Genomic DNA, 72,089 nt, shown 5'->3' on the forward strand with positions numbered 1-72,089 from the left:
GATAGCGGAACAGTACCGACCGCAAGGTCCAAATGGGATAAATTTGCCGTGGAGGCAGACAAAAATGTAGGGGCCCCAGTGTTGAGGCAGACTAGATCCGCTTGGTGGAAGACGTCTAGCAATAGTGAGCCACGTGGACAAGGATGTGGAGATCCCCAAAGCGGGTGGTGGGCATTGAAGTCCCCAACCAGCAAATAGGGGGGTGGAAGCTGATCAAGAAGATGAAGGAGATCAGCTCGTGCCATTGGTGTAGACGATGGAATGTATACCGTACAAAGAGAGAACGTGTATCCAGAAAGGGAAAGACGGACGGCGACAGCTTGGAAGGAAGTGTTTAAGGGGATTGGGTGATAATGGAGAGTATCATGGAGCAGAATCATGAGTCCTCCATGGGCTGGAGTGCCTTCAACTGAGGGGAGGTCATATCGGACGGACTGAAAATGAGGGAGAACAAAGCGGTCATGGGGACGCAGCTTTGTTTCCTGAAGACAGAAGATGACCGGCGAGTAGGATCGTAAGAGGATCGACAATTCCTCCCGATTGGCGCGAATGCCGCGGATATTCCAGTGGATAATGGACATAGGGTGAACAGAAAATGGAGGAACGGCACCAAGGGTGCTGTCAACTCAACGACTGCTCAGAGCTTGCGACCGACAGCATGGAATGGCATTCAGTCGAAGGCAGAAGATCCTGATCCATAGGTTGGTCAGGAGCAGCTCCTGCCACCAACGATCGGCCAGTTGACCGGCCACCAACAGTGCGCCTCGGCGACACGGAAGATGGCCGAGGGCGATTTCCGCCAGGTGGTGCTGTAGATGGGACACGCCTTGGCGGAGAAGGAGAGGAACTGTGTTTCTTCGTAGCCTTCTTGGAGGTATGTTTAGATGAAGGAGGAACCGATGGTTGTGAAGTTGCAGTACGTAAAAACTCTTCACGAGAATGCTCTTTTTTTGTAGACTTGGCGTCTGACTTTTGGGCTCGAGATTTAGCAGAACCCGACGAAGGGTGAGCCATAGAGTGGGCAGGCGAAAGAGGTGAGGTTGAACGGGCGATCTTTGCGCTGGCCGATCTGACGACCGTGGTACTAAATGTGAGGTCGCAAGTCTGCGTGGCCGCCTCCTTTGTTGGCCGAGGAGAAGCAAGGACAGCGCTGTATTTTCCTTTCTGAGGCACGGTGGGCTGTCGACTGGCGAGTAACTTTCGAGCAGCAAAGGTCGACACCTTTTCCTTCACTCTTATTTCCTGGATCAGCTTTTCGTCCTTAAAAACAGGGCAATCTCGAGAGGAAGCAGCGTGGTCACCCATACAGTTGATGCAGCGAGGGGATGGAGGTGGACAAGCACCCTCATGGGCATCCCTGCCACACGTAACACATTTGGCCGGATTGGAACAGGACTGGCTGGTGTGATTGAACCGCTGACATCGATAGCAACGCGTAGGGTTTGGGACATACGGGCGAACGGAAATTATCTCATAGCCTGCTTTGATTTTTGATGGGAGTTGAACTTTGTCAAAAGTCAAGAAGACAGTGCGGGTTGGAATGATGTTCGAGTCAACCCTTTTCATAACCCGATGAACAGCGGTGACGCCCTGGTCAGACAGGTAGTGCTGAATTTCTTCGTCAGACAATCCATCGAGGGAGCGTGTATAAACGACTCCACGCGAGGAATTTAAGGTACGGTGCGGTTCCACCCGGACAGGGAAGGTGTGGAGCAGAGAAGTACGCAGCAATTTTTGAGCCTGGAGGGCACTGTGTGTTTCTAACAACAGGGTACCATTCCGTAATCTGGAACAAGACTTTACAGGACCCGCAATTGCGTCGACACCTTTCTGAATAATGAAAGGGTTGACCGTGGAAAAGTCGTGACCTTCGTCAGACCGAGAAACAACAAGGAACTGTGGCAACGATGGAAGAACCGTCTGTGGCTGAGACTCAGTGAACTTACGTTTGTGAGCAGACATAGTGGAAGGTGAGGAAACCATTGCGGAAGAATCCCCCATGATTACCGGCGTCTCCGATGGCGCGCTCCTCCCTTGTGGGGGCCCTCACCGAGGGCACACCCGCCTTAGGTGATTGTTCACACCTCAGGTCACACCTCCCGACATACGGACGGAGGGACCAATCGGCACTTTCGGAAGGTATCAGCTCGGGTAATCACCCCTCCCTGGGCCTGGCCTTTACCAGGGGGTACGTACGTGTCCTACCTGTCTACCCGGGGCGGGGAATTACGCGTTACCCCGTCACCGGCTACGCAGGGAAGTGCGTGGGTCGGCCTTCAGACACGCACAGGGAGGAAGAAAGAGAAAGGGAAAGGAAAGAAGAGGGGGTCTCAAACGCCGCAGCGGAGAAAAGGGTAAAGAGAAGAGGTAAGGAAAGGAGAAGGACAAAGGAAGGAAGAAGACAGACAAGCAAGGAAGAAGAAGAATGCGGTACATTTACAAGCGTCCGTCTCCGGACGTAGGCGCAAACCATGCTCCCAGAGGGGGAGAAAGTAAAGGAAAGAGCAAGAGGTGAGGGGGGGGGGGTGAAGACAGGGGATGGGGAAGGATGCGGAAAGGGAAGGTATGCAGCCCGGAAAGGAAGGAAGGCCACATTAGCTCGGGGCCCCGTGCTCGCTACGCACGTATCCACAAAAGAGATGTGGATCCCCTGGGGGGGCAGGATTCTGTTACGATTGTGGACGGGGCCGTAATCAGTTGCTATTGGTTGCCTTTTACAGTTACACAAAATTTATTTTAAACCAGTAATTCGAGACTCAACAATAAATAGAAAATACCACACGTTATTAATGAAGGAATAAACAACTGTGTAAATAATGTTTTCAGTGTGTAACAATTTAGCATATCACCATTAAATAAAGATACAGCAGATGTTTTAAAAACAAGCCACTGTAATCTGGACAGAAGGCCTTACATCCCAGGAACGGCAATAAATTAAGCATTGTTTAAAACTCGCTGCAATTTACAACTTACAGGTATTGAAATATTAAAGGTAAGTCGCCAGAAACACAGCAGAAGCTATCAGACACCAAGAATGGCAATAAAAGTTTTAAGGCTTACTGCTAAAATACAAATATCAAATTAGAATTTTAAGGCAAATGACCACAATCACGCCTTACACGCCAGGAACGGCAATAATACAAAAAATTTAGAAACCTGCTGTAAAACAGCAAATACAAAAGCAAAGGTTAATTAAAAATCAAGCAACTGATGGTAAACTTTGTAACAACCCTTAACATGCACTGAACACTACACTGCTAGATTTATTCCAGAAGGCGACCAGAACTACTAAGCACACATATATGGCCTTTAATGTGGGCATTAAAAGATATTGTAATACATAATACAATAATAAAACACAAGGACCAGTCCACAAGTTCCTTAAAGGGTACTGAGGCAGATTATACTCGCAGAAGGCGTGGACTGAAGGAGCATTACACTGAACTACTGGCCATCAGACCTCCTTTAAGAACACACACGTCTTACAAGAACTAAGGGGCTACAGACGGTGCTCCAGGAATCGACCTCTGAGAAGGTCCGGCAACAAACACTTTCGCGAGCGATGAGACAGGCAGCCTAGAGTTGCATTCACTTCACAAGATGGTAACTCAGACTAGTGGCAGTCCAAGGAATGACTAATGATAATCTTGCTGAAGCTACCTGAAGTCCGATAAACCAAATGCAACGACGCAACAATACGCCAAAGCCGGAACCGGCGGTCTGCACTACGTCCCCAGAACACTGCGCTTAGAGCGCCCGGGACGAGAAAGAAACCACCACCACCACCACCACCACCACCACCACCACCCGTACACTGCCGTAGTAATAAGAAGTCGTGGAAAGCTAATCCGATGCGCCTTCCCCAAGCACGGATCAAAGACGCCGGTTGGAGTAATCAGCGAATCGACCGACATTTGAAAGGCGCTATGCCACTATTCCACGATGTTTTCAGGAGTGGTCAACCATGGCCAAACAGTGTCAGGAAGGAAGAGGTCGACCTAGAGAGAGGACAAGGTGAGGACTGAGAGATCGTCAGAGGCACTCAGAGCCGCGCAGTCGTTTTCGTCGTCGTCGTCGACGACGATTCGACGTGCAGCTGGTGCTGCAGAGACAAGGATCATTAATAAGCTGTGCTCACGGAGCCCCTGCGCTGATTACCATTGACCTCTACACACCAGCAAGTCCTTTTGCAGTGGTATCGGGCACTTTCGGTCTGGAATCTCAATGACGGGAGTAGTTTTGTAGACTTCGCCCTATTTGCGTTGCAACGTAACGTTAGGTAATCAACTTATTTGATTAACCCGTGAAGGACACAGTATACCGTACATTAAATATACGGGTAACTACCAAAAATTACTTGCCGAGCCTTTTAAGGCGTATTTTTAGACGGAGCCTGCAGCAGTTAAATATTTGTGTGTGTTAGATGATGCTGGATGCTTGTTCTGTGAAAAGAAGACACGAAACTAACGTCTTCATGGCACAGAGCTAACGCCCCAGTATCATCCTACCAATAAATTCTGCATCCACCATCTGAAGATCTTGAAAATGCTCGAAAGCATGTTTATGAAAACTAATTTTAAATAAATGATTGGTCGCAGTTACATGTAGTTTTACAATGCTCCTTCACCGCATTGCAATTCGTTCAACTCATTCGGTGACTGTACTAACATGACAGAAGGCGAATCACACACATGCTCGTAGAAAGCACAACACGGGAAAGGAAAATCATTTCTACATCAATCAAATCGTCTAACAGTAGACTTTCCCACATAGCCACCATTCTACTTTCTTTGATTTCGTCATCTAATGAAGAGCTTCTTACATTTTTCTTTTCTTTTTACAAGCTGCCGAGATATCTTTGTAGTAATAAAGCAGCACTGGGAGCTTCATTAACACTTTTCATATTAATATGCATTAAATACACTACTGGCCATTAAAATTGCTACACCACGAAGATGTGCTACAGACGCGAAATTTAACCGACAGGAAGATGATGCTGCGATATGCAAACGATTAGCTTTTCAGAGCATTCACACAAGGTTGGCGCCGGTGGCGACACCTACAACGTGCTGACATGTGGAAAGTTTCTAACCGATATCTCATACACAAAGAGCAATTGACCGGCGTTGCCCGGTGAAACGTTGTTGTGATGCCTCATGTAAGGAGGAGAAATGCGTACCACCACGTTTCCGACGTTGATAAAGGTCGGATTGTAGCCTATCGTGATTGCAGTTTATCGTATCACGACATTGCTGCTCGTGTTGATCGAGATCCAATGACTGTTAGCAGAATATGGAATCGGTGCGTTCAGGAGGGTAATACGGAACGCCGTGCTGGATCCCAACGGCCTTATGTCACTAGCAGTCGGGATGACAGGCATCTTATCCGCATGACTAACGGATCGTGCAGCTACGCCTCGATCCCTGAGTCAACAGATGGGGACGTTTGCAAGACAACAACTATCTGCACGAACAGTTCGACGACGTTTGCAGCAGCATGGAATATCAGCCCGGAGACCACGGCTGCGGTTACCCTTGACGCTGCATCACAGACAGGAGCGCCTGCTATGGTGTGCTCAACGACGAACCTGGGTGCACGAATGGCAAAACGTCATTTTTTCGGATGAATCCAGGTTCTGTTTACAGCATCATGATGGTCGCATCCGTGTTTGGCGACATCGCGGTGAACGCACATTGGAAGCGTGTATTCGTCATCGCCATACTGGCGTATCACCCGGTGTGATGGTATTGGGTGCCACTGGTTACACGTCTCTGTCACCTATTGTTCGCATTGACGGCACTTTGAACAGTGGACGTTACATTTCAGATGTGTTACGACCAGTGGCTCTACCCTTCATTTGATCCCTGCAAAACCCAACATTTCAGCAGGATAATGCACGACCACATGTTGCCAGTCCTGTACGGGCCTTTCTGGATACAGAAAATGTTCGACTGCTGCCCTGGCCAACACATTCTCCAGGTCTCTCACAAACTGAAAACGTCTGGTCAATGTTGGCCGAGAAAATGGCTCGTCACTATTCTTGATGAACTGTGGTATAGTGTTGAAGCTGCATGGGCAGCTGTACCTGTACACGCCATCCAAGCTCTGTTTGACTCAATGCCCTGGCGTATCAAGGCCGTTACTACGGCCAGAGGTAGTTGTTCTGGGCACTGATTTCTCAGGATCATGCACCCAAATTGCGTGAAAATGTAATCACATATCAGTTCTAATATAATATATTTGTCCAATGAATACCCGTTTAGCATCTGCATTTCTTCTTGGTGTAGCAATTTTAATGGCCAGTAGTGTATGTGCAGTTATTTAAAATTAGGCATCGAACATCTGTATCGCTGTTTTCCAGATTTTTTTTTTTAAATTCATGATGTCAGAACAACTATCTTTGTCAAAACTATCCTATAAAATTTTACTCAGCAAATGAAATGCCGTTGTTAATCTGTATTCATACATTTACAGTTACGCTATTACGCCACCCTGTCAATCGTTAACATTGTTCCTCTGTCTTTCTCTTTATATTAATCCAACTTATTACTCAATAATTTACATACCTGTCAATGAACAGTAGCGTTGTAAAACCCTTTATTAAACCTGTTCTTGTTCTATGTCATCAATTCATATTTTGTACTGTAGTCAAGTGCATGCCGAAGGTCGAATAAAAAAAATATGAACATATACATGTTATCTGGTCACCGTATTCTAGTTACGCCACATCCACGTGCTGCATTTCGTCGGTTTCTTCCAAAGGCGCTTTTTTTCTTTCTTTTAGAGTGCAGGCAGTATTGTGGCGCCCCCTGAATGGCCCGGAGATAATAGTTGCAGCGGCCGTCTCCTTCACCGCCCCTAAAAACGATCCGAGGCTAATCCAGTAAGCCGGCGCTTTGTGGCTCGCGCAGTCCGCCCGGAGCGAAGCAAGAAAAGCCGATCGAGTCGGTCCGCCAAGGACGGCGCGCCGCTACAAACATGAATGAACGTGGCCAGCCGTGTTCTGGAGAGAGGACTCCACCACGCTGGAGGACAGTCACGACCTTCCCGACTAATTTGGAGAGCCATCGTTCTTTCGTCAACGCCCAGATTTCTGACGAGTCGTATCAAATTACGCATCCCTGTGCAAGGGGGCCCGAAAATACAGAGAATTCCTTTCCTGTGAGGTGAAGGGTTCTAGTGGCCGTTTCTCCCGCTAGGTGGCTCTACTACACAGCACTTTGAATCTCTTTATCGGAAGCTGTCTGAAAGCGCCTGTGAGGTGGGAGTGCTTTTGTAAATACTGTTTCACGTGTTGGGTGATTTTACGATGTTTATATTTATCCGCTTTCTCGTTTGACTGTTCGGTACAAATTTTGCAATCGATTTTAAACTAACTACCCGATGAGCTAGACTCTTTTTAAATTTTAAACATAGCTCAGAACTGGATAACAATGCTGTCTTAAGTCGCCTTGTTGTCCGGTGTGTAGAGGAGTGTGTGTGTGTGTGTGTGTGTGTGTGTGTGTGTGTGTGTGTGTGTGTGTGTGTGTGGGGGGGGGGGGGGCATGGTGATTGAAAAATTTCACAAACAAGAATAAAACAGCAGAAAATAATTATTTAAATAAAAATCTGTATTTCAGATGCCAAGTTTATAAATCGGCCTGAAAAGTATAAAATAATTTCACCTAGCACCATATACGGTAATTTCTATCCACCGTACAGATAGTACTGAAATTTTGTGAGTAAATTTTTAATAGCTATGAGAATACTTGTAAGATTTAAAACGAAAAACGTGTGGTGCATGCAGTACGTAACTGATGCATGATAAGTTCATCTCATTCTTATTTTCTTCTGAATGGGCCCCAAGGTTTTCGTTTTGAAACTTACAGGTATTTTAAAAATTCAAAATAAATTTTCAGAACTATCTGTATTGGGTCTCCTTGAGTGATTGTATATTAATTTCTTCTATTACGAGGTTGTTCATTTCCTCGCTCGAAATCGAGCTCTTTCTTATAGAAAGTAAGAGGAGCCTGTCTTTGAAATTCAGTTGGATTGTGCAGTCAAGTTCAAAAATGGCTCTAAGCACCACGGTACTTAGACCGAGCGAGGTGGCGCAGTGGTTGGACACTGGACTCGCATTCGGGAGGACGACGGTTCAATCCCGCGTGCGGAAATCCTGATTTAGGTTTTCCGTGATTTCCCTAAATCGCTCCAGGCAAATGCCGGGATGGTTCCTTTGAAAGGGCACGGTCGACTTTTTTCCCCATCCTTCCCTAATCCGATGAGATCGATGACCTCGCTGTCTGGTCTCCTTCCCCAAACAACCCAACTATGGTACTTAACATCTGAGTTCATTAGTCCCCTAGAACTTAGAACTACTTAAACCTAACTAACCTAAGGACATTACACACATCCATGCCCGAGGCAGGATTCGAACCTGCGACCGCAGCAGCAGCGCTGTTCCGGACTAAAGCGCCTAGAACTGCTCGGCCACAGAGACCGGCCGGGAACAAGTGCTATCGTCTATTTTCAGTCTGCACTAAGGATATCCTGCTGGTGGAAATTGTAGGAAAGGCTGTGAGGACATGTATCTCAAATATTTGTAGGACTTTTCTAGTACCATAAACTATGCGATGGAAGGGCGGGTAAGAACTGAAACAGGCTGTGGTAATGACGTGGTTTCAAGCCTCGCCTCTTGTAAAATGGTTACGTCAATAGTGTCCTTTGGGAGATGAATTATGTCTGCGATAAAATAACTTCAGTGTTTATAATGTGAGTGTTATTTATGTAACGTGACTATCAAGGTCACATTGCTCAGCTTTTTGTGGCCCCAGTGCGTCAGCACCGTTTGAGCTTTCATTTCTCGTTAACTGGTTTAATGTCTGTGGTCGCACACTATGTTTACTAACTTGAGTTTCGTAATAATCGCGGTCACCTGCCGACGGGTTTCCAACGTACAGTGAGTCAGGTAACACTGGAGCCGTAATTTGAATTCACAAATTATTATTTGCTTCCTTAACTTCAACCCACGTAACGGACCAGGATCCTAGTTTAATTAAAGGGCAACTTTACCTACTGCAATCGCTCTCCACTCTGAGCCGGTACAATTGTATCCAAAATTTACACAATGGGATAACTGTTTGGGGTTCCGGAGAAATGTAGAAACACGAGAGGCAATACTGACCCTATGACTTATCTTAGACGCTAGGTTAAACAAAAGGCAAACATACGGCTAGAGAGAGAGAGAGAGAGAGAGAGAGAGAGAGAGAGAGAGAGAGAGAGAGAGAGAGCTTGACCTATCTACAGTCTTTGAAATTTTGAAGACAACAGAGATAAAATACAAGAATCGAAAGAGCATTTTCAACTTTTACACAAATCAAACTGCATTTATAAGAGTCGAAGGATATGAAAGCTGTAGTTGCGAAGGAAGAGACACACAGTAACAGTCCGCCACTGAATTTTCACACTGAACAAATTGCGAAGGAAACAAATGAGAAATTTGGAAAGACAAAAAGTCCTGAAGACATAACGCTCTGTATTTAGGGCAGACCGACAGATCATTTGAAATAAGGAATAAAGAACATAAATAGCTCGAAATATGGCTTCAGCAATTCAACATTTGCGGAACACCTCCGACAAGAGTGTCACCACCTTACCACAACAAAAACGGATTTGAAGACAGTCAGAGTCAGTAACAAGTAACATCTCCTTAACACTACAAGATGACGTCCAAATCCGAAAGTAGTAATAGGAAAGAAACAATAAATGACCGAACAAATATTAGCAGCAAAACGTTGTTTAAACAAATAAAACATAGCAGCTAAAGACCACCACCCTCGTAGACACCAAAAAATATCACGAACTAGGCAATGTATCCACCCTCGGTCATCCACCACCATTGTGCCATAGCATTAATTTACGCGCACAGAAGTTACGGCGTATGAACCCCCCCTCCCCACCAAGAAACACACAGAAAGAAAGCTCTTCAAACGCGTTTGGTCTTTTCACTGCAGTCGCAAAAAAACGGTATTAACCTCTATAGATGTTGGAAATAAAAAATTCGAGGTTTGTGGCTGACACTGCAATTCTCTAAAACAACAATGGACTTTCGAGAATAGTTGAACGGAATTAGAGTGTCATGAAAAGAGATTAGACGAAGGCCAACAAAAGTAAAACGAGGGCAATGGAATAGAGTCGAATCATGTCAGGTGATAGTGCTAGAATTAGGCAATGAGGCACTAAACGTAGTTAACGGATTTAGTTAATGGGCAGCAATGGTCGGAGTAGAGAGATTATAAATTGCAGACGGCAGAGAAAATATTTAACATGGAATATGAGTTTAAATGCCGGGCCGTTTTTTTCTGTGTGTATTTGTACATAGTGTCGCCCTGTACGGAAGTGAAATTTGGACCCTAAAAAGCGCAGACAAGAAGCTAGTATAAAATTCTGAAATTTAGTACTACAGAAGAATGCTTGAGGTCATATGAGTGGATGGAATAGATAATGATGTACTAAAACGAACTGGAAAAAGAATTGTGGCCCAGCTTGACTACAAGGGGAGGGTTTACGCGATACGAAGTGCATTCAAGTTCCAAGGCCTCCGATTTTTTTTCTAATTAACTACTCACCCGAAATCGATGAAACTGGCGTTACTTCTCGACGTAATCGCCCTGCAGACGTACACGTTTTTCACAACGCTGACGCCATGATTCCATGGCAGCGGCGAAGGCTTCTTTAGAAGTCTGTTTTGACCACTGGAAAATCGCTGAGGCAATAGCAGCACGGCTGGTGAATGTGCGGCCATGGAGAGTGTCTTTCATTGTTGGAAAAAGTCACTAGGAGCCAGGTCAGGTGAGTAGGGAGCATGAGGAATCACTTCAACGTTGTTATCACGAAGAAACTGTTGCGTAACGTTAGCTCGATGTGCGGGTGCGTTGTCTTGGTGAAACAGCACACTCGCAGCCCTTCCCGGACGTTTTTGTTGCAGTGTAGGAAGGAATTTGTTCTTCAAAACGTTTTCGTAGGATGCACCTGTTACCGTAGTGCCCTTTGGAACGCAATGGGTAAGGAATACGCCCTCGCTGTCCCAGAACATGGACACCATTTTTTCAGCACTGGCAGTCACCCGAAATTTTTTTGGTGGCGGTGACTGTGTGCTTCCATTGAGCTGACTGGCGCTTTGTTTCTGGATTGAAAACTGACATCCACACCTCATCCATTGTCACAACCGACGAAAAGAAAGTCCCATTCATGCTGTCGTTGCACGTCAACATTGCTTGGCAACATGCCACACGGACAGCCGTGTGGTCGTCCGTCAGCATTCGTGGCACCCACCTGGATGACACTTTTCGCATTTTCAGGTCGTCATGCAGGATTGTGTGCACAGAACCCACAGAAATGCCAACTCTGGAGGCGACCTATTCAACAGTCATTCGGCGATCCCCCAAAACAATTCTCTCCACTTTCTCGATCACGTCGTCAGACCGGCTTGTGCGAGCCCGAGGTTGTTTCGGTTTGTTATCACACGATGTTTTGCCTTCATTAAACTGTCGCACCCACGAACGCACTTTCGACACATCCATAACTCTATCACCACATGTCTCCTTCAACTGTCGATGAATTTCAATTGGTTTCATACCACGCAAATTCAGGAAACGAATGATTGCACACTGTTCAAGCAAGGAAAACGTCGCCATTTTAAGTTTTTAAAACAGTTCTCATTCTCGCCGCTGGCGGTAAAATTCCATCTGCCGTACGGTGCTGCCATCTCTGGGACGTATTGACAATGAACGCGGCCTCATTTTAAAACAATGCGCATGTTTCTATCTCTTTCCAGTCCGGAGAAAAAATCGGAGGCCTTAGAACTTGAATGGACCTCGTAGCACGCATCTGAGGCATCAAAGAATCGTCAGTTTGTCAATGGAGGTCAGTGTGAGGGTAAATATTGTAGAGGGACACCAAGAGATGACCATAGTAAGCAGGTTCAAATGGCTTCATGATGTCTTAGGTAAGCAGTACGATGACGCTTGTAGAGTGGAGTGCTGAGTGGAGAGCTGTATGGAACGAGTTTTAGGACTGAAAACGACAATAAATCTACCTACTAAGGAAAATACACGGCTTCCCAGCAGGAATGGTCAACACTCAGAGGTAGAGTCGGCGCGTAATACGGTTGGTGCGCAGTGAACAACTTTCGTCCAGAGTCCTGGGCGAGTTTGTTTGTTCTAATGGTGAGGCCAACGCTGCCCACTTTCGGCCTCTCAGCAATGCGCTGCCAAGACAGAATCGAGGCCCACGCCCTGCAATCTTTCTCAAATGTTTTTATATAAACTATTCGGTAAAACAATTCATTTTTGCTTTGCAAGTCTGGCTCATAATGATGTGCCCGTCATTTCGTTAACGCTCATATTTATCGTAATATTTATGTGGGATTAAGACACTGCGCGAAATTCGAAATGGTTTTCAATTAAAAATAGGGGTCACTATCATTTTGCGTTTGGTGCATATTACGTAATATGCTGCTGCGTATGAAATTCAGACTAGGGTGGAGGGCTCTATCTGTCACAGATACCGCGAGAAATGATCTGATGTAGCACACTCATTTGCCTTCTCGCCACGCCAGTTATAAAGCCAGAGTGAAATACCTACAACATTCCATATATTTCATAAACGCTTTTTTTTTTAAATTGTGTATTTATTGGAAAATAGAAATGTCAACACACATTAAGTCGTGATTGATAAAATTAAGGTATGTATTTTTAATTAGTGGTCACATGAAAATAAATGATAATTTCATAGGCATGCTAAATGCCTTATCGTTAAATAAAAAAAATATGAAGCAGCAATACTGGTCAATCACTAAAAATTCACTATTTTATTTTCTATTCACTGTTCCGCATATCTGCATCAAATTTTCAATTAATTGTGAATACTGGCATTTCATGCCAAGCTTGAAAATTAATATTCGATGATTAACCTTGCATGGTACTGCTTTAGGAGTCGCCGTCTGCACACAGGTTGAGATTAGAAAATCTGTTGTTGTTCTGGTCTTCAGTCCTGAGACTGGTTTGATGCAGCTCTCCACGCTACTCTATCCTGTGCAAGCTGCTTCATCTCCCAGTACCTACTGCAACCTACATCCTTCTGAATCTGCTTAGTGTATTCATCTCTTGGTCTCCCTCTACGATTTTTACCCTTCACGCTGCCCTCCAATACTAAATTGGTGATACCTTGATGCCTCAGAACATGTCCTACCAACCAATCCTTTCTTCTGGTCAAGTTGTGCCACAAATTTCTATTCTCCCCAATCCTATTCAATACCTCCTCATTAGTTATGTGATCTACCCATCTAATCTTCAGCATTCTTCTGTAGCACCACATTTCGAAAGCTTCTATTCTCTTCTTGTCCAAACTATTTATCGTCCATGTTTCACTTCCATACATGGCTACACTCCATACGAATACTTTCAGAAATGACTTCCTGACACTTAAATCAATACTGGATGTTAACAAATTTCTCTTCTTCAGAAACGCTTTCCTTGCCATTGCCAGTCTACATTTTATATCCTCTCTACTTCGACCATGATCAGTTATTTTGCTCCCCAAATAGCAAAACTCGTTTACTACTTTAAGTGCCTCATTTCCTAATCTAATTCCCTCAGCATCACCCGACTTAATTAGACTGCATTCCATTATCCTTGTTTTGCTTTTGTTGATGTTCATCTTATATCCTCCTTTCAAGACACTGTCCATTCCATTCAACTGCTCTTCCAAGTCCTTTGCTGTCTCTGACAGAATTACAATGTCATCGGCGAACCTCAAAGTTTTTATTTCTTCTCCACGAATTTTTCTTTTGTTTCCTTTACTGCTTGCTCAATATACAGATTGAATAGAATCGGGGATAGGCTACAACCCTGTCTCACTCCCTTCCCAACCGCTGCTTCCCTTTCATGTCCCTCGACTCTTATAACTGCCATCTGGTTTCTGTACAAATTGTAAATAGCCTTTCGCTCCCTGTATTTTACCCCTGCCACCTTTAGAATTTGAAAGAGAGTATTCCAGTCAACATTGTCAAAAGCTTTCTCCAAGTCTACAAATGCTAGAAACGTAGGTTTGCCTTTTTTTAATCTTTCTTCCAAGATAAGTCGTAAGGTCAGTATTGCCTCACGTGTTCCAGTGTTTCTACGGAATCCACACTGATGTTCCCCGAGGTTGGCTTCTACTAGTTTTTCCATTCCTCTGTAAAGAATTCGTGTTAGTATTTTGCAGCTGTGTAGAAAATCTAAGGGATAGAAACTGTCATACCCCAAACTGAAGGCTAAGACAGTGTCGCCAGCTGCCCCTGGCAGTAATGACGCCACACAGCAGCAGAGACTGTCCGGCGGACCTGCGTGGGTGCCCGGCGTCCCGTTAGTGCGCGCGTCGCCGTTACAGTAACCCAGATCGCGGCGGCGTTGCCACGTCTGCAAAACACCTCAGCTCACCCCACCCAGATCCGCCGCTTCTGGCGCCCGGGCTTATTTGCGCTGACGGGAAAATGACTCGCCTGTCTGTTCGTGCCCAACGTAAACAAACACAGCGCCGCTCACATCTGCTTTACTTTTGCCTTGTACTCGCCGATGGCGCTACTGAGTTCTTGCTAACAGTCCGCGGAGCAAAGAACGCTAGTGAAAATAATCTCTTCGCCGAGTAAGACGAGCGCCCCGCAGTTATATTCGGAACAATTCGATTTACATTCCGCACTGCAAAGTTAAAATGACCAAGTTATACTATATTTTACCACAAAAATTTGGGCGTGCTGTGGCAGTTGCACAGTCAATGGTCTACGTTCGAAGGAAGGATGATTATAGAGTTCAACATCCCGCCGACAGCGAGGTCGTTAAGAGGAGGAGCACAAGCACGTGTTACGAAAGGACGGGGAGGAAATCGGCCATGACCTTATCAAAGGAACCATCCCGACATCTGCCTGGAGCGATTTAATGAAATCGTGGAAAACCTAAATCTGGATGGTCGGACGAGTATTTGAACCGACGTCCGTCCGAATGCGAGTCAAACGTAATGCTCGCGCGGTAGGTCTAAGTTCAACAAGCGACTGACTTTTTTTCTGCCTGTGAAAGGACATTCGCTTTTGGAAACTTCTTCTATGGGAGTAAAAATTTCAGTGTGAACTGAATTCGACGATAAAGCATATATTCCCTCACCACTGGTTGAAGGAGTGGGTTTCCAGGTTGTATAAAAGCTAGGGCATACCAGCTGCAGAACAGCCACCAACACCTAATCGGCCGGCTACTTAGCTAAAGCATTATACTGAAAAAGTTGCTGCAGGTCACATTTTTTATAATCTGGCTAATACAGGTAAATTTATTAAGGATGTAATTTCGGTATGAACTTCCTCTCCGTTCTTTGACATCAAGTGTACGTACAGGAGAAATCAGGAATTTTAAATATAGTGCGAAGTATGTTTAGTAACTTTTTTCCAACATTTTCGTCATTCGTGGGGATAGGGCACTGAAATGAGATCAATCTTCGGACGTAACCACATATTACATTTGTAAACAGCATATCGAATACCGATGTCTATTTTTACATAATATTTTAAAATGGCTGGAGCAGAAACCATAGGATGAACTAATCTTTTAGAATTAATAAACAGCCAATCATCTGCAAAATGGAAGATTTATTTAAACCCCGTTACTATGGTTTCAACGTTTATAATAAGTCGTCTTCAGAAGGAAATAGTAACAACTGTGCTACTTCTTGTGGGGGAAGTACGTTAAAATATAGCCGAAAGGTGTCAACAAATATGAACAACATATAACCGAATTGTCACTATTTCTTTTTGAAGACGACGTTTTTATAGGCGCTGAAACGATGGTGAAGGGGTTTAAATAAATCCTCCATTTTGCAGCTAAGTTGCTGTTTATTAATTGTACACGAAAATTTTACATAATACAGTAGATGGATTTTTTAAAAATGCTTTGGATTAGACAGGGTCCTGTTACATAGCCTACAGCAGCATACGGTCTCGTTACTGGCATTCCTGTAGCTTTCCCTCGAACGACCATAATCGTTAATATACGCTTCACCACAACTGCTTCCATATTTTCTATCTTTAAAACCGTTTTCAAACTCCAGTTCACCTAAACACCGCTGCCACCTCAACAGAAACGAGCATTGCCTTCGACTGCGATTTGGAATTGGATAGGTAAACAGGCTTAATATCAACGTGGATGTCTCTGTTACTGAGACTTTTGTCTTAAGTGTTTCGATTCACATTGCTATACAATGAAAGCTAGCTAGCGTTCTCTCTCTCTCTCTCTCTCTCTCTCTCTCTCTCTCTCTCTCTCTCCCCACCATCTCCGTTGATAGCCGAGTCATTAGCGATAGATTATCTCTCTGATCTGAAAACAGTTTGAGCTTTACTTTTAAAGTTAGAGGAAGGAAGTGAGGGGGAAAAAAAGGAAACTTACTCAAACTCTTTAACTGCTAATTACAGGAGTCTTGGCCGTTCAGTAAGAAAACGTCGTCCGGAAGAAATAAGTGAAGTGTCAAACTCAAGAGCCCCGAAGGTATTGATAAGAATCATGGGCGTGGCAATATTACGGCGAGAAGGATTACTGAGAGCTAACCGTCCCTTTTGCCTGGGCTTTCGAATCCTTGGAGGCGTTTTCCAGCTTTCAGAGACGCTAGCGAAAGAGAGGAAAGCAAGGCCACGATGACGCACTCGGTCGGGCGTTAACCTCTCCGGGAGAAGACATTCCACTGATAACACATCAACACAAGATGCTGAGTCATCTGGAATTGTGGCACAAAAAAACTGTTCTTCACATCCATACCTTGCACGTTGCCTAAGATGAAAGCGAATTCGCTCCAGATTACTTCCATTTTCAAACATGAAAGAAATATGCTGCATGGTCCTAAGGTGCAGCTAGTTTCTAGTGTTCACAAAATGTAAAACCTTGCGTTCAGTCGCAGTGAGTCACATCTGGAATCACTCAGTTCATAAATATCTGGGTTTAACTATCTGCAGGGATATGAAATGTAATAATCAAATCTTAACCCTCGCAGTACAAAGAGGGAGGAGGGGCAAGGGTGTACTTTATGCCCACCCTTTGAAAACATTGTGATCTAGTCAGTTACGTTGCATTTTAAAATTCTGAAAAAATAAGTATTTTTTTAGTGAATTACTCTATCATACTCTATCATATATCCATATATGTGTTAAATTTTTCACTTAAACTTAACGCAATTATTTAAGTTTCACTAGCAGATGTCACCTTTCTCCTATTCCATATCTCCACGTTCAAGACCTAACTTACACATCAATGTATCTCTAAAAATGTACGTTTAGAGTAAAAGCCAACAACAATGAACGAAATCTACACTCTTAAAATTTTTTTGTGCTGTTCAAACTTGGTAGTATACGTTATTGAAAGTGCGATGCTATTTGTAAGTTTGTGTATAATGTAATACGCCCTAGCCATGAAATACATTGCCCCCAAGTGACTTCGTAACTGTATAAAGATTGAGATGAAAATACACCAATAGAAACATATTAACACTGTGATAAGTGGTGAACTAATGTTTTTCGTTTCTCAATGTAAAAATAAGTTTTGTAGTTAAAACGAACATAAAATGTTTTGGGCAGAGACTTTGGCTAAAGACGTCAAACGGAAACAACCTCTGTATACAGGGTTATTACAAATCATTGAAGCGATTTCACAGCTCTACAATAAATTTATTATTTGAGATATTTTCACAATGCTTTGCACACACATACAAAAACTCAGTTTTTTTAGGCATTCACAAATGTTCGATATGTGCCCCTTTAGTGATTCGGCAGACATCAAGCCGATAATCAAGTTCCTCCCACACTCGGCGCAGCATGTCCCCATCAATGAGTTCAAAACGGTAAGGCTTCTGCTTTAGCCTTTTCCGTAAGATTTTCCAAACCGTCGGCTGTGGTACGTTTAGCTCCCGGCTTGCTTTATTCGTCGACTTCCGCGGGCTACGCGTGAAGCTTGCCCGCACGCGTTCAACCGTTTCTTCGCTCACTGGAGGCCGACCCATTGATTTCCCCTTACAGAGGCATCCAGAAGCTTTAAACTGCGCATACCATCGCTGAATGGAGTTATCAGTTGGTGGATCTTTGTTGAACTTCGTCCTGAACTGTCGTTGCACTGTTATGGCTGACTGATGTGAGTGCATTTCAAGCACGACATACGCTTTCTCGTCTCCTGTCGCCATTTTGTCTCACTGCGCTCTCGAGCGCTCTGACGGCAGAAACCTGAAGTGCGGCTTCAGTCGAACAAAACTTTAGGAGTTTTTCTACGTATCTGTAGTGTGTCGTGACCATATGTCAATGAATGGAGCTACAGTGATTTTATGAAATCGGCATTTGTAATAGCCCTGTAGTTTCTGCTATAAAACAAATGATATGGCATTTCATTTCTTCTTGCCATTCTGTGGCGTCTTTTCTTGTCTGGCTGTTGCACAGCAAGTACATGCTTCTATTTACCTTGCCTTGGGATAAAACACAAGTTATGCTTTTTGAAATGTGTAAGTGGAATTTATAGTATCAAACCTGATATCTCATCGTAATAACCAAAACTTTGTATAAATATAAGCATCTTTCTTTTAGGATGTCGTAATGAAAGGACGTAACGAATTGTTCGAGGGTAAAAAGACTGAACACGTTACGTTTTCTTTCGTTACCTATTCAATATCGCTAAGCAACCCTGAGATGCAGTTGCCGATCATTTGCTTTTCATTCGTTACGTATGTGTTTTACGGAAGAATCATGTTACGTTGATCTGTTACTTACCTCCAAACATGACGTTGGCTGTCGCTTCAAAGGCTTCATGCATCGTGCCTCGCGATATTGGTAGACGGTTAACTCAATTACGACAATATGTAATTTACATCTGTCGACAGTAAGCAATAATTTCATTTATAATTTGTTTTGCCAAGGTTTACCGCTTTTAATGTTTCTCTCGCCCGTCATGGAATTGCATAACAATGAGTATTTTTATATTCTGTGACGTACTGGTAAACTTTTTCGTAATAGTAATATCCCAGACCTTTCTGTTCTACAAATTCTGGAGAGGCGCTTTACGTGCTACACGGTTTTTCAGGTTCTGGACTCTACTTACACGCAAGTATCTTTTTAAAGTTTGCTGTTAACGAAATTCACCAGCAATTAACGATTATTGCTTTTTTATTTTTTCTAGTAGGCATAAAGAACCCCCACTCGTAGTGTGCGTTAATGAAGATGCCTTAGTATTTCTAGAGTTAAGAGAGCAAGTGGGCGCCATCGGTTCACAGGGAAAATAGAAAAAATGCGGAAACCCTACAATACAGATCGATTATGAGGTACTCAACTCTTCCTAGAGTACTGCTCAAACTGAGATCTACACCACAAAGGACAACCGTAGAATATTGAACGTATACAAAGAAAGACAACGCAAATGATCAATCCGCAGAGAGCATCACAGAAACACTAACATTATGGCCTGGCAGATGCTTGAAGAAAAACGCCAACTATCCCGCGAAAGCCTGCTTACAATGTTTCAGGAACCAGCAGTAAGTGCAACATGCAACATCCACCCCCCCACCCCCATGTATCGTTCCCGCAGGATGGTTCAAATGGCTCTGAGCACTATGGGACTTAACTTCTGAGGTCATCAGTCCCCTAGAACTTAGAACGACTTAAACCTAACTAACATAAGGACATCACACAGATCCATGCCCGAGGCAGGATTCGAACCTGCGACCGTAGCGGTCGCGCGGTTCCAGACTGAAGCGCCTAGAACCGCTCGGCCACAGCGGCCGGCTCTCCCGCAGGAATGACTAACCCAAGACAAATTACTGCGCGCACATACACATAGGCATATAAGCATTCTTAATTCCCGCGCTTCATACGCAACTGGTACGGTATGAAACGCTTATAGCCTATGTGGTACAACGCAAAGTAATATCTGTCGTGCTCTCCGAAGTGGTCTGTTGAAGGATATACATTGAAAGAAAAAATATCAACACAAAAAATTAATGAAGAGTAATGAAATTTCTACATCTACATACATACTCCGCAATCCACCATACAGTGCGTGGCGGAGGGTACCTCGTACAACAACTAGCATCTTCTCGCCTTGTTCCACTCCCAAACAGAACGAGGGAAAAATGACTGCCTGTATGCCTCTGTACGAGCCCTAATCTCTTATCTTTGTGGTCTTTCCGCGAAATATAAGTTGGTGGCAGTAAAATTGTACTTCAGTCAGCCTCAAATGCTGGTTCCATAAATTTCCTCAGTAGCGAATCATGAAAATAACGCCTCCTTTCCTCTAGAGACTCCCACCAGAGTTCCTGAAGCATTTCCGTAACACTCGCGTGATGATCAAACCTACCAGCAACAAATCAAGCAGCCTGCCTCTGAATTGCTTCTATGTCCTCCCTCAATCCGACCTGATAGGGATCCCAAACGCTCGAGCAGTACTCAAGAATAGGTCGTATTAGTGTTTTATAAGCGGTCTCCTTTACCGATAAACCACATCTTCCCAAAATTCTACCAATGAACCGAAGACTACTGTCCGCCTTCCCCACAACATGCTTGTTCCACTTCATATCGCTCTGCAATGTTACGCCCAAATATTTAATCGGCGTGACTGTGTCAAGCGCTACACTACTAATGGAGTTCAAACATTACAGGATTCTTTTTCCTATTCATCTGCATTAATTTACAATTATCCATATTTAGAGTTAGCTGCCATTCTTTACACCAATCACAAATCGTGTCCAAGTCATCTTGTATCCTCCTACAGACACTCAACGACGACACCTTCCCGTACACCGCAGCATCAGCAGCAAACAGCCGCACATTGCTATCGACCCTATCCAAAAGATCATTTATGTAGATAGAAAACAACAGCGGACCTACCACACTTCCCTGGGGCACTCCAGATGATACCCTCACCTCCGATGAATTTCTGGAGTACATTTGTCTAGGTAACATATTTAAGTCATTAACATTGCAAGTTCATAGGTTAAGGTAAGCGCGAGGTTAAGGCACTGCAAATGTGAAATGCTGGTACATTAATAACCGGTGCAACCGCCAAAATGTTGAATGCAAGAATGCAAACGTACATTCATTGTGTCTTAAGTTTGTGGGATGAAGTTCCATGTCTGTTGCACTTGGTCGGTTAACGGCTGTTTACGGATGATGCTGGAGTTGTCCGATGACCTCCCATACGTGCCCCATTGGAGACAGATCTGGAGATCGAGCTGGCCAAGGCAACATGTAGAGACAATGTACAGCATGTTAGTTTACTACAGTGGTATGTGGGCGAGCGTTTCCTGTTGGAATGCTGTTCATGACTGGCAGCAGAACAGGTCGAATCACCAGAATAACGTACAAATTTGTGGTCAGGGTGCGTGGGATAGCCACGAGAGTGCTCGTGCTGTCATACGAAATCGCGCCCCAGACCACAGCTCCTGCTGTACGTACAGCATCTAGCAATCAGACAGGCTGGTTTCTGGCCCTCAACACACAGCAATCTGACAGACACAGAACCAGCTTTCATGATAAAGCACAACGGACGACCACCCTGTCCTGCAGTGAGCTCTCATTTGACACCACTGAGGTCGTAAATGCACGCTACAGGTCGTCTGGCTCGGAGCTGACCTTGAAGTAACCGATTTGTAACAGTTCGTTGTGTCACTGTGGTACCAACTGCTGCTCAAATTGCTGCTGCAAATGCAGTAAGACATGCCAGAGCCATACGCCGAACACGACAGTATAACCTCTCGGTAGGGTCACGTTGCCGTCCAAAGGCCGGTCTTGCGCTTGTACGAGGGCAGTTCAATAAGTAATGCAACACATTTTTTTCTGAAACAGAGATTGTTTTATTCAGCATTGAAATACACCAGGTTATTCCCCAATCTTTTAGCTGCACAATACTATTTTTCAACGTAATCTCCATTCAATGCTACGGCCTTACGCCACCTTGAAATGAGGGCCTGTATGCCTGCACGATACCATTCCACTGGTCTATGTCGGAGCCAACGTCGTACTGCATCAATAACTACATCATCCGCGTAGTGCCTCCCACGGATTGCGTCCTTCATTGGGCCAAGCATGTGGAAATCCGACGGTGCGAGATCGGGGCTGTAGGGTGCATGAGGAAGAACAGTCCACTGAAGTTTTGTGAGCTCCTCTCGGGTGCGAAGACTTGTGTGAGGTCTTGCGTTGTCATGAAGGAGGAGAAGTTCGTTCAGATTTTTGTGCCTACGAACACGCTGAAGTCGTTTCTTCAATTTCTGAAGAGTAGCACAATACACTTCAGAGTTGATCATTTGACCATGGGGAAGGACATCGAACAGAATAACCCCTTCAGCGTCCCAGAAGACTGTAACCATGACTTTACCGGCTGAGGGTATGGCTTTAAACTTTTTCTTGGTAGGGGAGTGGGTGTGGCGCCACTCCATTGATTGCCGTTTTGTTTCAGGTTCGAAGTGATGAACCCATGTTTCATCGCCTGTAACAATCTTTGACAAGAAATTGTCACCCTCAGCCACATGACGAGCAAGCAATTTCGCACAGATGGTTCTCCTTTGCTCTTTATGGTGTTCGGTTAGACAACGAGGGACCCAGCGGGAACAAACCTTTGAATATCCCAGCTGGTGAACAATTGTGACAGCACTACCAACAGAGATGTCAAGTTGAGCACTGAGTTGTTTGATGGTGATCCGTCGATCATCTCGAACGAGTGTGTTCGCACGCTCCGCCATTGCAGGAGTCACAGCTGTGCACGGCCGGCCCGCACGCGGGAGATCAGACAGTCTTGCTTGACCTTGCGGCGATGATGACATGCTTTGCCCAAAGACTCACCGTGCTTTTGTCCACTGCCAGATCACCGTAGACATTCTGCAAGCGCCTATGAATATCTGAGATGCCCTGGTTTTCCGCCAAAAGAAACTATCACTGCCCGTTGTTTGCAACGCACATCCGTTACAGACGCCATTTTAACAGCTCCATACAGCGCTGCCACCTGTCGGAAGTCAATGAAACTATACGAGACGAAGCGGGAATGTTTGAAAATATTCCACAAGAAATTTCCGGTTTTTTCAACCAAAATTGGCCGAGAAAAAAGTGTTGAATTACTTATTGAACTGCCCTCGTACATTGTCGTGAAAAGCACTGCTATCAATCACATATAGCGGCTACATTCCTGCCAAGTTTTTCTGCAATATCGCAGAAGGAACATCCAGCTCTTCGTAGCCCTATTACACGACCTCGTTCAAACTCAGCGAGATGTTGATAATGGCTTCTTCGTCGCCTTAAAGGCATTCTTGACCAACATCAATTCACCATGTCCAATCTCAAAGGTAACCGACGCGCACGACCATTGCAGTGTGTATTTAAAGCAAACTTTTCTGCCAGACAGAAGCAGAATGAAGGCACACTCACTGACTTCTGCTGCTTACAGCACTTCCGTCAGGTACCGCCTCCTGGCGGGAGCTCTAAAACTGACTCTGCAGTTAGTGTTGGGAACACCGGCTGTCCACGGCAAAATACTCTCTTTTAAAAATCAGCCTAGTCGGCTCCGAACGCCACCCATTTAGAAAGATTAGGGGAAAAAAAAGCTTATCATATTTGGGTCGAACAAAAACCACCTTGCCGCTGCAGACAAACTGGTTGCGGCGACTGCAAGCGCTAGCACACACGAGCGGTCAGGAAATGACACGAGGAAAGTAATGACACTGAAAACATGGAAAGAGATCTGGCAACGCTGTGTTGTTGTACTTGGGTATACCGGTATGTTCATCCCTTCCAGATGCTCAGTCGAGAGTCATCTCCGTCCAGCCGTCACGTGATTTTTGAGAGCGCCATCAGTGAAGTTGCGCTTTTGTTGTGCGTTGCAAAAATGGAACAGCGGAATTTAGTGCTATGTTGTGCCACCAAGTTCTGTGTTAAAGCAGGGGAATCCATAAGTTTGACCCTTGAAAAGTTGAAACACGGCTGTGGGGAACATTCCTTATCGGGAGCACAAGTTTTTCGCTGGCATAAATTTCTGAAAGGTAGAGAACACTTTAAAGGTGAACCTCGTTCATGGAGACCTTCAACTTCAAAAACTGATGAAAACATCGGAAGTGTGCGTCATCTTTTGAGACTGTCCCTGCAGGACAAACTGTCAAGCAAGTGTTACAAAGATGTCCTCGAAAGGCTCGGGGAAAGAACGAATCGACTGAAAGCAGGCATTGCAGACAAGGGAATGCTGCATCATGACAACGCCCCAAGTCATACGGCCACTTCCCTCACGGAATTCCTCGCCCCCCCCCCTTCTGAAACGGCTTTCCTGTTGATCCACAACCCCCCACTGACACGATCTGAGACTGTGACTTTGTGACTTTTCCTTTTCCCGAAAATGAACTGAAAATGAACTGAAAATGAACTGAAAATGAACTGAAAATGAACTGAAAATGAACTGAAAATGAACTGAAAATGAACTGAAAATGAACTGAAAATGAACTGAAAATGAACTGAAAATGAACTGAAAATGAACTGAAAATGAACTGAAAATGAACTGAAAATGAACTGAAAATGAACTGAAAATGAACTGAAAATGAACTGAAAATGAACTGAAAATGTCTTAAAAGGACGTCATTTTGGGACTCTGGAAACATTCAAAAGAATGAATCGACATGATGATGCCTATCAGCACTGGTAGCAAGACTGGTAACGATTGTTGCTTGAAAAAATAAAAACTTTGGTAGATAAAAAATCAGTCTCTCAATTTCCTCGCACACCTCGTACGTTACGATTTATACTGAATCTTACTAGCCGATGGCACTGTACGCCCCTAAGGCCACAGTCCTAGCCTATGTGACTACAAAGTGTTTACTTATTGTCTGCGCCTCAGAAGCACAGCTGACAGTGGAGCAAGGTGCTCGTGTGGGCCCCGCCTGGCCCGTGCACGTCGTGACGTCACTGAAGCACGCTGAGCCGCTGCAGCGGCGGCACCGCCTCCCCCGCCCCCCCCCCCCCCCCTCCCCACAGCGGGGTGAACGGCCTGCGGAATCCGGACGGCGGCCGTTGCGTAAGGCAGGCTGCAGGCTGCGTGCTGCGTGCGAGCTGACGCTTCGCTTCGGCAAGAACACAAGTAGAGGCGCAGGCACAACCACAAGTAGAGGCGCAGGCACAACCACAAGTAGGTTACCGCGCCGCCGGCATACGCTGCGCGCCGAGAATGGACGGCGCCGTGCCTCGTGACGTCACACGGCGCGACGCGCCTTCCGGTTTTGGAATTGCTGCGGCGGCACGCGCGCTCCAGATAGATTTCACCAACACTGGCACACCACCTGCAACCAGGCTTGCCGCTGGTTCGAGGTGAGAGCTCCCCTATTTACAGACAAGTTGGGGGTGGGGAGGGGGAGGCAAAGGTAACTAGAATTCCTCTACTGCGGGCAACAGTAAAAGCTTCTCCCGCTAGGTGCCTCTCACTACACACTACTTTGAATCATCTGACCAGCTGTCAATCTTGCGGAATCTGAATCTACACTCATAACTACATCCATACTCTATTTGCCTTAGTACATTTGTAACTACATAAAGGGGGTTGGAAAAACTGCGAGAAATGCGTGCTTTAACATAAATGCAGATGTTGAGCAAACCTGCAGGCGGCGTTGTATTTGACCACGAACGGAACCTGCACAGTGTCCTCAATACGTCGAATACGTCGTCAGTTACGAGCGCATTAAGCCGGACCTAACTCACTTCGAATATAGGCAAGTTGTTGGTGCTAGTATGGCGAGTGCTTCAGCAACCAGGTAGCAAAGTGGGTGGCGATTCAAGCGGTACCGCATCGAAGATTTGTATCGTCTACAGCAGGGCTTCCCAACCTTTTCAGCTGGCGGACCCCTTCAGTCGAAAATCCATGGCGGACCCCTAGTCAGTCAAGAGCACAGTAACTTTAAATTTCAGAGCTAAAGCCATGGGAACTGAAAGCTTCTTAATGTAAGTGCCACGTTACCAATGACACCCCCCCCCCCCCCCGAAGTATCAATAGTCTTTGGTTTAGAGATGAATGAAAAAACTTGAAGGTCAAAAATCGACTTATGATATAGGTAGTGCACTGACAAAGCAAGTTTAACATTTAATGATGCCTGGGGCCGCATACGTGCCAGCGAGCGCTGTGATTGGTCGACAAAGCTTGCTCTGTTCATGCGTGAAAGGTTTCAGCGCATCTAGCGCCGTGAGCCGGCGCACAAACGACCCCCGTATTGTTGCGAAACAGTCGATCAGAGAAGCCGCATTCTCAGGCACTAAACTGTGTATGCGTTCTCATTTAGGAACGGCAAAGGCTGCTTGGGAATACGACCTGAAGTAAAAGTACACGTTTTTCACACGAAAAGAAGTTATGAATTTGTTCACATTTTTATTCAATAATTTTATTCTTTATTTTACACGATTTGGTGACAGGTGGCCGCGAACCCCCTAGAAAAAGCCGCCGGACCCCTAAGGGGTCCGCAGACCACACGTTGGGAAGCCCTGGTCTGCAGAGAAAGTCACAACGCGGACGAAAGTGTACGTCGAGTGACCGTGACAGACGGTCATTGAAGAGCATTGTGACGAAAAATAAGGACAACAGCTGCAAAAATCATAGGGGAACTAAATGTCACACTCGCGAAACTTGTCAGCACCAAAACAAGACGAAGCGAGGCGAGCTCCATAAGCATGAATTTCCAAACCACTCACCAGCTACGGAAATGCCCGTAGCAGTATAATTCAGTGCCAGACGCATATGTTCTGGGCTATGGAGCAATGGAAGTTAGTTGGTCGGAAGAGTCTTTTTGCTATCTGTTTCCAACTTCTGGCAGAATTTACACGCCAAATGTGAAACACGGCAGGGGTTCCGTGATGATTTGGGAAGCCATATCGTGGGGCCTCATGGGTACTGTCGTAAGGTCCATTGCTGTGACAGTTTTGGCTGATAAGATCGATTCCATTGCATAATGCGAGATCTTAATACTATTGAACTTTCGTGGTTTACTTTGTACAGAGGTGTGCATGATCACTACCCATCTCTACCGTCGTTACCCGAGCTTGAAGCTATTTTGCAGGAAGAGTGGTATAATATCGCCTTAGAAACCATAAAAGACCTGTCTTTATCTATTCCGAGACGACTGGAAGCTGTTTTGACTGACATCGCGTTTCCCACATCGTATTAAGTATCGTAGTATGTCATATTTTTGATGTTTCCATATTTTTGTCCCCTCCCCCCGCGCATGCTCCGCCAGATAGTGAACAGTGCATAGTTCAGGGTTTTTCGTACAAGTATTATAGATTTTCCAACCTATGTCGGTCGCGTACAGAAAAAAAAATGTTCAAATGGCTCTGAGCACTAAGGGACTTAACTTCTGGGGTCATCAGTCCCCTAGAACTTAGAACTACTTAAACCTAACTAACCTAAGGACATTACACACATTCATGCCCGAAGCAGGAATCGAACCTGCGACCTTAGCGGTCGCGCGGTTCCAGACTGTAGCGCCTAGAACCGCTCGGCCACTCGGCCGGCGGTCGCGTACAGAGCTAGGGAACAACAAATGTCTAGGTGTCTCTAAACTCTGGTATATCCCATCTCACTTGCAACATCCTTACGCGATAAATACGATAGTGGCAGGAGACGTGTCGAAGACCCCTTTGATTACGTGTTTTCGAAATTTACCGAACAGGCAAATACCCTAAAACACGACAAAGTCGCGCAGGACGCCTTCAACGGTTTTGTGTACGTCTTTCATCATCGTTGTGTCCGCTCTGGTAGCTGAGTGGTCAGCGCGACGGAATGTCCTGCCAAGGGGCCCAGGTTTGATTCCCGGCTGGGTCGGAGATTTTCTCCGCTCTGAGACTGGGTGTTGTGTTGTCCTAATCATCGACTCTCATCCCCACCGACACGCAAGTCGTCGAAGTGGCGTCAACTCAAAAGACTTGCACCAGGCGAACGGTCTACCCGACGGGAGGCCCTAGCCACACTGTTTCATTTCATCATCGCTGTATTTGGTCGTTAAAACAAAGTTGAGCAAGAATGTTATGAATATTATGTGATAATACTACTACATAGTAAGTTGTTCTATATTCTGTTCCGATGATGGGCTTTCCCTGAACCATGTTAGCACACAATTTTTAAGTAGCCAACCATTGTAATTAGTGACCAAATAAAGCGGTGCTAAAAGAAGTTAGTAGTATTACCCAACGGTTTTGTGGGAACTTTCTTCCATGGATTTAAGCGCCCAACGCGCTTCTGTTACACTTCAGTATGCACAAAACCTCGCTATTACGATCTCTTACTCGTTTGATGTCTACTGTCAGGCGTAGTTGTTAAGGACTACAAATGATAGAGCTGTACCTCTAAACTGATCGCACTGGTACCTTCGCAGTTTTCTTTGCAGATACACCGCACTTTCCAAGAATCCTTCCGACAAATCTAAATCTTCCATTAGCCTTTTTTTTATGTGATTTCATTTTATCTAGCTTCTTTGAATTACCCCTATATACTTATACGATGTGAAGCGATCGAGATATTTACCATCTCTTTTTGTGTACTATGGGGTCTTTTCTTTTGTTATACGCATTATCTAGCACGGTACAGAGCATGCTGAAGGGTACTTTGAACCATTGCTCGACATTTCCTGTAACGCTTCGCTTGCAAATGGAGCGAGGGAAAAATATTTCCAGCGTTTCTTTTAAGTGTGGCAAAAATTTGTTAATATGAAAGCTGCTAAGTTGTTCAGCAACGTGAAAGCCGCAATTAATTGTAACTTCCCCCACAACTGGATGGGTATGCCACTTCGAAGGTCGGACGAATCAGCGGCATTCCATCTATAATCAAATACGCTGCGTCTAGTAACGCACTACATAAGTTCACACTAGCCGTCAGGGCGTGGAAAACTTCGCATTGTGAGCCGTAATCTCCATTATTTCGTCGTTACTTGTTATGAATGTTTGAGGCAGCAGAACTTTTCTGTAATCTTCATAAATGGTGGCTCCTCAGTAGCGTTTCCCGAAAAGATCATCTGTCCAAGGATTCTTATACAGGATGTATCAAAAGCTGCGCTACAAGGCGTGGTGGCTAATAGAGGGATACCATGAAAGCATATTTTTGCTAATAAGCCTATGTTCTAAAATGTTTCGTTTGCGTGCTAACGCCACTCACTGAAATTTGGAGGAGGACGTAGGCAATTTCGATCATATAAGGTAGTCAAGGAGTACAGGAGAAAATTTACATTACTGTCAATACACTGCAGCTTAATTCACTTACAGAAAAAGCTCAATATGACAGTCGCCTACTTCGCTACATTTGGTGTGACACCTGATCATGTCTTGCCGAACTATTGGAAAGATTCTCGGCATATCACGGATGCTCTGAATGTAAGCATAGGATCATGCACCGCATGTCCTTTTTTCTGTATCGAATAGCGTCAGAATCGGGTAAGACTGTAAATGTAATTTTGTACGGTATGCATTCGGTTTTGACGAGACACACACCCGTTAGAAATTACTCGTTACTTTCGTTACTAAACGCCATTAGGTATAGAGCGTCAAAACATGCCGTTACCACTGAACAATGGGCGCGCTGACAGCGGATGACAGCGTTTGCAGATGAATATGAGCCACATGGATATTTTGAGATATTAGATGTTGCGGCTGAAATTACTTTCTATTTCTGATCTGAGATCATAGTTCTGAAGTACTGTATGCGATGGTTGCTGTATTACAGCTTGTGTGACAAAGGTTTTTAGTGGTAGTGGCATTGTAGAGACCTGTAGATGTTCCGGCTCTGAAAGAAATAACTAACAGAAGTAGACGATTAATTCGTCAGTCTTTTCCGCGCCACGACGATTACATTACACAATGAGAAAATATACTAAATTACCATTAACGTGAACTCATATGAATAGTGCACCAGGGTTTGGTAAATTAGACAAATCTGTACCCTCACATCAAATTAAAATTAAATCTTATAACCGAATCGAGCATTTTTTAAGAAACGCAGGTAGGTGGCGTTAAATGATGGTAGAATCTTACAGTTCCTGCACAATTACTCAACCCATATACTGCGATACAAATCTGGAAGTAAGTAACTGGATGTTTACGAATACTCTTCACTCTGCCCGATTCGGGCAAAATAAATTGGAGAAATACGAAAAGTAGCGTTTCGGCTCAAACTGTTTGCGGTAAAAAAAACATGCAAGTAACGAAACGTTTGAGGAAGTAAAGAAAGCCTATTCGAGTTTCGTGGAATACTTGTTTCTCACGATCAGTAAGAAACAAGTACGGTAAGCGCCAGCCCTAGTACTGTATCAGAAGCTGGCGTCTGGAGTAACGCCTGCGAGGTAGGCAGCGGCGCACGGCGCACCTAGCCGGCCCACGGCCGACGCCCCACGCGGCAAGCGAGCGCGCGTCATCCATCATCGACTGTTAACGCCCCGTCAAGGGTCTGCATTCCAGCGACCTTGATAGACGTGAGCGAGGCGCGACCTCCAAGCTTCTCGCAGTCTCACGACCAACGACCGGTTCTACAGAAGGCCAAACTTCTACAATCCGAGAGTGTACACACTGCGTTTGAGAAGCTATATTTCCGTGTCGCCAACACACGAAGGGGCTTAATTTTACATGGAGCTCACAGAACGCACGCACTGCACATTCGCGTCACGGTATCTGATGGCGTCACTGTTCAATTGTTAATACTCTCCCATATTCACAAATTTGCTGCAATTTCTGGCGGCTGTGAAGCTATGACTTTACAAAGAAAATTCAGTATTAAGACGCCGATACGAGTCATGGTAGTGTGGGCATTCTACCAATAAAGACACGTGACATGGCTTTCGGGCCGCAGCTTAAGGTCAAAAGAGGCCTTATAACACATTTAATGTACGTTTGGTACATTACTTTAAGAAATTAAATGTTCACTAGAACAATGCACTGGTTTTTTTATTTAGAATTTTGTACGTCTTCAGGATCACTGTCGCTGGTCGCAGCTTTTGCCAAAGGAATTTTAACACTAATCTCTGCTTACAGTACCATTCATGAAGTTCTTTTAGAAGGGGCGTTCAAAAAGAAACGAGCCTAGTCTGGAATGCGCAAACTGGTGACAGGAGGGTAATATCGTGCCACGGGTAACGAGATGTGGTTCTGACCAGAGCGTGGAAGTTCACAGCCCGTCGCTAGAGGGCACGCGTGCACGTAACGTTACTATACAGAGCTAGCAGCAGCTTGCTTCAATCGTCCAACGCTGCCAGTCGCATTGCAAACAGCGACATGGAGGCGTCAAAAGAAGAGCAAAGAGGTGTTATTTGTTTTCTGACAGCGGAAAGAGGAGGAAGGGATGTTCATCGACGAATGTCACAAGTGTACGGCGGACACTGCATGTCCCTTGCAAGGGTCAAGGCGTGGCACAAGTGCTTCAGGGAAGGACGGGTGTCGTCAGCCGATGATGCACGGTCTGGAGCACCAATTGCATTACCGGTGACATCGTCCAGCTGGTGGATGCACTCGTTACCCAGGACCGCCGAATGACAGTGAAAGCCATAGCCTCTATCGTCGGATTGAGCGTCGGAAGTGTTCACACCGTCATGAAGGAACGACTGCACACGCGCAATGTGTGTGCCCAATGGATGCCCTACTCTTCAACCACACCAGGAAGCATGTCTACTGTCCCACTGTCTTGCTCATCTGCAGCGCTATGCTCGGTAAGGGAATGTGTTCCTGGCATGAGCGGTGGCTGGAGATGAGTCATGGTGTCATCACTACGAACCAGAATCAAAACCACAAAGTCTCTGTGGAAGCATCCAGAGTCACCACCACCACCAAAAAAGCCAAGGCCATCCACACGAGTGCAGGGAAGGTTATGCTGACGTTCTTCTTTGACCGAGATGGGCCCCCTTCTGATTCACTTCCTGCAGTACGGGGCAACAGTGAATGCCCAGCATTACTTGCAGACCTTGACCACCCTTCGCCAAGCGATCAAATCAAAACGACGAGGCAATCTCACCCTTGGGATCATTCTGCTCCACACGACAGTGCAAAGCCTCATACGGCCAACACAGTCGCGGCACTCCTGCAGAAATTCAAATGGGAGGTTCTCGGCCACTCTCCGCACAGTCCCGACCTCTCCCTCTGTGATTACGCCATTTTTGGTTCCCTTAAAAAGGCTCTGAGGGGCAAACGGTTCACTTCGACGACGTTGGTTAACATCGCAGCCCCGGGAATTTTATGAGGCAGCCATTCAGCGCCTTGTGTCACAGTGGGATAAGTGTGTCAACTGCCGGGGTCAATACGTCTAACATACAGGTACTGGTTTCTGCTATTATGCCTCCGGCTCGTTTCGTTTTGAACGCCTCTTATACATGAACAATTTCGTAGCACTACGATCTATTTTCAGATGTGACCTAGGGAAAAGCTGCAGTCAACTTACTGACAACACAGTTTTTATAAGAACGTAGGCTTTTGTTCCGGTAAAATCTGGAAAGTGAACAAGACGTTCCGAAACTTATCATGTAATAAAGAAATTGCAGCAGTGCTGCTGTGACTGCTCAGTCTCCAGTTTATTAAGGGTCACGACTCATTTGAAACCAGGGTTGAAAGAAAAGCAAGCAAGACTGATAGGCGAAAACATGTGTTTTCAGCAAGACAATGCACCAATGCAGCTTTCAGTGGCTGAAGTGCAGGGCATGACCTTTTGATTCCGCAGTCGCCCTGTTCTCCAGATGTAACTCCAAATGAGTTCTATTCCTCAGTCTGAATATGGGATCGGCAGATGCTTGCATCAAAAGAAACGTTTAGCAGAGTTTGACAGAAACTAATTTTTCGATAAATTTCGATAATGATACTGTCTGGGTCAAATGCGTAGCCATGGACGTTTAGAATCAAATATTTTTTGTTCTAAAAATCGCTACTTCTTATCACATTTAGCTGACAAGTTTTGCCTTGTAAATGGTCTATAATCAGACCCCCTTCCGGTCTGAGCAGCGAGACATATAGCTGACGTAGATGAACGCGTTAACAAGGCACCGAAGAGTCAATATCCCACCTGAACACGCTGTCCACACGAAGGGGGACTTGCTTCGCGGTTTCTGTGTCCACGTCCATGCTCTGAAGTAATTAAGAACCAATCGGGCATAATGACGCAGATATTAACAGCGGCAGAAAGCGGACAGCATGGTTCGAAATTGTTTGGCAAGAAACTAATGGAAGCAATTTCTGTTTTTTACCATTTCTGCTTTTCTTCCATGTGGCAGCAAGATTTAATTTTCATTCTTTCTAAGGACATAAAAAATTGTTTTCATAAGCACGAAACGTTTTTAATATCACCATTTTTAATATCACCACTGAACAAGACTAAAACAAGGAAATTAAAGCCACGTTTTATAAAAAAAATTCGAGAAGTTACATTCGTTTATTGCGAAGGGAAAAGTTGACGCGTAGAATGAAGGAAGAGAGAAAAGTATTAAAAAATTAAAAAGTGCTAAAGGTTGTCTTTCAGGCCTGATCGGCCGTAGGACTTACTTATCGCTTCTTTCCCTTCTGTAACTGATTTGTTAAAGTGAAAAATGTGGAACTCCATCGTAGTTCGGGGCCCACGTTGAACTGTTCAGGAAACCATTGCTTTTTCTAGCCGAGTGCTAACAAAATCTGAAAAATATTATTCCGTTACTGAATTAGAAGCTTTAGCTATCGTTTGGGCACTTAAATTCCGTTTCTTTCTTTCTGGCAAGAACGTAAAAGTATACAGTGATCATCGTGCATTACAATTTCTTATGTCTTCAAACTTAAATCGTGACAGGTTAAAACGTTGGGCATTGTTTCTGCAAAAATTCCACTTCACAGTAGTCTACATTCCCGGCAAGGAGAACATCGTTGCGGACGCACTGTCACGCGCACCCGCACCCTATAACTAGCTACGTCAGTTCATTTCAATACGACGACATACCACCTTCAACAGGACTACGTCTAGTAAAGCATTGCGGTGTTCTAAGCAAACCTTTGTGTCCAGTACAGCTACAGTTCTCTGGAAGCTCATAGCACAGCCACACACTGTCGTAATGCGTAGTGCAGTGCGCCCTGCGGTTACCAACGTAACACGTGCCGGATACTCACCTGTAACAAAGGAGAAACAAACATAAGCCACGGTGGAAACGGTCTCAGTACGGAAGGCCACTATTACACAACAAACTATTCTAGGAACATGGAGTTCACAGTCTACAAAAGCTTAGCAGCCCGGCAACTTCATTACAGCTACGTAGGTTTCCTGATGCAATACCACTCACTTCCATCGCACCTCAGTCGGGAGACTACGTGCGAATATCACTAGATGGATAGGACCTAATCGCCTGCGTAAAAACGATTGGTAGCGATTTTGTCAGTAGAAAAGTTTGGTGTTTCGTGGCGACATGATAATACGTTTTTAAGTAGTTGTCCACCGCAAAATTTAAAAAACACCGCAAGCAGGCACACTTTACCAACTGCAGACTCTTAGTAAAGATAAACTCGAGCAGATTTTTGTAAGAACTGGAAACTGTGCCTGGTTGATGTATTTCTGTTAGTAACCTAATCCACAGCCAATTTCAACCACCATTATCGCGGATAAACCATGCAACAAATTTATGAAATTCACTTTATTCTTTATTGCCTCTACGTATTTCGAAAAAAACGTTCATAGTTGCCTGCAGTACAGTTGTAAGACGGTTTATTCGTTATCTGTCTTAAGTTTTTAATAGCAGTGGTGTCCGTAACAACATACTGGACAATTAAGTTGACAAATATATTTCCAGAATTCCACCTTCAAAAGAACGTAATTTAATCTTTTTTACGTTGATCCACGTGTGTTTCTGTGATACTACATCATCAGTGGGTTTCACTTCGTAAATGCACTGAAAGAGGGAAGAAATTACTTGGTAGTCGGTACTGTGGTTATCAGACGCACAAAACTGTCTCAATGAAAGTGGTACGTTGACAGGATATTTGGTTTTTCAAGTTGCTGTCTATCTTAAGCAGCACTCCTCAGTTGCTGATTTCCAGCTGATAAGGATTTTTCACGTTCTGGTTGTATACATCGGAATAAAATAGGCTTAAAATGCGACTACTGGTTTTTGAGATATTTTCTCACTTTGCTATGGTTATCTAAACGAGAAAAGTAACCAACGTAGCAGTTTGACTCAGTACTTTAAATTTGTGTCATCCAATAAGCTAGTGAGCTGGTGGTCAGTTAGACGTAATGGTGAAATGTTTTACACTCCGTGCAGTGTGGTATGCGAAGTGAATGTCTCAGTCAGTGTACAGGTAGTTTCCGAGATGCTACACCTCATGATTTACACCTACATGCAGTTGAAAGTGTCTGCCCTACTTAAAGAACTCATAACTATCTTATTACATCATGCTAACAATATTTCGTATGTTCTCCTGGAAAAGTTATCCGATATCAGTTTGACTTCGTTTATTTCGACTCTTTCGTTTCCGAACCACGAAATCGATATCTTTACCAGTCTCCCTCTCTTTCTTGAGGGTATGTACCACCACCTAAACACCCAGTATGTAGACTGATGTGTTCACATTGTGTACGGCATGATTTATTTGCTGGATACAATACAGTAATCAAACTCCAAAATAGTAGCGCATCTGATTAAATGCTCTAAGTACGTATCATGTGTACACTAAGCGACCGAAAGTCATGTCAAGGGTTGACCCGATGTAAGGACAGCACAGTGGCTAGATGCGGCATGGCGCGAGTGTACATACGATATCTGAACAGTCTGTTACAGACGGTTGTGTAGTCAACATGGCCGCACGTCGCGAGTTAATCTTACGACATATAGGAGAAATCTTGTTTCCGAGTTTACAGTGTATAGGGCCATCTATACCTTCATTACTACCCTGCAATTCACACTTACGTGCCTGGCGGAGGTTTCCTGAGTGTTGGATGAACCCCTTTGAAACAGTTTCTCTAACGTTCCATTCTCGAACAGCGAACGCTTAAATCTTCCCGCGCGAGCTCTGACATTCTTATTTTATTACGATAATCATTTTTTCCTATACAGGTGAGGGCAAACAGAATATTTTCGCATTCGGAGGAGAATGTTGGTGACAAACTTATGGAAATATCTCGCCTCTACGAAAAACTTGTTTTAATGATTGCCATCCCAAAACACTTATCATATCTGTGAACCCCTACCTCCTACTTCGCGATGATACAAAAACGAGCTGCCCTTCTTTCAACTTTTCAATGTCCTCCGTCAATCCTCTCTGGTAAGGATCTCCCACCACACAGCAGCAATCGTTCCAATTTAAGTTGTTCGTAGTTGTAATCCCTAGGTATTTACCTGAACTGCGAGTTATAGTGTATCCTAAATTTAACGGATTCCTTTTAGTACACATGCGGATGACCCTCACACTTCTCATTATTTAGGAAAAACTGTCGCTTTTCACGCCATACAGATATCTTGTCTAGCTCATTTTGCAATTAACTTTGGCCTTTGATGACCTTACTGGGCGTAAATGACAGCATCATCTGCAATCAAACGAAGACAGCTACTCAGACTGTATCCTAAATACATAAGGATCATAATACTTTCTTGGGGAGCGCCAGATACCACTTGTTTTCTCGATGAGTTTCCATCAATTACAAGAAACACCTTTCTGAGAGGAAATCACGAATCGAGTGTCTCAACTGAGACGATGCTCCATAGGCACCCAATTTTATTAGAAGCCGCTTGTGGGTAACGGTATCAAAAACCCTTCTGGAAATATAGGATCTACTTGAGATCCCTTATCGATAGCACTCATTTCATCATGAGAATGAAGAGGAGGAGGAGATTAGTGTTTAACGTCCCGTCGACAACGAGGCCATTAGAGACGGAGCGCAAGCTCGGGTGAGGGAAGGATGGGAAAGGAAATCGGCCGTGCCCTTTCAAAGGAACCATCCCGGCATTTGCCTGAAGCGATTTAGGGAAATCACGGAAAACCTAAATCAGGATGGCCGGAGACGGGATTGAACCGTCGTCCTCCCGAATGCGAGTCCAGTGTGCTAACCACTGCGCCACCTCGCTCGGTGAGAATGAAGAGGTAGTTGTGTTGCACACGAGCAATACTTTCTGACTCCGTGCTTTGTGTCCACAGACAGTCACCTTCGATGCAATTCATAACGTTCTAACAAAGTTTATGTTCCAAAATCCAACTGCAAATTGACGACAGTGATAAGGGCCTGTGATTCAGCAATTACTCGTATTTCCTTTTCTGTGTATTGGTGTGGCCCGTGCAACGTTCCAGTTTTTAGGTAGTGATCTTCCGTCCACTGAACGGTTACACATGGTTGCTAGATATCTATTATATAGGCATACCCCAAAAAGAACCTAATTGGTGTTCAATCTGGACTGGAATACTTGCCTTTATTATTTAAGCTGCTTCGTTACACAGAGTTACTCATGTTGACAACTGTTGATTCGAATTCTGGAGTATTTACTTCGTCGTCTTCGGTGAATGAATTGCGGAAAACCACATTCAGTAACTTCGCTTTGGTGACATAAGTAACATTATCATAGCTATCACGCAGTGGAGGTATTGACTGTGTCTTGCTGCTGGTGTAATTTATACGGCCAGATCTCTCTGGATATTCTACCAAATTTTGAGACAGTTTAGTTGTGGGAACCATCAAACATCTCGTATTGAAATCCGGGCTAAATTTGGAGCTTCTGTACAACTTCAACAATACTGGGAATTTTGTGTTTATGTAAGTTTGACATGCTTTTTTCGTTGCAGTGTTCTGACCTACTTTGTGTACCATTTGTTAGTTTATTTACCATAAATCTGTCAATTGCTGTCGATAAGATTTCCTCGAAATCAAGCCACTTATGGTCTATGCTTACATTGTTAGTTCGATAGGAATGGACACACTCTTAGGAAGGCGTCAAGCGAATTTTTATCGGCTTTATCTTCAAGCACACGCGTGAACTGGCGCACAGACCGACCACTAGTGTTCTATATACCTAAGTCACGTCGCCTCCTGAGGGCTACACGGGGCGGTCGCCGTCGATTTGAATGAGGGAGTTATCAACCCATTTCTCCAAGGTCTGTACGGGGAGAACTGCACCGCACAGTCTGCAACTGCCAATGGCCGAAATCATATCCAATGCCTTCCCGTGACGTTTGACCAGACCCTGTTGAACGGTGGTGCTATACCTTAAGTATAGCAACAATGCAAACAGTGGTCCACCTGTATGTATGCTTCATTGACTTCGATCTTCAGATCAGCACACAGCTACATCCAATGGCAGAGGTTAAGCGAGCAGAACTGCTGAATATATGTTTACTACTAAAACCACCATTTCCGTTACAACAATACTAGCACTTCTCTGGATTCTAACCCGCACGCTGCACGGAGATTACGGAATACAGTAAGGAACAGCTGGGAGTGAGAGATGGATGGAGAAAGGACAGACCGTACAGTGTTTTGCGGTCGGAGAGCAGTGCTCGGCCGGGCAATAAACGCGTTTATGGAGGGCGTGCGCAAAGCGAGCTTGCATCACACATTCCTGCCGTGTCTGCTTTGAGTTACAACGTCTGTCCCAGAGACCGCTCCCACCAGCCCTAGCGCCTAGTCTCGCTCACATGTGCCACCGTCTCAACTGCTGCTACAAGCTCCACTCGAAAATTTATCTCAGATTGGCTGTTAAAAGTAAACAAACTTATTTCATGGCGCTTGCGTTGTTCGAAAAGCAGACTTTTAAGGTCACGTTGCGTCAGTCAACTGTACGCTACGATCGTCAATGTGTAAGCAGTAAGAGATTGAAATGGACAGTGTTATTGTATCTCCCGCCAGCGGCGAAGTACGTTCTGTCTTCCGCTTCGTGCGAACAGAAGTAGGCAATGATGTCGAGATTCGTCGTCGATTGAGTCGTATGTCTGAATGATGGTGTGAGGCAGTGGTGTAGAAAGTTCAAGACTGGTCGCACAGTTGTTATAGTATATCATTGTACTGCAAATGTAATCACAATGCATGGAGCGAGGTCAGGGATCTTTATTTATAAATTTTTGACAATTTTTCTCCCATGACCTAGAAACAATAACATTTAATTTGTTAAATAATCCAATACATTAATTTTAACGAAAAGTAAAATAAATAACATCTGCGAGAAAGCTTCACTTTCTTCGACCCTAGTAATTCCATTTAAGAGCGCATGTTGGAATGCAACATTCATTTGGATTCTAGTTGTTAAAGGGAGCAATCTATTTATGAGAGGGAGAGTCTTGGGGGTGTCACTATACCTTATTTTTGCGAGCCACCATTGGGGAAATTTGGATTTAACTAAAGCCCGCCCCCGGTAGCTGAGTGGTCAGGGCGACAGAATATTGATCCTAAGGCCCGTGTTCGATTCTCGGCTGAGTGAGATTTTCTCCGCTCAGGGACTGGGTGTTGCGTTGTCTTAACCATCATTTTATTCCCATCGACGCGCAATTCGCCGAAGTGGCGTCAAATCTAAAGACTTGGACCCGGCGAACGTTCTACCCGACGGAAGGCCCTAGTTATTATTATTATTATTATTACTCTGAAACAGAGTTTGTAGGGAAAATACAGACTGGTTTACAATTAAGTTTTGGTGAAACCTGGATTCAGTAATACAAAGTATTACAGCGTCCTATAGAGCGTTCTAATTACTGCAACCTGGAATGGTGGTACGAACCCGCACATACACACGGTCTCTTTCAATTGAAGAGTGATTATCCTAGAGGAAGTATTTAAAGAAATCATACTTACGGAACTACAAGCCATTTTTCATTACGAATGATGTCATAGCACATCGACGGATTCCGGCCAATCTATACGAGAGAATACCTATCTGCAGTAAGATTTTAGATTTCGCCTGTAATTTGCTGCTTTATCAACGGGCAACCAACGACATTCTCCAGTGAGCTGTAACTTCACTGCATTACTCACAGGAAAGATACATTTTCTCCGTTTAGTAAACCATCTCACGACAAATTCAGTTACCATGCCAAGCTACGAATGTTCTAAGCTCTTTTCAGGGTTCTTATGTCCTTAAATATCATGATTGTTCACACATAAAGAACTTTACGTAAGATTAGGGGCAACAAATAATTTAACTGCAGGTTAGTCAGGGATAGTTCAATGTGCATGATGAAACCGGTCGAGGAAGACATTCGGGTGTGATTGATGAACTTGTGCAAAATGTTGACGAAATTGTGAGTGTATTAAGTCTGTTTACAGTTTACGAAATTTATGAAGATGTGCCTCATAGTCAACCTTTTTTAACATTGTCGCAGAGGGGCTACGTTACCGGTAGTTCTGTTCACGGTGCGTACAAAAATTTCTAATCGCTGTTCACAAAACAAATGGGTTCGGCCATGACAGTTTATCAGAGCTGCAATAAAGAGGGGGAGGAATTAGTTATCCGAATCGTGACTGAGAACGAGACATGGTTGCAATAAGTGGACTCAAACTAAGGACGTCAAACACATTTCAGCCGTCAAATTTCCAACCTTATTTTATTTGACGAACAGTTTCAGCGTTTTACTACACCATCTTCAGGCCCGTGATAGACTTGTAGGAAGAATCTACCTCGGTTGTGATCAGAACAAGAGCCAGCAATGCTGGTATTAGTAGATATTTGCTACAGTAATCACTTCACCATCACCTGCCGACCCAAAATAGGGACCGGCAATACTGCTAAGATGGCGTAGTAAAACGCCAAATAAAATAAGGTTGGAAATGTGACTGCTGAAAGGTGTTTAATTTGACGTCCTCCATCGAGCAGCCGAGTCCCGCAACTATCTAAAAAACATTAACATACAGATACACAAACTAAGAACGGTCCAAACAGCGAACGACGGTTACTCCCTGTAAGTAAAAAAAATTCGGACACTGTCAAACCGCAAAGTGACGATTACAATCTTTTTGGAATGGCAAAGAAATTTTGACAACAGATTTCATCAGAGTAACACGTGACAGATTTGTTGACAGGCTCTTACAAAATCATTAAAAAATAAATGAAAAAGACTGGAAGACTTCCGAAAGAACCATGCCTCTCCGGCACGACAATACTCGACCTCACACAGCGAACAGAACGAGGGAAAAACTCAGATTAACTGGCGAGGAGAGTTTTCAACATCCTGCCCTTACTTTGGACTTAGTACGAAGATAATTTCGTCTCTTCCCGAAGATGACTGTCCGTCTGGCTGCTCATCACCTCATGACCGACGATGAGCTCAACGATGCTGTCAAGAATTGGCTGGATCACCAGGCGGCACGGTTTTTTAATGACGGAATAAAGAAGCTGGTATCACGGTACGAAAAATGTTGGTGTTAGGATGGCTATTATGTGAAGAAGTAACACCTGCCTTTCGGGGTCTCCCAACCAATCTTGCCATACTTTACTTACGTATGCTAACATGTAAGTACAGACTGTCTATAGAAAGTTTACCTATTTTTAATAGCCTAGTACAGGATAATTAATGAATAGTCCTCGTACTAGTGCCACCTAGGACACTAATATTACCCGCGTGCATATCTGCACAAGAACTGCCTAGGAAAGAATCGCTGTGAGACACACACTGACTGCGACGAGCTTCGCCATAGTATTCTGAAGCGACTTTGAAGTAACTCCTATCGGAGAGTTTAAGCCACTTAGTTTCCATTTATGAAAAATTGGAGGGGACAGGTGTTTAAGCAGGATTCTTTTTGGGCAAGGTAAAATCGTTATTACAATACAAGCCAAGTTCGTACAGGCCCAACGGTACCGACCGGCCGCCATGTCATCCTCAGCCGGTAGGCGTCTACAGATGCGAATGGGCATGTGTTCAGCACATCGCTCTCCCAGCCGTTGCCAGTTTTCGTGACCGGTGTTGCTACTTCGCAATCAAGGAGCTCCTAAGTTGGCCTCACAAGAGCTGAGTGCACCCCGCTTGCCAACAGCACTCGGGAGATCCGGTCGGTGACCCTTCGACGGGCCGACAGCGCTTGACTTCGGTGATCTGACGGAAAACAGCGTCACCACTGTAGCAAAGCCGTTGGCTCGTTATGGCACTAAGTGCATGCTGCTATACTTACCAGGTCGACAACCTAATAGTGTCAGAGAAAATCGAAAAGCAGTAGATGTTTTTAAATATGTAAAGGCCCTGCTATCTCGGGTGGTAGTGAAGTGGTGTAATATGTAAATTCAGCTCATACTCAACTTACGAGAGGGCGGGTTCGAATTCCTTGGGAACAAGAAAAATGACCAGCTTAGCCGCTTAGGAGATCTGACAACTATCTTTAATGCAGAATTTTCTTAAAGAAAAATTGAAAGACTTCTAGTATACCATCGAGGAAGGTCAATCTAATGAGGACGGGATATGAATAAAGAAAAAGTCTGGAACTGACATACTTATTGCGAAGAGCATAAATGAGATTAGCGACAAATTTATCAAAATTGGGGTATAAAAAAATAAAAAATGGCTCTGAGCACTATGGGGCTTAACAGCTGAGGTCATCAGTCCCCTAGATCTACTTAAACCTAGCTAACCTAAGGACATCACACACATGCATGCTCCAGGCAGGATTCGAACGTGCGACCGTAGCGGTCGTGCGGTTCCAGACTGAAGCGCCTAGAACCGCTACTCCGCCGGCTGGGGTATAACAGTAGACTTATTTAAAGAATTCTGCTACCTCTGAAGCAAAACAACGAATGACGGACGAAACAAGGAGGACATAAGGAGATAAGGAGATTTACATGAGCACAGACAGCATTTTTCGCCAAACGAAGTCCATTCCTGTAAGACATACGTCTTGATTTCAAAAATTTCTGAGAACACACTTCTGAAGCACAGCAGGGTATCCAAGCGAATCGGGACTGTGGGAAAGTCGGAATAGAAGGTAAAGTGAAGTGTTTGAAATGTGCGTATACAGGAGGACGCTGAAAATTAGGTGGATGGATACGGAACGAAAAGGAACGGAACGAAAAGGAACGGAACGAAAAGGAACGGAACGAAAAGGAACGGAACGAAAAGGAACGGAACGAAAAGGAACGGAACGAAAAGGAACGGAACGAAAAGGAACGGAACGAAAAGGAACGGAACGAAAAGGAACGGAACGAAAAGGAACGGAACGAAAAGGAACGGAACGAAAAGGAACGGAACGAAAAGGAACGGAACGAAAAGGAACGGAACGAAAAGGAACGGAACGAAAAGGAACGGAACGAAAAGGAACGGAACGAAAAGGAACGGAACGAAAAGGAACGGAACGAAAAGGAACGGAACGAAAAGGAACGGAACGAAAAGGAACGGAACGAAAAGGAACGGAACGAAAAGGAACGGAACGAAAAGGAACGGAACGAAAAGGAACGGAACGAAAAGGAACGGAACGAAAAGGAACGGAACGAAAAGGAACGGAACGAAAAGGAAAGGAACGAAAAGGAAAGGAACGAAAAGGAAAGGAACGAAAAGGAAAGGAACGAAAAGGAAAGGAACGAAAAGGAAAGGAACGAAAAGGAAAGGAACGAAAAGGAAAGGAACGAAAAGGAAAGGAACGAAAAGGAAAGGAACGAAAAGGAAAGGAACGAAAAGGAAAGGAACGAAAAGGAAAGGAACGAAAAGGAAAGGAAAGGTTATCTGCAGAATCAGGGAGCAGAGAACTTCTGGGTGCTGTAGAGGGTAAAAATTGTTGGAGAATATAGCAAACAGGGGTTTGGTGACGTTGGGTGTAAGATTAAGATATTGGCACAGGAGAGCAATTCGTTGGGGTCATAAACCGTCAGAATGCTGAATACCCAACCAAAAGTGACGTCATAACAAAGGGGGAGGGGGGCCTGTAAGTACCCTCATGTTCAGGGAAATGTGGAGCGTTGGGGTAGTGGACTATCGTATGAGAGTTGCTGCAGGCACATACACAACAGAGATACACAAAACAACTCGAAACGAACCTTCTGGCAGACGTCATGCCCTGAGCTGCACGGACTTTGGAAGAAACATGTGATTCTTATGAACTGTGAGGAAAGTAGATAGGCGGGTTAGAGCAAGGGCTTACGTCGAATATAAGTCAAGGGTCTGAACCAACGCACCACTTCATTCGCTATGCTTTCGTCAACTACTACAGAACCCACAGATCTGTAATAAATTTAAACTTATCGAGGTGGAACATCAGCTTACACCGCCTCCACTTAGAGTGACACTTTACATTTTTCTCAATGTTCTCAAATAGTAGCGAAATATTTTTGCACCAGTCCGTTGCCTTCTTGTGTATGTAGACTTTATGCAGTCCTTACAGTCAGTTTAGCACGAAATTAGCATTCACCTATTCAGCACCAGTTGGTATTCATTCATAGGGTGCCTAACAGACAATGAGATTTTGTCATACGCATGGCCTTATAAAGTTTGACGACGTGTTGCATGAGGCAGCAGTTCAGCGAAACAATGACGGACGAAAGCGCGTGTGCCGTCTTTCGGCCCACATGTTTGTCTGTGGCTTGTTTTTACAGACGTGTCCGTCCCGTTGGCTTCTTCTAAGTGTTAGCTGCAAGCCTGCGACCTCAACCCGTTTCTTGTAGAGGCGTCCCTCCACGCGCTGTAAGCCAACAATCGCTCCATGACCTTAGTTTCACTTTCCGGCTGATGTAAACACTTGTGGGTTTTGCTTCTCTGCAAAATGTTCGTTACGCACACGAGCTCTTAAGGTCTTGGAAACCGCGTGCAGCCCACTAAAGTACAATTCCAGAGTTCAGTTCCCAACTGGTCGTATTACTTTTCTTGCACTCTATATTTTGCCTTTGCCAATTTTCTGTGCGCGTGTGAAAGCAATGTTGAAAAATACGTCTCGCCTTGGCTGGGCAAAATAGCTCTGGTCGCACGAAGGTAAGAAATACCACCTGCTGCAAAAACATGCCTAGCAATTGCCGCACCAAACTCTGTGAATGGCAATTCTTGGATATGTTCACTTATACAGTGCGCACAAATACGAAGATATTTCTGTGCACATATACTGTTGATAAAAAAATCAAATGTGTGTGAAATCTTATGGGACTTAACTGCTAAGGTCATCAGTCCCTAAGCTTATATACTACTTAACCTAAACTATTCTAAGGACAAACACACACACACACACACACACACACACACACACACACACATACACACGCCCGAAGGACTCTAACCTTCGCCGGGACCAGCCGCACAGTCCATGACTGCAGCGCCTTAAACCGCTCGGCTAGTCCCGCGCGGCTACTGTTTGTCCACATAAACGGTAAACTGTTGCTATCTCCTTTAACAGCATCACCTCCATTTGATTTTTTGTGCTAGGCATTACGTCAGTTACCTTATTGTAATTTTTTCCTATCAATTACGTCGATATTGTTTTTAGAAAATTATATGTTGCTGTTACTTCTGTCAGGACAATAGTTTGATGCGACTCTCCAAGCTAATCTATGCCTTGCAAGCAATTTCATACGCGAAGAACTATTGCAGGCCACATTCATTTGAACGTGCAGCTTTGGTATCCGCTACAACTGGATGTTACAATGATCGTATTTATGCTACATTTCGTCAGATATCACGTCAAGATTAACTTTTAGGTCCGAAACCCATCGCAGTACAGTGACGGGCATGCAGCTGAGCCAGCCGGAGTTTATGTTATTTTTACTCTCGTGAAATTCAAACTAACGTTTCACGGTAATTAAATTGAACTTAACATTTACGAAGTTTCAATTGCTTTCTTCGGTAATGTGGGAAGAAGAACTAGTCTGTACGGGGTGCAGCAATGGCAGTTTGAAATAGTTATTACCAGCTATAAACATTTTTATAGACAGGAGGGAGTGGTCATTACAAGCCGGTTATTGTTTGCTGAGAAGTAAACGGAGGGATAACCGTCGCTAATAATGTAAGAATTGTACTGAGCTGTCGTGACCCTGCCCGCGAGATAAGCTGCGGAAATGACAGCCTCGCGCGGGACTCGGAATGGCGACTGTTGCCGGGGCGCTCAAGGTCACGTGGCCGTGACGTCAGAGCCACTTGCGGCCGCGAGCGTCCCGGACACGAGCTGCCACTCACTGAGTGCCTCGTCCGGTGAGGCCGCAGTAACAACATTGGGTAACACGGACCGCGCCGCGCACAGTGGCCGCGCCGGCCGGGCTCCACTTGCGCAGCACTAGTTGTCGCGAGGTAGGAGAGTGAGGGGTGGGGCGGGGCGGGAGGTGGGGGGGCGCCGGCACATTCGGCAACGCTGCGTGCGCCGACCGCAGCCGAGCGCGCCCGACACCAGCCGAACGGGGCCGTCGACCCCTGGGCCGCCGGCGCCGCCGCCGTCGCCGCCACCGCAGCCGCGGCGGAGAGTGAAAGTTTCGATCGCTCGCGAACGGTACAGGCGCGCGCAAAAGCGCCGCCCCGCTGACACACATCAGGGCCGGGGTCGTTGCCCCGGCGAACAATGGCCGCCGCTGCCGCCGCCAGCGCCTTCCGGACCTGCCGCGGTCCATCCGCAGCGGCAAGTGCCGGCCGCCAACAGACAATAGCTGGCTGGCTCACGTTCACGTCTCTGGCTCCGGAACACACATCACACCGGTGGCAGGTGGCATCTCCTCTGTTTCCGATCACTTTCTCTGAGCTTGAGTACAAAAGTATTCATTGCTCAAAAACGTGTAATCAGAATAATTGCTGGAGCCCACCCACGGTCATCCTGCAGACATCTAAGGATCTAGGATCCTCACAGTAATATATTCACTTATGAAATTTGTTGTTAATAATCCAACCCAGTTCAAAAGTAATAGCAGTGTGCATAGCTATTACACCAGGAGAAAGGATGATCTTCACTATGCAGGGTTAAATCTGACTGGCACAGAAAGGGGTAAATTATGCTGCCACAAAAGTCTTTGGTCACCTACCAAACAGCATTAAAAGCCTGACAGATAGCCAACTTACATTTAAAAATAAATTAAAAGAATTTCTAGATGACAACTCCTACTCATTGGCTGAATTTTAGATATAAATTAAGGAAAAAAAGAACTTAAACACTAGTGTCATACAATATTTTGTGTAATGTAATATCTTTTACAGACATCTTTTATTAACCTGACACGTTCCACATCATTACGAAGTGTCGTATTCATGATCTATGGAACAAGTATTAATCTAATCTTCCGTCACATTCAAACTGGAAAGACTCCTGTTTTTGGCTCAGAGAAACAGTCGACTCTCGATAATCTGAGGTTCAAGGGACCTGAGCGCTCGAGTAACAGAGTTCGATTTAACGGAAGTTTGACTAAGATGGGATCAGGGAAAACTCGATGTAAGGGCTTCCTACACAAACGGAAAGTTAAACTTGGTACAGTTCCGTAGGATTCGTATTTCTTCAAAACTTCAAGTACCAAATAATACTACAAGCCTGCTGGAAATCGTGTAATTCAGTGCGAATTTTCACGACTTCAGCAAATCCGTTTCGTCACTTCTACAACTGCAAGGATAACGCTCTTTAGTTTTTCTATTTATTATGTTATTGCTCCTGCGTGTCTTAATGACAGCCGTCTCGATTAATCTATAATATTGCAATGTACGCGATTTTTCATCTTCGCACGCAATCTTTAATGGAAGCGGTAAACAGATAAGGTAGCAGTGGTGAAGCACCGCTGACACAGAAACGCAGATCAGATGTGCGTAAATACAGGAAACGGCTTTCGCAGGCGTTTACAAACCACTGTCACCTAGGCGATCAGACAAGATATGCAGTCGGCTCTGTTCCACATTATGAGGATTACAGGAGGGAACGGACCACGTCACTTCAGACGTAAAAATGAGGCGTCACGCACTATGCATGACAGGAGATTCCTATTTTTTCCTGGTAAATATCATTGTGATATACGTGTAAAGAAATGGAAACGATGGAGTTAGCAGCGCAGTGGATAATAGCTTGAAGCTTACGAAGATGACTTGTCGGATTTCTAACTACGAAAGTAAAGGTCCTGGGTTCGACCACCGCCAGATAATTTTTTTGTAGTCATCGCTACTTTCATGTCTAGAAATGGTTAGTAAATATGGAAAACTGTCAAGCTGGACGGTAATTCGGAGTTCGCATTAGACTGTAGGTTGTTTTGTAACTAGCACGGTAAATGAGACCAGAGATCAGAGGAATGCAACGGCATTGCAGCCAACAAGACCAAGTCTAGTACAGCACCGCGTTGTACAAATCTATCTTCGGGTTCAGAGCGGCTTTATCCCACCTTACACAGAACAGATTGTCATTTACCTGCAACAAATTTAATCTTTAGCTTCTCACCTAGACGCATGAGGATTATCCCACCACAACGCACTATTCGAACACTAACCTCTGCATGAATTCGAAGGAATGCTGATTTATAGACCACGATAGGAAAGAATGTTGTCAGTTCGTTAATTTTACTTAAATTCCGCAGCAAGCAATGTTGTTCCTTACCGATTGCATAACAATATGAACGTTTTTGTTCGTTTCTCTAACATGCAGTCATGAAGGTAACCTTCAAATTACGTGTGTGCAAACACGATAAATTCCAGAATTAGTACTGAAGTAACCATCGAACATTACATATGGTTTAATTATATCTCTGACCTCATGTAAGTGTATTTATCAGAGAGTAAAGCCTCTAATAGTCGATTAGAATTTAAAAAAAAGCTCCCGAAAGGCTCAAGAAGACTAAAAGAAACAACAGGCACAAAAATTAAACTCGTCCAATTGCCCTACTGCCAGAACTTGCCACGATGATTGCCTTTTACAAGACCGTGTCCGAATTATCGACATTTAAAAAGCCTGCCCTAGACGGCGTCCTTCCATAGTTTGCAGTTTTGCCTAAAAAAATCCTATAGTGGCTTCGGACTACATCCGATCGAATCTTGTGGCAAGCGTATTAGAGGAATGTCCCAGATCATTGAGATATTTATCGAACAATTTGCTCATAGCTACCATTTACGGCGTTGCGCATATTGCATCATTCTGTCAATACCAGGTATTCTAAGGTGGTTAAACATTGTGCAATGTAGGTGTTACGTGACATGTGTCGTTTATGCAGCTCACTGGATCGCCACATTTTAGACAGTTCTGCAATGATGTACTGAACGAATTTTGTTTTCAACTGACAAGCTACGCAGAATTTTCAGAACGGCGTGCGTGCTTAATAGGGTCAAGCTTAGGTTCTTTTGTGAGACCATATGACAGAAACTATATTCACCACTAAAATACTTCGTCAGCACGTACGCCACTTTTGAAAGGAATTCGGACTGCAGATTTCTTTTGCCATTGGCTTCTGGGAGCTCTGGACTGTGACTCATTGTGACCCCTTGCATGTGGCGCATTGCCCTGCTGCGTCCGCGTTAGCTGCTTGCGAAAGTCCGGAGCTGGCCGCAGTGATGAGAATATTTCTAGCTTGGGCTACGTCAGTTCTCCGGAACGACATGCCAATGTAAGTGTCAGCTCCGAAAGCGCTAAGGCAGCGACCTGCAATGAAAAAGCACCGCGCGAAGAGACTTGGTTGGCTGGTTGATTTATTTGGGAGGAAGGGACCAAATAGCGAGGTCATCGATCCCATCTCATTAGGAAAGGATGGGGAAGGAAGCCGGCCGTACCCTTACAGAGGAACCATCCCGGCATTTGCCTGAAGCGATTTAGGGAAATCACAGAAAACCTAAATCAAGAGGGTCGGAAGCTGGTTTGAACAGTCGTTCCGAATGCGAGCCCAGTTTGCTAGCCACTGCGCCACGTCGCTCGGTGAAGGCAGACAGAAGAAGCGAACTTTAAAGCACCATCCAGCCATTCATACTTGGGTTTTATATTCGCTACATCGCTTACGGAAAGTGCTCAGATTGGGTGTCCGAAAAAGTCACGGCCTGTTTCCTTTAGTATCCTTGCCCAATCCTACGTTTAAGTCTATACTCCCGATATCCGGCGCAGAATGCTTTTGGTAGCAGTGTTACGTATCTTTTCCAGTGGCGAACGGTGCGTGGAACGACCGTTGATAAACCTTGGCATGACATGTAATTCCTTATTTTCCCCTACAGCGTTTCCACGAAACTGGGGTGGCGCCTTATTCTTCTTGGAACGTACTCTCGAATCTTAACAGGAAAATATTTTTTGAAACAACTGACTTACTACACAATGGAAGCTTGCAACCTTGTAAATGTATCATGTCAAGGTGACCTACTTACTACAAACATTCACATTACGGATTCAGAATAGGATTCAGAATATTACTACTATCTTCAAATATGACAGTTAATACAGAAAGAGTTTCATCATGACATACAAACTCTAGTTATAGGAATACTGCACACCGGACCATTTTCATGAAGTTGAGAACAGGCAAAACTAAAATTTACATGCCTTACGAAACTGTGTGGATTATCACATTTGAAAACGGAAATAATACGCTGAAACTGGTTATGTGAAATCTGTAGCAATTAGGTCATCTTGACATAATAAATTATTATACAATATTATACAATTATATATAAATTACCGCATATTTTGCTAACACGAACTGAGGATCTACAACTAAAGATCCCGATAGGATGATAGATATCATGAGGGGGCGGGGCTACTCTTTGGTCTATTTATAAATTGTATCACAGACTGACAAAACAATATGTTGTACAATAACGAAATGCAGTTAGCTGTGTTTTAAAAAGAGAAGTTCATTCAACTGATGTTAAGGGACTAAGGATAATGTTGTAAACATAAAACGGAAACCCAAACCCATTAGGCGAATTAATATTAACAAAATATTAAACACAATATCAATTTCTGTATAATTTTGGAAATATTCTTTAATCGCAAAATTTAAGATTAATTTTGGAATCAGTGTAACAATTCCTTATAGATGAGACATTTTATACCTGATTTTACAGCCATTGTGAAGTTTGTGAAAAACTTGTGTATTTTATTTTGCTAAGATTGCAGAATGGGTCATGGAAGGAGTAACTGACTTAAATATTGTTGCTACCACGTTTGTATACATTCCGATTGGTTTAATATACCTAGGACAAACAGTCACGTTAAAAGTGTGTTAACTTAAAATAGTGCCTGTAGCCAAGAAACTTCATAACACTATGATATTTATACTTAGTTTCTGTGACCTCTCATCCCTTAAATTGGTTGAGAGAGGCATGTCTCAGTTTTGTTGATGTAGGTCGTTAAGTAATGCAGTACTTTGTTTTCCTGAAGGCTTGCTAAAATAAACTTCGCAACAGTTAAAAAAACATCGATGTTTGTTCTTATGAAATTTGATGACTGAACAGACTTTGCATCATAAATTTTACTGAATGAAAACATGTTTTGCTTTATTATTTGGTTCAAGGAACACAGCACCTTTAGAGGGAGTGAACTTCGGACCAAACTCGTGGAATAAAGCGCAGCTAGCTTAATTCATCGTTGTCATTGATGAAATCCATAACATTGATTGTTTTTATACATTAAATTACAGGTAACACCACACTGCAGTTTGATGAGCATATCTGTAACAATCACGCCCTAATATATCATAAATCACGCCGCTAATGATACAACCTGATAAGGGTTCAAATTAACAAGAAATATTCGTTCGACTGATTTGAATATTGCTGAAGTCAGTTCTTTCGTGCCAAAATCATTGCCTCAAGATTCTTCCACTGCTTTTCCTACAACCACTGCTAGGTGAACGCTCAAGTTCACTCTGTACAGTGACTGACATTTTTAGAGTGGTTGTTTCTAGTGATCTATTGCTAACAGCGTAATCGCAATTCAATGAGTGTTTTTGTGCATTTAAACGCAATACATCACATTCATGTACATGATAAACGACATTTTAAATACGTAAACTACGAACAAATTATTATTCGACCGATGTTCAGTACTAGCTTATCAGGGATCTTACACTGGAGCTAATCACTTTCAAGCTGGCATCATGTATACTGCCTAGCACCTGGCACTATTACTTTTGTCAAGAAAAAAACTTGAGAAATGTAAAGCCTAATAAATGGTAACTTTTTAAAATCACGTGGTAGAGCCAACAAATCATGTTAACTTCAGGAGAAGACCAACTGTACTGAATCCATTTCCATAGTGGAGTGCAGAATACATGGATTCAGTAAAATTGGTATTCCACAGAAGCCAGCAGGAGCTTTTGATTGTGTCTCGATTTTTTAACAAGTTGGCGTGTGTTTAAATGGCTATATTTATCAAGTTTTTAGTTGACAAAGTAACGCTGACACTTGCTAAGCAGTGTCCATGACGTAAACTTGATTGTGCTCAGTGGCAGTGTAAAATTCCTTGTGAAGGGCTAGTTGTAAACAATGGTAGAATTATAATTTGTACACGGCTTAAAGGCGCTTTAGAAATTGTTGATTAAGTATATGGAAGCAGCGGAGAACTATACATCCGAAATGGTCATATTTAATACGAGTGTCGAAACACTGACCCCCGTTCTAAGTGTCGATCCTCTGCTGGTGATTCTCAATTTCGGTAAAGTTTGCCTGATGTTACATCTGTATGTATCATGAAGCCGTTGTCCCACGCAACATTTGCCCCAAAAACTTTTCAGCTCTTATCATACTTTCTGAGTTATTCTAGGTGGCAATAGGACTCCCCTGTATATTCAGAACTGCTAAAGTGACTAATTTCACAGCCTGAACATCAGTACGTCTTACTGCAACATGAATACAAGTTTACGCGCTCACAGTGTGAAGTTAGCGAGGCACCACTGTAGTAGATCAGAGTTTGTATGCATTATGTAGTCTGCCCCAGACAGACGATAAATGGGTTTTGCGTTACTTCTGAAACATTAATAGTTCAAAAAAAGGTGGAACTAAAAACACTGAGTTGTGAAACTAGTAAAATAAATAAAATTGGGGGAAGTCGCCATTTTAACAGGAGCTATAATCGTGATAATTACGGACAAATCTTAATACTTGGAATGTTTGGCAATGTTTACTAGACATTTGCCTCTTGTTTTGGTCCAGACTAGCACCTATGAAAGGTATGTCAGTGGAGTTGCCGGCCGGAGTGGTCAAACGGTTCTGGACGCTAGTGTGGAACCGCGCGACCGCTACGGTCGCAGGTTCGAATCCTGCCTCGGGCATGGATGTGTGTGATGTCTTAGGTTAGTTAGGTTTAAGTAGTTCGAAGTTATAGGGGACTAATGACCTCAGAAGTTAAGTTCCGTAGTGCTCAGAGCCATTTGAACCATTTTTTTCGGTGGAGTTCTTTTTCACCCCGTTCAAATGGTTCTAAGCACTCTCGAACTTAACATCTGAGGTCGTCAGTATCCTAGACTTAGAACTACTTAAACGTAACTAACCTAAGGACATCACACACATCCGTGCCCGAGGCAGGATTCGAACCTGCAACCGTAGCAGCAGCGCGGTTCCATACTGAAGCGCCTGGAACCGCTTTTCACCCCGTAGTATCACTATTATGAACTGGAAGTCTGGCCGTAGATACTGCTGCCAAGCGATGCTAGGGCGAGTCGCTTGTTGCAGTATGTAACAGCATGATATTTGGAGATTCCGATGCTATCCATGCCATCACTTCTACGCATCGTTAATCTGGGGGTTCTTCATAAGTTATCTCTATGTCTGGTGTTTTCGCCCCCATTAAGACCGGCATCTCCGAGAAGTCGCAGCCAATCGAACGTTAAACTTTGCAAGTCTTCATTGTTGAGATGCCTTCCCGACATTTGAGTAATGAAATGAAATGTGCGTATGGCATATTTGGCAATTCGGCCGCGCTGTGCAAGTCACACACACACACACACACACACACACTGAGGCGTAGCGCCTTCGCTTGTTAAGGACGATATCGTTATAGGCATGAGTCATCGACAGATGTCACCAGCTGACATGGACCTGAGTTGCAGAGTTGCACGTAGTTGTACTAGTAAGCGGCAGAGGTCAGCAGTTGACGGACATTGCTAGCAGTCATGGTCAAAACAATGTTGTAAAGTTATGTTTGACTAAGATTTAATGCATTTGCATAATTATAATTGTTTTATGTGTGTAGTAATTAGCGGTGTGTTGTATGAGTGAAGAAGAACAGAAGTAAATGAAAATATTTGTTTGTTCACGAAGTACCAGTTAAACTATACAGGGGATTTACTATAATTAAACGTGCAGTCAGTTTATGGCACTAATAAATCTTGAGTAGAACACAAATTAATCGGTAATTTTGGAAAGAGTAATTTTATATTTGATTCCTTTCTAAATTTATTTATTTAGCAATTGCCATAGAAATAAATGTTTTACTATGATTGGTCATTGCAGTAAAGCGCGGGATAATAGTGCAACCTGATTTGCTGTTTGTGATATCAGCCAATCAGAAAAAAGCAGGCTCGCGCCAATCTATGCTGGGAACAAAGCCTTTGGTGCGATCTACGTAAGTCGGGTCTGAGGGTTCGAATTACGAGTAAGTAACATCTCATTGAAAGCAGCTCCGACGAAAGTACTGTAAAATCGCGGAAAAATGCTAATTACGAGTTCGCGAAGTAGTACAAAGGGTATTTAAGTGAACGGTATAGTGGAAGTCGTGTGGAATTTCGGACGGAATATCAAAATTATTGCTTTTGACTGTTAGTTAAAACCGCGTGGCGTATTGTGCGATCTAAGACTGGAACAGGTATTACGAGTAGAGCAGAGTGCACAACATTTGAGCGAGCATTTTGATAACCAAACTATCCGGTGAACTCTATTAACTTCGGTAACGGGTGTAAATACCATAAACTGGCTACGTGTGTGATTGTGGTGTGCGTGCGAACTTTACATTGTGTGGACACTTAGTACGGACTTGGCAGTATTAACTGATCATCGTAAAAATACACCTGAAAATTTACATTGCCGAGTTAAAACTTTTATTTCAGTATTAGCCACATCCCGTTTACCGAACAATTCTATGTATGTTGCGACCTGCAATAGACAGTAGTGGTCTAGTGTTTTCTACTACAGCTTTTAGCTGGACACACACACACACACACACACACACACACACACACACACACACACACACACACACACACACACACACACACACACACACACACAGAGAGAGAGAGAGAGAGAGAGAGAGAGAGAGAGAGAGAGAGAGAGAGAGAGAGAGAGAGACCCGAAAGGAGACAACCCCGGCTAGGTAGCAGAGGTGTGTGTGTGTGTGTGTGTGTGTGTGTGTGTGTGTGTGTGTGTGTGCGCGCGCGCGCGCGCGCGCACAACTGGTGTGGTGCGGGAATTGAACCCAGTCCCCCACACGACCGCGCCGCTTCTCCGACAGTGGCAGCACTAAGGTCACGAGGCCGAACTGCACATCACGGCCTCCCGGGCGATAAGCGGCGCTTAGAACAAACGGCAGACACGAGAGGAGCGTCCACGAGATAACGGCGCAGATAAAGCCGACACTCCCGGCTCAGCGGCCGTGGGCGGCGCTATTCACCGACCAGGATCGCGCCCACGGCGGGTACAGCCGATGAAACTGTACAGAATGAAGTGACTGACAGTTAGGGGTTTACAATACAGCTTTCGTAACAACAAATCAGAGCTGAACAAGCTGGTCCCGCCTTCTCTGCTGTTCACGTATCACAAGCGAGTAAAGACATTAGCAGCCAGTGGGTACTGATTTTTATCAGTGGTATAAGCTCAGAAGATCAGTTTGGATACCGTAGAAATGTTGGAACACGTGAGGCAATACTGACCTTAGGCCTTATCTTAGAAGAAAGATTAAGGAAAGGCAAACCTACATTTCTAGCATTTGTAGACATAGAGAAAGCTTTTGACAATGTTGATTGGAATACTCTCTTTCAAATTCTGAAGGTGGCAAGGGTAAAATACAGGGAGCGAAAGGCTATTTACAATTTGTACAGAAACCAGATGGCAGTTATAAGAGTCGAGGGACATGAAAGGGAAGCAGCGGTTGGGAAGGGAGTGAGACAGGGTTGTAGCCTATCCCCGATTCTCTTCAATCTGTATATTGAGCAAGCAGTAAAGGAAACAAAAGAAAAATTCGGAGTAGGTATTAAAATCCATGGAGAAGAAATAAAAACTTTGAGGTTCGCCGATGACATTGTAATTCTGTCAGAGACAGCAAAGGACTTGGAAGAGCAGTTGAATGGAATGGACAGTGTCTTGAAAGGAGGATATAAGATGAACATCAACAAAAGCAAAATGTGGATAATGGAATGTAGTCGAATGAAGTCGGGTGATGCTGGGGGAATTAGATTAGGAAATGAGACACAAAGTAGTGAAGGAGTTTTGCTATTTGGGGAGCAAAATAACTGTTGATGGTCGAAGTAGAGGATATAAAATGTAGACTGGCAATGGCAAGGAAAGCGTTTCTGAAGAAGAGGAATTTGTTAACATTGAGTACAGATTTAAGTGTCAGGAAGTCGTTTCTGAAAGTATTTGTATGGAGCGTAGCCGTGTATGGAAGTGAAACATGGACGGTAAATAGTTTGGACAAGAAGCGAATAGAAGCTTTCGAAATGTGGTGCTACAGAAGAATGCTGGAGATTAGATGGATCACGTAACTAATGAGGAGGTATTGAATAGAATTTGGGAGAAGTTTGTGGCACAACTTGACAAAAAGAAGGGACCGGTGGGTAGGACATCATCTGAGACATCAAGGGATCACAAATTTAGCATTGGAGAGCAGCGTGGAGGGTAAAAATCGTGGAGGGAGACCAAGGGATGAGTACACCAAGCAGATTCAGAAGGATGTAGGTTGCAGTAGGTACTGGGAGATGAAAAAGCTTGCGCAGGACAGAGTAGCATGGAGAGCTGCATCAAACCTGTCTGAGGACTGAAGACGACAACAACAACAAGAACAACAACATAAGCTCAGAATTTGGGTCTTATGTGACGTGTGCTGGGGTAGTCTGTGCGGTTGTAGCGACCACTTTGTCCAGATGGCATAGTGGTTAACGTATCTGCCTAGTAGGCAGCCGGCACGGTAGCTCAGCGTGTTCGGTCAGAGTGTTGGCTACCCTCTGTAATAAAAAAACTGAGTGAACGGATCAACAAACTACCTGAACGGATGTCATGAGACGTCCGCTCCGAACATATACAACGAACAAAATAGAGCAAAATGAGATAAACAGAGTTAAAAAAAGTAGGCAGGAGACCCAGGTTCGAATCTTCGTCCGGCATAAATTTTCAACTTGCCCCACTGTTATAAATTAATGTCTACTAGCAGCTGATGACTAATTCCTTTGTGTCTTCATTCACAGTGGCCGTGGCCTCTGCGTGCGACAATTACGGCCGGTGGACTAACTTGTGACTGGTTTTCGTTGTGTGTTTTATTTTGCTGTTCAGGTAGTTTTATTTTACACCAAGGAATTTCCAAAGCTGTCAGTGAGCACGAAAGTGATAAGGCTGTTTACAGTCCTGCAAGTTCAACTCTGTACTGCACTGTAACGAGAATCATGTGCGCGGATTACAATATCGCACAGTTGTTAATGCCGCATTCGTAATTATTAGAGGATCGTGTAAAAATCTGAAATAAATCGGTCACGAGCTTCCGAGATATTTGCTAACGTTTCCCCTTTATACAGTATATGTATACTTTATATATTAAAAAAATAGATTGTGTTCGTCCGAACGCGTAAGAACCTGAAGTAAATCCCTCGTAAATGGTTCAAATGGCTCTGAGCACTGTGTGACTTAACAGCTGTCGTCATCAGTCCCATAGAACTACTTAAACCTAACTAACCTAAGGACATCACACACATCCATGCCCGAGGCAGGATTCGAACTTGCGATCGTAGCGATCGCGCGGTTCCCGACTGAAGCGCCTAGAACCGCTCGGCCACACCGGCCGGCAACAACATTAAACAACGACTTTTCTTTCGATTTGAATAAAATGAAGAAAGACGTTGCAACAATCGGGATTCGAACCAGCGACTTTACAGTTACCAGACTGGTACGTTATACACTTGCCTACCGATTACTATGTTAAGAAGTAACACATGTACTCTTCTTAACAGAGCTTGGAAATGATCTAATCTTCAAAAGCAGTTTTTTGTGATTTTCAAACAACTGCACAGCTAACCGGTTGCAAATAACCATTTGGTACGTTGACCTATGTTTAGACACCTCTAAGGCTGAAACTTTCTGGCAGATTAAAATCGTGTGCCAGACCGAGACTCGAACTTTGGACCTTTGCCTCTCACGGGCAATTGCTCTACCATCTGAGCTACCAAAGCACGATTCACGACCCGTCCTCACAGCTTCAATTCCGCCAGTATCTCGTCCCCTTTAAGGCCGTCTTCGTCTGACACAGATTTTCAAAAACCGTAAAATTACATTGCGAGAAACCAATGGTCTGATTATGTTTCTAACTAGGTATACGTGCCAAAGGCTTGTAACGTCACAATAGGTTTCGTTACATAGTTAAAATCAGTGTTATGTTGCTACCAGCTGATAGACATTATCAGCGTAAATTCAATTACTTTACATAATTAATGAACAGTGAAATAATTTTAGCCCCAAATTACATGCATGTAGAAACAATTATGGATCGAAGTCTTATTCTCATTACTATATGCACGTCCTGTGTCCCTATTTACATTTCCCCACCTCTCCTTAAAGTACGTGGTCAGGTGTGAATGTTTTGAGTGCGGTAGCAGACAAACCAGAGATGTAGTGGGTCTCAGAATCTTCTACCAACTTTAACACAGTCAGTGGAAGGCAAAGAGCAGGAACAGGATGGTTCGACCGGAGGTGCGAAAGTCTAAAAAAAAAAGTTTTCTTACCAGAGGTTGGTCATGGGCCTCCCCCAACACCTCGCGCTGCTCGGGAGAAAGAGCCGCGCAACGGTTACAGGGAGTTTTTTGGAAGACAGGTACGCGACCAGACGTTCCTTCAGAACGCTGAGTCGAAATCAGGACAAAGGTATTTGAATGTTTAAATATGTTTAATGTTAACAATTTATTTATCAGAGGCTTTTTCACAATTAATTAAGAACCATTTATTGATTTTTTATAATTTAAATGGCTCTGAGCACTATGGGACTTAACAGCTGTGGTCATCAGTCCCATAGAACTTAGAACTACTTAAACCCAACTAACCTAAGGACATCACACACATCCATGCTCGAGGCAGGATTCGAACCTGCGACCGTAGCAGCCGCACGGTTCCGGACTGCGCGCCTAGAACCGCGAGATCACCGCGGCCGGCAATTTTATAATTTATCCAATCCAAGAATAATATTCTCCGTTCGAGATTTCCATTACGACCCGGCGTAGTTAAATAATCTTTGTCCATAGTTAATGTGTATTCAAAAGGTTGTTAAGAAGTAACTTCGTAAATTTGTCTAATGTTGGTTAAAATAAAATTAACTTTGTTTTTCGAAGTAATTTCCGTTCTCGGCTTGCTCATTTAAACCATACCTAAGAAGAGAGAATCATATCAGTCAAGCTGCCCCTTTACTAAAATTATTGGCACAAGACTAGATTCGTGCAGGATGTAGTTTTCTCTGACCATACCCAAAGTTACAATTGCGTTATCCGTTGCGACTTCAAGTTCAATTGGTAAGATTGTATTCTGAACTTTGATGGGCCTAAACATCAATTCTAAAGCGGACAGATTGGTCAGGGAAGGTTACGCTGCCGAGAGAGAAAAAGTGTGCATAAGATCCTTCTCCACAGCGGGCTTATATAAAAATGAATAAAAGTAATCCCTGCTGATAAAATTAAGCAAACTCCCTTCTCAGCCTGCCACAGACAGGGAGAATTAACGACATTTACGATCTAAATACCAGTCGTTGGGAGCTTGCAGGCTGGAACGTGTTTTACTTTATTTTTGGCTTGAGCATAGCTGCTCTAAACTCTGACCATTGCTTTCTCGCAGCGTAATTTTACGGTTTCTCATAATTTCGTTCTGATAAAGACTTCCTTAGACGTGTCGAAACATAAGTCAATGTACCAAACACACATTTGCAACCGCTCGGCTGTGTAATTCCTATGTCCGAAAATTATATACGGTTGCTGAGAAACATTCATATTTAAAAGTAATTTTTTGAGGCTTTTTAGGGAATTGCGACTTTTTACGGTTGCTGGTGTCCGGGCAACGGCATTCAAATTCTACGAGTGTGAAGAAAATTAAAGAAGGTCCCTTGTTCAGTCGAACTTAGGATCGATTGTGCACAGCGGACTACGCGCCTATTAAGTATGCCCACCGGCTGCGGCCTTGTCGGTTGTAACACGGACAGGGCGGTTGTGGGGGCAGCGGACCGCAGATGCTGGCGACCTGGCCGACTCCGCCATCTTTTATTTACGTCCAGAACGGCCGACTGTCCTGTCGAAATGTCAAGGGTCGCCGGGGGCCTGCAGGACACTCGACGCACTGTTAAGCTGCTTCTACACCCGGAACCTATACCACCAGCCATCCTGTTGGCGAATCTACAGGGCTTCGGGGTGATGACTTAACACTTCTGTCTTCATATCGCGGTAGCCCTATTACAACAATAGAGGTGTCATCAAGATGTGAATGATCCACTTAAGGGTTTAGACTGCAAACCTTCATCCCACTAGCAAGATGATAGACAACGTTTCTTTCGTGGAAACGCACATGAATATCACACACATTATACACTGAGGTGTTGGAAAGTCATGGGATAGCTATACAGGGTGTTACAAAAAGGTACGGCCAAACTTTCAGGAAACATTCCTCACACACAAATAAAGAAAAGATGTTATGTGGACGTGTGTCCGGAAACGCTTAATTTCCATGTTAGAGCTCATTTTAGTTTCGTCAGTATGTACTGTACTTCCTCGATGCACCGCCAGTTGGCCCAATTGAAGGAAGGTAATGTTGACTTCGGTGCTTGTGTTGACATGCGACTCATTGCTCTGCAGTACTATCATCAAGCACATCAGTACGTGGCATCAACAGGTCAGTGTTCATCATGAACGTGGTTTTGTAGTCAGTGCAATGTTTACAAATGCAGAGTTGGCAGATGCCCATATGATGTATGGATTAGCAAGGGGCAAAAGCCGTGGCGCGGTACGTTTGTATCGAGACAAATTTCCAGAACGAAGGTGTCCCGACAGGAAGACGTTCGAAGCAATTGATCGGCGTCTTAGGGAGCACGGAACATTCCAACCTATGACTCGCAACTGGGGAAGACCTAGAACGACGAGGACACCTGCAATGGACGAGGCAATTCTTCGTGCAGTTGACGAAAACCCTAATGTCAGCGTCAGAGAAGTTGCTGCAGAGTGCTACGGGAGAATCAGTTGTTTCCGTACTATGTACAGCGTGTGCAGGCACTATAAGCAGCTGATTGGCCTCCACGGGTACACTTCTGCGAATGGTTCATCCAACAATGTGTCAATCCTCATTTCAGTGCAAATGTTCTCTTTACGGATGAGGCTTCATTCCAATGTGATCAAATTGTAAATTTTCACAATCAACATGTGTGGGCTGACGAGAATCCGCACGCAATTGTGCAATCACGTCATCAACACAGATTTTCTGTTAACGTTTGGGCAGGCATTGTTGGTGATGTCTTGATTGGGCCCCATGTTCTTCCACCTACGCTCAATGGAGCACGTTATCAAGATTTCGTACAGGATACTCTACCTGTGCTGCTAGAACATGCCTTTACCAGTACGACACAACATGTGGTTCATGCACGGTGGAGCTGCTGCACATTTCAGTCGAAGTGTTCGTACGCTTAACAACAGATTCGGTGACCGATGGATTGGTAGAGGCGGGCCAATTCCATGGCCTCCACGCTCTCCTGACCTCAACCCTCTTGACTTTCATTTATGGGGGCATTTGAAAGCTCTTGTCTACGCAACCCCGGTACCAAATGTAGAGACTCTTCGTGCTCGTATTGTGGACGGCAGTCATACAATACGCCATTCTCCAGGGCTGCATCAGTGCATCAGGGATTCCATGCGACGGAGGGTGGATACATGTATCCTCGCTAACGGAGGACATTTTGAACATTTCCTGTAACAAAGTTTTTGAAGTCACGCTGGTACGTTCTGTTGCTGTGTGTTTCCATTCCATGATTAATGTGATTTGAAGAGAAGTAATAAAATGAGCTCTAACATGGAAAGTAAGCGTTTCCGGACACATGTCCACGTAACATTTTCTTTCTTTGTGCGAGGACTGTTTCCTGAAAGTTTGGCCGTACCTTTTTGTAACACCCTGTATACAGATGGCAGTAGTATCGCGTACGCAATCTATAAAACGGCAGTACATTGGCGGAGCTGTCGTTTGCACTCAGGTGATTCACCTGATACGGTTTCCGACGTGATTTTGGCCGCTCGACTGGAATTAACCGACTATGGACGCGGATTGGTAGTTGAAACTCTACACACGGGGCATTTCATTTCGGATATCGTTATGGAATTCAGTATTACAAGACCCACATTGTCAAGAGTGTGCCCACAATACCAAATTTCAGGGATTACTTGTCACCATGGACAACGCAGTGGACGATGGCCTTCACGTAACGACCGGGAGCAGCGGCCTTTGCATACAGTTGTCAGTGCTAACAGACGAGAAACACAGCGTGAAATAACCGCAGAAATAAACGTGAAAAGAACGACGAACGTATTCTTTAGGTCAGTGAGGAGAAATATGGCGTTAAAGGGCAATGGCAGTATACGGCTGCCGGCCGCTGTGGCCGAGCGGTTCTAGGCGCCTCAGTCCGGAACCGTGCTGCTGTTACGGTCGCAGGTTCGAATCCTGCTTCGGGCATGGACGTGTGTGATGTCCTTAGGTTTGTTAGGTTTGAGTATTTGTAAGTATAGGGGACAGATGACCTCAGATGTTAAGTCCCATAGCGCTTAGAGCCATTTGAACCATTTGAGCATACGGCCGACGCGAGTTTCTTTGGTAACAGCACATTGCCCGCCGCGCCTCCTTGACAACAACCGCTGGAGCCTAGACGACTGGAAACCATTGGCCTGGTCACAGAAGTTTCTCTTTCAGTTGGTAAGAACTGATGGTAGGGTTCGAATGTGGCGGAAACCCCACGAAGCCATGGACCCAGGTCATGAACGACGCACTGTGCAAGCTTGTGGTGGCTCCATCATGGTGTGAGCTGGGTTTACATGGAATGGAGTGTGTTCCCTGGCCCAACTAAACCGGTCAGAGACTGGAAATGGTTATGTTCGACTACTTGGGAGGATATTTGTAGCCATTCATGGACTTCATGTTCCCAAACAACCATGCGTCGTGTCACCAGGCCACAATCGTTCTCGATTGGTTTGAGAAACATTCTGAACAATTCGAGCGAATGGTTTGGCCATCCAGATCGACCGAATGAATCCCATCGAACACTTACGGGATGTACTCGAGAGGGCAGGTAGTGCACAAACTCTGGCACCGGCAACACTTTCGCAATTATGGACGGCTATGGAGGCTGCGCAGTTCACTATTTCTGCAGGGGACTTCCAATGATTTGTTGGGTCCTTGCCACGTCGAACTGCTGCGCTACGCCGGGCAAAAGGAGGTCCGACACTGTATTAGCAAGTAGCCCAAGAGTTGTCACCTACGTTTACTGCAGCTGTAACATATTTGAGTACACTCACGCTCCTTCAGAACACCTCTACAGTCAGCCAAGGCTTAAACAACAACAAAAAAAAACACCCTACCTACTACTCTGGTCGCCGTAAGTGTGTGTGTGTGTGTGTGTGTGTGTGTGTGTGTGTGTGTGTGTGTGTGTGTGTGTGTCGCCTGATAGTACTTAACATTGTGCCAACTGTGTCATCGTATTATAGCACTGTCTAAGTTGTTGCATGATAGTGGAATGGGATACCCATCATTATGGTCCTGTATTTACAAGCCAGCATGTCCAAAATGGTCCTACAGTGCAGTGTGACATATCAAAGTACAAATTTCAGAACTATTAAATTCGGCGCCCATTTCTTCTCACATTAGGGGTAACTACGACGTGGGACACGTAGCAGTACCATGGGTGCGAACTTTCTAGCATTATACGATGGAGAAATTAATTTACCGCATTTCAATGGTTCACAGACCAGCAAGCAAAGCCGCAGTAGGGAGGCGTGTTGTCTGACCTCCGTGCGGGCGCACAAAGCCAGAGATTGGGACGCGTTATGTGAGGGGCCAGTGGCCGTGTGGAAGCAGTGGCGCAGCGCTACGGTCGTTTTAAATCCGCTCCAAGGCCAGCGCTAACGGTCGCTGCCGCAGCGCGACGCCAATTTACGGAACGAGATGAACGAGCCCCGGCTGACCAGCCGTCCCCGTCCTCCTCCTCCTCCTCCTCCTCTTCACCACCGCTCGCCTCCGCTGGCATTGTCGCCAGCTGGGCCCAAGCTGTAGTACTTACACGATGCTGGTGAGCTCAAACCGGTCTCCATAAAAAGGCACAAAATGAGAACAACAAACACGGGGAAAGAAGAGACAATACTGGGAAGAGGGAGGAGAGGAAAAGAAATATGGATGACGAAACAAAGTTGGAGGGCAGAAAGGGAATCGACAAAGTTGGAGGGCAGAAAGGGAATCGACAAAGTTGGAGGGCAGAAAGGGAATCGACAAAGTTGGAGGGCAGAAAGGGAATCGACAAAGTTGGAGGGCAGAAAGGGAATCGACAAAGTTGGAGGGCAGAAAGGGAATCGACAAAGTTGGAGGGCAGAAAGGGAATCGACAAAGTTGGAGGGCAGAAAGGGAATCGACAAAGTTGGAGGGCAGAAAGGGAATCGACAAAGTTGGAGGGCAGAAAGGGAATCGACAAAGTTGGAGGGCAGAAAGGGAATCGACAAAGTTGGAGGGCAGAAAGGGAATCGACAAAGTTGGAGGGCAGAAAGGGAATCGACAAAGTTGGAGGGCAGAAAGGGAATCGACAAAGTTGGAGGGCAGAAAGGGAATCGACAAAGTTGGAGGGCAGAAAGGGAATCGACAAAGTTGGAGGGCAGAAAGGGAATCGACAAAGTTGGAGGGCAGAAAGGGAATCGACAAAGTTGGAGGGCAGAAAGGGAATCGACAAAGTTGGAGGGCAGAAAGGGAATCGACAAAGTTGGAGGGCAGAAAGGGAATCGACAAAGTTGGAGGGCAGAAAGGGAATCGACAAAGTTGGAGGGCAGAAAGGGAATCGACAAAGTTGGAGGGCAGAAAGGGAATCGACAAAGTTGGAGGGCAGAAAGGGAATCGACAAAGTTGGAGGGCAGAAAGGGAATCGACAAAGTTGGAGGGCAGAAAGGGAATCGACAAAGTTGGAGGGCAGAAAGGGAATCGACAAAGTTGGAGGGCAGAAAGGGAATCGACAAAGTTGGAGGGCAGAAAGGGAATCGACAAAGTTGGAGGGCAGAAAGGGAATCGACAAAGTTGGAGGGCAGAAAGGGAATCGACAAAGTTGGAGGGCAGAAAGGGAATCGACAAAGTTGGAGGGCAGAAAGGGAATCGACAAAGTTGGAGGGCAGAAAGGGAATCGACAAAGTTGGAGGGCAGAAAGGGAATCGACAAAGTTGGAGGGCAGAAAGGGAATCGACAAAGTTGGAGGGCAGAAAGGGAATCGACAAAGTTGGAGGGCAGAAAGGGAATCGACAAAGTTGGAGGGCAGAAAGGGAATCGACAAAGTTGGAGGGCAGAAAGGGAATCGACAAAGTTGGAGGGGAGAAAGGGAATCGACAAAGTTGGAGGGGAGAAAGGGAATCGACAAAGTTGGAGGGGAGAAAGGGAATCGACAAAGTTGGAGGGGAGAAAGGGAATCGACAAAGTTGGAGGGGAGAAAGGGAACCACAGCTGGAGATGGAAAATAAGGTAAGAGACAAGAGAAATTAAGTGGATAATAGCTATGAAGTGAAGGGAAATGTTTCTAAGAGCAAGCAGTAGGATTCTGATGTTGAGCAGAAAGACAAACGGTAGCAACATGATTGAGAAAATGACTGTATTTATGAGAAAGCTATAGTTTACACACGTCGTAAGTAGACTTACAAGGCTATGCATTTGTCGATAGACTACAGTTTATTGAAATTTATTCTTGAAATTCAATTTGAACAGGCATTGATGTACTACCTAAAGCGACTTATGAAGATTTGTGCCAGACTGGGAATTGAACCCGGATTTCCCACTTATTGCAAGCAGCCGCCTTGCCACTTAGGCTACCCAAGCATCCTGCACGAGAATCACGATATGTGCGAGTGTGGGTAAATTAATTAACAATTTACGAAAAGGAATAAATAGCTGCGTGATTTGTGGAAGTTTGCTTTGGTCTGGGGAGCGTGCTCAGATAGCCTAAGTGATGAGGTGATGGCTCGCTAGAAGTGGGATATCCAGGTTCAAAGCCCATTCTGGCACAAATTTTCGTAAGTCATTTTAGGCAACACATCTATACCAATTTCAGGAATAAATTACAATATTGACACGAGTTTCTGAAATTAATGCAGCGCAGGAGGATGTTTCATTTTCGCATTTTTGGTCATTTTTTTCGCTAGGTGAGAAGTTCTGTCGTCTGCCGTTCTCTCAACGAGTATGGTCGTCCAAATTACGAACATTCCTCACAATGTTATCCTGATGAATGTCATTAACTGCAGGTGCAGAGAAATCAAACGACCAGTGTTCCTCATTAGCTTTTGTTCTGAAGGAACAGCTTAGTGTAGATTATTATTTTCACTCTGCAGCGGAGTGTGCGCTGATATGAAACTTCCTGGCAAATTAAAAAACTGTGTGCTCGGGCCTTACTCCGGCACACAGTTTTAATCTGCCAGGAAGTTTCAGCTTAGTGTAGATTTGCAGAAAGTGGAGTGAGAAACGCGCATTTTAAAGCGAAGATCGCCTTCAAAGTCCCTAACCCGTGTATGGTAATTTGAACAATCTTCCCGAAACAGTGAAGGCATTTCCTGTTGTCAGAAAAGAGGTTGTCATTCTTCTTCAGACAAACATCTGATAACTAATTACCACATATGGCAAAAGAAACAGGATATATAGTTACGTCCACGTGGACAAGTCCTATCAGAAGGTTGTTATTTGTCACGCAGGACTACATTGTGGAAATATCGAACGACGAAGTGGCTGTTGGCTTTGTCTCGGGTTCTTTCGCCGATGTCTGTCTGGTGAATTTCCTGAGGTTTCGCAACACGAGTGGCTGGCACCGTCAGAGCTTCACGCTCACTGTTGGTGGTGGACTGAGCATTGGAGGGTGAAGCTTTGACATTGCCTGCCAGCCATGCTGCGAAACGTCCGGAAAGTCATCAAACAAACGTCGGCCAAAGACCCCGAGACACAAGCCAAGGGAGTTTGTGAACTAGTGCCAACGAAAGCATTAATTTTGCACAATTTGTTCGTCAAGCGTGAGGAGGCCGTATATTTTTCATCCCCATCCGGGGCGCAGAACGCCCAATGTGGCGTCGAACGTAACAAGACCTGCAGCACGGTAGCCGGACCTGCCCCGTAATGAATCTCCCGGTCAATGACGCGAAACGCTCATTTCCATTTTACCAGCAGCGAAAGGTCGTCCGAGTCGACTTTAGAGTGGATGAAAATCAATCCTCCGCTACCTGGATGGAGTGCGAATTGCCTTTCATCCTGCTGTCGTTATTCCACTTTCACATGTGGTGCGATTAGTAGCTTGCAGGATGTGGCTTAATATTGGGAGCCATTGCGTTGAAGTGGGTTTAATTACTCCAGAAATCATCCTTATACGTGAATACAAAAACATCATGGGAAATCGAAGCCTGCCAATCCACCAAGACATTGAGGCTGCAAACACTAGTAGGCTTCGATCTAGGAACCGCCAACAAGAGCAGCAAGGAACTGTGTACAAGAAGGTTTCAGTACCACAAACGCATTGTCTGAAAAATGGAACGCATGGCAAAATCGTAACATGCCTTGCATCACACAAAAGCCACCTGGTTTTGACCTACCACGCAAAACGCGGTCCACTCTAAATAGGATTAGAACTCGTCTGGCATATGTGCTTACTCCCTGTATAAATGGGGTAAAATACTATCCCCTCAGTGTGACTGCGGAGGAAGTCAGACCATCAGCCACATTGTTGGAGAGTGTTCCAGAAGAGCCTATAATGGGAGCCCCGACGACTTCCTGCTCACAACTCCAGAGTCGATAGATTATATTAATAGACTTGATGTTTGGTTGTAATCCGTAAACTTTGTTATATTAGTAATGTTGGTTTGCAATTATTAACGTTTGTTATATTAGTTGTTTGTCGGAAATACGGAAGCGTCCGATCCCGCCCGTCTGCTTTGACCCATGACGTCACAAATATGGTGGAAACGACCATAAACCACGATTCCAATATGGCGCATATAAAGTCGGTACGTACACATTATGAGGACGAAAATACATCGAAAAACAAACACACACACTTTCCACAAAAAGCCTAACGACACTAACGTGACAAACGAGGGAAATGGTATGTTTTTGGGTGGGGGCAAACTAAATATAAACAAATTTAGACACCCTCCCACGCACAAAACCACACAAAATGACGAAAAACACCGACATCACAAAACTCCCCAAATACCACTAAACACAATATCATCTGGAATCGGATACTTCCCTTGATCTATATAGCTCAACAGCAGCTTCCGATCCCATAAATTAGAATCAAACACTTCCCTTGGCTTATATAGCTCAAAAACATCTCCCGATACCAATACCAACATACACAGCCAAACATTGGGATCGAACACTTCCCTTGACCTGCGCAGTGTTAGTTTTATCCGTCATATCCATTCCTGAACAAAAACAACAGCCGATTAATTTTACTAAAATTACCGCATGACGTACAGTGAACAACACTAAATTAACCTTCACACAAAATCGTTAACTCACTGAAACGAATTCCACTACAAACACAGCCGACACTAACAATTCTTGATTATGGGCAAAAGCAAACTGAACCCACTACACACACAAACGAAAACCCTGAACATACCACCAGAGAGCACAACAAACCACAACATGACGACATCTACAAACACGCCACACTCACAAACCGCGCCGTCATGACGTCACACACAACACCCTTACGTCACGGGTCAAACCCGACGCTTGGGATCGGACTCTTCTGTCGACCCGATTTGTCAGTTTCTTACGTGTCTGTATTGCCATACGATAAATAAATAAGTAGCTTGGTTTGTGACTACGTGACCAGTTGTACTTTATGGAAACTAGACAGTCCCGCCAGGCTGAAAGACAATCGAACCTTTCTGTGCAATCAGTATCAGAAGTGAACAGGCTGATACGCGGAAGGTGTCGTATGCTGTACCTTGCAGACGCGAGATTGGCAAGATGGCGGCCATCGAGTGAAGGAGAGAAACTGGAGGTTGCAGCGAGAGTGGAGTGGATGGCCCTTTTATGGGGTCGAGACGCAGAAATGAAAGCGGCCGCCTGCGCCTGCCTCACGTAGCACACACGCAGGGCCTCGCGGGAGTCCCCAATACATCATGCAAGGCTTATTCAACAAGCCTGGGAAGGACGCAAGGCATTCAGTTGCCACTCTTTACTCTTTTCCTGATTAGGTCAATTAGGCGGCTGTATTTTTATCTATACAGATATGCCTCAGCAGAAAGTTACAATATTGAGAGAAGAGGGATCGCAAGATTCTCACAAATCGCTATTTTCAGGGTTCCGGAGCTTAATTGGTAATGGAACAAATGCTTCAAATGGCTCTGAGCACTATGGGACTTAACTTCTGAGGTCATCAGACCCCTAGAACTTAGAACTACTTAAACCTAACTAACCTAAGGACATCACACACATCCATGCCGAGGCAAGATTCGAACCTGCGACCGTAGCGGTCGTGCGATTCCAGACTGTAGCGCCTAGAACCGCTTGGCCACTTCGGCCGGCGGCAACGGAACCCTTGTGGGATCGCTATGTTGTCCGTTCGACCGTTAGGACCTTTTTTTATCTCAGGAATGGGTAGACATGTAAGTTGAAATTTGTATCACATACTAAGGTCGACGGTGCCTTGGCAGTGTAAATGCTGTAAGCATCTGTGTCCATGCAGTCAAGAGATACGGCCATTTACGTCACATTTTTTGTACCTTTCAAGTACGGATATCGATCACATGCAGAAATCGTCAAAATTCTCGATTCCTACGATGGATGAACACTACAACTAAGTGTGTATCAAACACACTGTGAGCGAGTCCTAGTCGCACTTATCCAGATTATTTAAAATATAACCTGGTGCGTACGGTTGTACGTAATGCCACAAGAACTAAATTCTACAGGCGAAACGGAAAACGAACAGTGATAAACCAATACATTTTGACCACTTGTTTAATAGCGTGTTGATAAAATTTTGGAATGCAGTGCAGCATCGATTACGCCTGCCACAGATTCATCGAAGCACAGGTCACCCAACGCCCTTAAATTACGGACAGGTGGTCTGCGGGCGCAGAAGAGGCGCCCGATAGCGTTCGAGATGTGTTCCATGAGTTTCAGATCTGTCGGATTTGGTGGCCAGGGCACCAACGTGGGTCCACGATCGTTCTCCTCAAACCACTGTACCACGATAATGACCTTGTGACACGGACATTAGTGGTGCTGGAAGACGCCATCGCCTTCGGGAAAGGTGTCAAGCGTGAAGGCATGTTGATGGTCTGCAGTCACGTAGTCCACAGCTGTCTTAGTATCTCTGATTGGCGCCCTATGTCACATGGAACCCAAGTGAATGTTCCCCGTAGCATAGCCTAATATGCCGCAGCCCGCCCCCCCCCCCCCCCCGCCCCTCCCGCCTTCGACCGTGGTGCGGTACATGTTCCGAGTAGTCGTTCGCTTGGATGACGGTCGATACCGAAACAACCACCGTTCTGGTGTATCAATGAAAGTTATTCATCCGATTAGGCATCACGTTCCCATTGATCCACGGCCCAACCTCACTGCCATATCAATTGAGATGTCGCTGAGTCAGCATGGGAACACTAAGGTTCATCTGCTGCTGAGCACCATGTAACAATTTACGCTGAATGGTGTTTTCCGAAATACCAGCTGTGTATTGTAACGTCAAATCTGCCCCAATTCGCTGCCTACCTTACTTTACAGAGCGGTCATACCTCAGAATTCCATGATCTGCGATCAGACGTGGACGTCCAACACACAGTATCACCGTTGTTAACTGCTTCCCACAGAAGCTTACGTCGATAACGCCCGACCAGTTTCGCCGAGTAGTCGTTCCCAGGTGCCGAGCCCTAACAACATGTCCTTTGTCAAATTGGTTTGTGTCGGTGATTTTCCCCCACATTAGCGGCCCATATCGCCAGTAGAATTTTTTCCCATTCCGCTCTGCTCCGCTTATACGGGGTATTTCAAATTTCCTGTTGTACACTTCTAGAAGTTGTAGAGCGGACATAGTAGATGAAGTCTTACATAGGAACCTCTGTCTGGAAACGGTTCGCTTCCATGTTAGAATGAAACGAGATCTACTGATTTCACTCCTATTTACTCTGATATTACAACAACTGTTCGATATAACCACCACCAAGTTTGGTGCACGTAGTGTATCAGAGCAGTAAGTTAGCATGAACTCTGTCCAACATGCACGTTGTATGGTTAATCACTTCCGCCGCAGCCATGATCCGTACCACCATATCTTCCGACTGGACAGGGCTCTTAAACGAGACACTTAGTGTAGGCCCACAAGAAAAAGTCCAAAGGGGTTAAATCTGGGGATCTCGGTGGCCTAGAATGTGTTCCACTTCGACCTAACCGCTTGTCCCTGTGGACTACGTGCAGATGATTTCGGACGCGAACTGCAAAATGTACTGCCGCGCCATCATGCTAGAACCATAATTCGTGCCGAATTTCCAATGTTACGTCTTCCAAAACTCCGTCAGCACTGGCACCCGATAGGTGGAAGGGAGTATGAATGCCCCATCACACGACCATCGCAGATGCGGAATGTGGGCTGAAATCTTCGCGTACACGTGCCTTTGGGATTTTCTTTATTCCAATTGTGGCTACTCTGAGCATTCGAAACACCTTCCTTGTTGAAATGCGCGTCGTCGGTGAACAAAATGAGCTTTGGAAACTGAGGAAAAACGAGACAACGGTGTAAAAACAAAGTACAGAAATTGACAAGTGCCACAAATCCGCCGGGAGCACGGCTTGTAACTTCTGAGGGTGATATGGGTGGAGTTGCTCTTCATGAAAAACATGCCAGACAGACGAG

The sequence above is a fragment of the Schistocerca piceifrons genome, chromosome 2, assembly GCF_021461385.2.
Source record: "Schistocerca piceifrons isolate TAMUIC-IGC-003096 chromosome 2, iqSchPice1.1, whole genome shotgun sequence".
Classification (NCBI taxonomy): Eukaryota; Metazoa; Arthropoda; class Insecta; order Orthoptera; family Acrididae; genus Schistocerca; species Schistocerca piceifrons.